The sequence below is a fragment of the Phyllobates terribilis genome, unplaced genomic scaffold, assembly GCF_046119375.1.
Source record: "Phyllobates terribilis strain yellow unplaced genomic scaffold, ASM4611937v1 Scaffold_139__1_contigs__length_4784569, whole genome shotgun sequence".
Classification (NCBI taxonomy): Eukaryota; Metazoa; Chordata; class Amphibia; order Anura; family Dendrobatidae; genus Phyllobates; species Phyllobates terribilis.
Window position 1 is genome coordinate 290,447 of NW_027362899.1, and position 72,089 is coordinate 362,535.

The window sequence follows — 72,089 nt, forward strand, 5'->3', positions numbered from 1 at the left end:
AAACCTCACACTGCTTGTGAGTTGTGGACAGCTGTGAAAGAGCAGGCAGATCTGTGGCTGAGACTGCTGAACCTACATCCCGGCATGGTCGTGTGTGACAATGGCCGTAACCTGGTGGCGGCTCTGAGGTGAGATCACACACGTACCATGCCTGGCTCATGTGCTTAACCTCGTGGTTCAGCGGTTTCTTAAATCATACCCCGAGTTGCCAGATCTGCTCGTGAAAGTTCGCCGCCTGTCAGCTCATTTTTGCAAGTCTGCTACAGCTTCCGCCGCCCTTGCTGTGTTGCAGCAGCGTTTGCAGCTTCCAGCACACCGACTGGTGTGTGATGTCCCCACACGTTGGAACTCTACCCTCCACATGTTGCAAAGGATTTGTGAGCAGAAGAGAGCAGTTGTGGTGTACCAGATACAACAAGGCCGTCGATGTTCAGGTCAGACTCCACACATAAGACCTCAGGAGTGGACCTGGATGTCTGACATATGTACCATCCTGACAAACTTTGAGGAGGCCACCAAGATGGTGAGTGGCGATGACGCCATCATTAGTGTCAGCATCCCACTTGTCTGTCTTTTGCAACGCTCTCTGCAGAGAATTAAAGAGGAGGCATTGCAGCCAGAGTATGATGAGATGGATCAAGAAGCCGTAGTGGGCGATTACACACAGCCCAGCCTCATCTCATCCCAACGTGCATTGGGGGACAGAGGGAGAGGAGGAACAGGAGCTGCTATCAAGTGCTGTAGATGGTAGTACCTGTACAAGTGTTATACCGTCGGTTCAGCGTGGGTGGCCTGAGGACAGGGGGGAGGAGGAGAGCATGGTCAGTCGTCATCTTGGTGAGGACAAGGAAATCTTGCCCATTACCAGTCTAGCACGCATGGCTGACTTTATGTTGCGCTGCCTTAACTGTGACCCTCGCGTTGTCAAAATGTTGGGTGACAGTCATTACTGGTTGGTGACACTTGTAGACCCCCGCTACAAGGAGAACTTTCACTGTCTTATTTCTGAGGTGGAGAGGTCTACAAAAATGGGCCTGTACCAGAAGGCCCTTGCTGCAGAACTGTTAAAAAAAAAAAATTCCCATCTGAACACGCTAGCGGCAGAGGTCACAGTTCGTTGACCAACCAAAGCGTACAAGCGAGAGAGAGGCAACTCCAATCTAGTAGAGGCAGGGGAACACTGTCAACGTTCTGGGACAGTTTTCTCAGACCCTGAGGCATGGGGTACTCTCACAAGGAGTGGAAAGTTTCAAAAGATGGTGAGGGAGTACCTTGCCGACCATACCAGCGTCCTTCGTGCCTTTTAATTATTGGGTATCCAAGCTGGACACTTGGAATGAACTCGCTCTGTACGCCTTGGAGGTCCTGGCCTGCCCTGCCGCTAGCATGTTATTGGAGCTTGTTTTTAGTGCCGCTGGGGGAATTATAACTGATGAGCACACTCTCCTGTCAACTGACAAGCTGACCCTTATCAAAATGAACAAGGGCTAGATTGGGCCAGACTTCTCATCACCACCAAATGACAGCAGAGTAACATAAAGTCAAATCCACGGTGTTATTTCGGGAGGTGTATTCCCATGCACCACTTCACACCCACACATGGGTATACGCTTCCTCATTTCGGCTGTTTTATGTTCTTCTCCTTATCCTCAGCCTCCACCACCACTATACCACCAGGGTGACCGTGGTCCGTGTTGCCATTATTGAAAGTTTCTCCGTCCTTATTTTTGTCAGCTTTTGCTTGGAAGGCATAAGCAAAGACTGTGGGAGACCCACTCCCCAATAATGGGAATACTATTTTTAAGATGCTGTACTGTCTGGCTCTTGTAAGGGGCATTAAAAGCATCTTGTTATACCACTCTAACCTCCACGTCTCTTGTAAGGGGCATTAAAACCGTCTTGTTAAGCTACTGGGACCTCCACGAGTCTTTGAACGGGCTCTGCATTTCCTCCTAATTTTTTGAAGCTTTTGCTTGGAAGGCATAAGCAAATACTATGGGAGACCCACTCCCCAATAATGGGACTTATGTTTGTAATATGCTGTACTTCATGGCTCTTGTAAGGGGCATTGCAAGTTCCTCATAATTTTTGGAAAGCCTTCCATTCACTGCTTAGGCTAACAGTGTACAGGAGACCCAGTTGGTATAAATGGAAAAAACTGTTTAGTTAAGGCCCTCTGACCTCCATGTCATTTCCAAGGGGCATTGGAGTGCCTCAAAATTTTTGGTAGGCATTGCACTCACTGTATGCCCTATAACTGTGTAGCCGAACTGCTCCTTTTTGTTACAGAAACATATCCTACAAGACATATGTGGTTGACTGGCCTGATATTGATGTGAATGGTCCCTGTTCCTCCTTCTCCTTTGCCACTACCTCATCCATCATTTTTCACCTGAAGCTTTGTTTTAATGGGAGTCATAGAACTGTGATAGTAGCAGGAAAACATCCAGAAATCCTCGGAGGAGGTAGGATATGCGCCAAAACGCTGACCACCTCAGGCCTAGCCGCTACTACATACATGCGCTTGCATTCCAAGAAAACAAAGCAGATGCTAACTTGTATCATCATCATCATGGTCCTCACCTTGGCACTCTCAACTCCCCTGATGGAGAAGCCAGGGCCCACCAGAGGAGTCTGGTTCTCTGGTGGTCTCGTCCAATGCTGCCCTAAAGCAGGCCGGGCTAAGAAAAGTGTGTGGGGGGAAGTTGACAGGAGAAATGGGGGCGGCTGGGGACCGTTTATGCAAGCAAGCAGTATGGTATTGCAGCCTGGGGGTGGGTAGGTGGCAGGCTGCATACTTGCGCTTGCATTGCAAGGAATGGGAGAGGTACAATTGAACACTGCCCTGGGACAAGGACTTGAACGGGTATAGTTGCAAGTCTGCAACGACAGGTGCAGGGTGGGAGGCATCTTCGCATGTACCATGAACAGGGGTTTGGCATGCACACACTACAGCGGAATAGGCTGTCCTTCCCACTAAATGCACTGGGGAGGGCACAGGTAATGTTTTGGTATACGCGCTTAATCTTATGTATAAGGCACAGAGGGACAAATAGGGGCGGCTGGGGACTGAGTTTGAATACCTCGCTGCCGAAGCAGCCATGAGGTAGTGGCCAGCTTCGGCCTCCTCCAAACTAAAAGGCCCCATTTCAAGTGCAAGCTAGCAGTATGGCATTGCAGCCTGGGGGTGGGTGGGTGGCAGGCTGCACACTTATGCTTGCATTCCAAGAAAACAAAGCAGATGCTAACTTTCATCATCATCATGCTCCTCACCTTGGCACTCTCAACTCCCCTGATGGAGAAGCCAGGGCCTACCAGAGGAGTCTGGTTCTCTGGTGGTGTCGTCCAATGCTGCCCTAAAGCAGGCTGGGTTAAGAAAAGTGTGTGGGGGGAAGTTGACAGGAGAAATAGGGGCGGCTGGGGAACGTTTATGGACACCCGGCTGCCCCCAGGCGGCTGGGGACCGTGTGTGGACACCCGGCCACGGGGCGGCTGGGGACCCAGTGTGGATGCCCGGCTACCTGGCGGCTGGGGACTGAGTATGGATTCCAGGCCGCCAACGCAGCCATGACGTGGTGGCCAGATTTCGCCTCCATATGCCTAAAAGGCTCAATTTCAAGTGAAAGCAAGCAAGCAGTATGGTATTGCAGCCTGGGGGTGGGTGGGTGGCAGGCTGCATACTTGCGCTTGCATTGCAAGGAATGGGGGAGGTACAATTGAACAATACCCTGGGACAAGAACTTGCACGGGGATAGTTGCAAGTCTGCATCTTCTGACGCGGCAAGGATCATTTCTGATGGGCACACTTTTAGGCAGTGACCTGGGTGTCAGAGATGCTTCCAGGGGTATTCCCCATGCTGTTCCCATGTATTTTCAGCACTGTATGCATGTGTCACACAGCACATGGTCAGATAAGGTTGTAAAATGTTAAAATGACATTTCCCGGTGAATGCATTTGTCACGGTTGAAAGCAATACAAAAGTGCAAAAACTTCTAAAAAAATGCCACTTGTTAACATAGCCCAAGGTGTGGAGGAGTATTTTTTTGGGGGGGTTATTTATTTTACCTTATACACAAGTCTTTACCCTGGAAAGGAAGTTCCTTAACATATTTCACAGGAAAGCAGTTTCAGTTTCATTTTTGAATGTTTTATTGTGAGCCCTTAAAAGTGGCTTAATACCTCTGACCACGTTGTTGACAGCAGTGACCTGGGCATCAGAAATGCTTCCTGGGGCGATCCCCATGCTGTCCCCATGTCATTTGAGCACTGTCACTATCGTTTTGGGCACTTGTTAGTCTTTTAAAAGACGGCCGGGAGTGCCATGCCAAAAATGCTCAGGTCTCCCATAGACTAACATTGGGCTCGTTGCTCGGGTCGAGCACCCGAGTATCACGGCGAGCTCGGCCCGAGATTTGAGCACCCGAGCATTTTAGTGCTCGATCAACACTAGCGTGCACGGCTGCTGGTCCTCAAACCGGGTGGACCAATCGAAGCCCGGCGCGCCGTACACCCACTCAGGTGCCGGAGGTGGAGGCTCCGCGAGGGAACCCAGCAGAAGGTTCCTGACTTCAGTGCCTGGGAGTGGAGGTTCCGGGAGGGCAACAAGTGGAAGGTCCTCAGTCAGTGCCCTGGGGTGGAGGCTCCGGGCTGAGCAGCTGCTCCAGGGAGGGCATGGCGGGGTACGGAGAGTGTTGGTGTAGGAAGCCCAGGAGCAGGTCGGCGCTTGCAGCGTCTGGGACAGGGGATTTCTTCCCACCTGCTCCTGTGCTGCACACGGCCTCCTGGTATTCAGCGGGTTCCGCTGGGTTGCCGCTGCTGGCATCCTGTGCTGCTCTACACCGTGCTGCAAACTTCTCCAACAGCTCGCTCCTCCACTTGGTAACTGCTGCTTGCTGGGCCCGGTCCACTTGTTGGCTCAGCTCCAGAATCTCACTCTGGAGGAACTCCGCGTCCTCCGGGGATAACTTACTGGCTTCTCCCTCCAGGGTGAGGGGGGTCGCTTGCCACGGCAGCAGGCCAGAGGCGGAGGCTTGATCCTGACTTCCGTCCATGTTGTCTGCCGGGTGCGGTCTGTCTAGACCAGGGTTCCCCAACTCCAGTCCTCAAGGCCCACCAACAGGTCATGTTTTCAGGATTTCCTTAGTATTACACAGGTGATAATTGCATCACCTGCACAGGCAATAATTCCATCACCTGTGCAATACTAAGGAAATCCTGAAAACATGACCTGTTGGTGGGCCTTGAGGACTGGAGTTGGGGAACCCTGGTCTAGACTGGTTAAGACCACACCCTGTCTCCATTCCTTCTTTCCTCCTCCTCCTCCTCTTTCGGGGGCGGTCCCATGGCAATCTGCTGTCGGTCACTCCTTGTGACGGCCTCCCTGCCTTGACGGACACATCTATGCGGACAGTCACAGTTGCAAGGGGCAGGGTATGCTTTTGGCGCCATTCTGGGACCCGGCCCACGATGGGAGGTTCCATACTGTTGTCTTTGATCACGCACATAATGGCGCCCGTTCTTCTGGGGCGGGCACCACATCAGTATCATTACACAGTTCTTTAGGCACACTTCACCCACCGATAACGGGTTGGTCACTTATCTTGTTCATGACTCCAGAGCTGACGCGCCCCCTGGCAGCTGGGCCTATGGATGCCGGTATAGGGGATATCACCGTGGCTGGCCCGGTCCGTGACCCAGGGCGGTCAGTAAAAAGGGGAAGATATTGGAGGATCTGGGGAAAGTGTTTGACGCCACCTGTGGAAGGCAGCCAAAGGGAGCTGCCGCTGCGGAGCAGTCCTCTGGAGCTGATGTTACGGCAGCAGGGATGGTGTGGCTCTCCACAGGTAGAGCTTGCTCCTGGGCAGTGTAAGGCAGTGAAAGTTGCACTGGGCGTTGTAGTGCAGGGAGGGAAAGATGGCGCAGATAAAGAATGGACTGAGGCAGTGCGATGCAGTCATCCGAGTCTTTTCTCACAGTTCTTATGACAGTTCCATTGGTGCACTGTACAGTTGTCAGCCTCCCCACGTCGCGCTGCGTTCACCAGGCAGGGGTTCAGCACTTCCTCAGGTAGATTAGGAGCACCTGACAGAACTCCACTTTCTGTGTTCCTAGCTAGACAGTCTTCACACTGGGTCTGTCTCCCTCCTGCCCTGTGCTTCCCACTCTCAATCCCATTTGGGTGCTCTGAAGCCCCTCCTGTACGTTGGAGTTCCCGGACCTGCTTGTCCCTCACGGGGATTAGAATGAGGCTTCAGCAACTGACTATATAAGCCAGAAGCCTCCCAGCCAAGACCTGGAGTTACACGGCTGGACCAGGGGTCCGTCCCCTTCCTGCGGCTTACGATCCCTGTCTTCTGACAGATGCGGGGCATACGGGTGCCGTCCTGCACTCGCCGTACCCCCTAGGATCCCTTCCTTAGATCGGAGCCTACTCCTCTGCTCCCCTCCTGGGCCTCTAGCACTGGGCCCTGCTTGTGGAGCAGAGCTCCTAAAGAGACTCTGATCCCTGACTGTTCTCCACTGACTCCTCTACCGAACTCTCCTGCCACCCTAAAATGGCTCCCCTTTATATACCTACTACTATAGTGCTCCCTTAAACTACTTCCTCCACCCACACCCACTACTGGTTCCCCCTACCTCTGGGTTCCCCCTACTCCAGCCTGGGACAGGGCTCAGCAGTTGCGCTCATGCATGTTGCCCCTCCAGCCGGCCTGGAGCAGTGTAGTGTTGAATGCGGGTGTTGGGGTTCTGGGCAGCACTCCCTCCTCACCTGAGAGAAGGAGACTCCACACCTCTGGGTGAGGTGCACTATCTCTGTGGTGACTGAACCATCAGGGGCACCACAATTACAAGTCCCATTGTTTTCTGTTTGATTAAAGTGGGCTAATATCTGGCTAATCTAGCTGCCCTAACAAATGTTCAGTTCAAATACCCGCTCCTTGTTCTCTAGGCACAAATTGCTTAGAGGCAGGCGATTACCCTCCTCCCCACAGAACACATGAGAACTCATCTGTATGTTGGGAGAGATGGCTGCTAGCCAAATAGTGTATGGCCAGGCCACAGCTATGCCACAAGGACTTGGCTGACTCAGTTTCAGTAGAGAGGAGCGGTGTTCGACTCGAACTGTTCGCCAATCTCAACTTCGAGCTGTTTTGGGCGGTGTTCGAGCCGTTCGGCGAACACGAACAATTTGAGAAAAATTCGGCTGTTCGAGGTTATGTTCGATAACTGTTTGTGCACCAAAATCATAACTGGATTTTTTCTCAGTAATGCTGAAAATTAATGTAAATACGCAGTTTGAGTGTACAGCGGGGTGGGGGGAGGGGCAGGGGATGGATCTCTGCATAAATAATGAAGATCTCCATTTTTTTTTCTCTTTCCCGCATTTACAGTAGGGAGGTGCAATCTGTCAGCCTATCAGCAGCGCACACACGGAGCGAACTGCTTTTTTTCACACAAGCAAGGGCATGTCATTGGCAGTGTATGTCACATGTCCTTGCCCTATAAGACCCAGCCATTTTCCCCGTCACCACCATTTTCTCACTGCTGCAGCTGCGTGTTAGACTGCACTGCTGTTGCTGTGTGCGCTATACTTTGTGTTAATTTCAAGCCAATTTTCGCACAAATCTACAGATAGCTTGGGAGTAGGGAATAGTTGTGATTGCAGTCCTTTTGAGGACTAGGTTACATCAGTTCCTATCACTTTTTGCCAGACAGGTCTGTACTAGTGCTGTGCAAGTTTTTTTCACAGCATTTGGCTAAATCTAGCAAAGCAAATCCTTTTTGGCCTCTTGCAGTGTGTGTTAGTCAGTGGAGTAGCCTATCTGTGTTGCAAGCTACACCACCTGTGTATAGAATGCAAATTTTTTTACTGCACCTAGTGAAGGAAAACCTTTTGGGCATAGCATCATTCTATTAGTCCATCTATACTTACCTACACCAGGTTGGAAATTCAAAATAATTTTTATCTGCATCTTGCTCTGAAAAAAAAATATTTTGGCTTGTAGCAGTGTGTGGGACTTGTTCTATTAGTCCATCTATACTAACCTCCACCAGGTTGCAAATTCAAAATAATTTTTTTCTGCATCTAACCCAGCCAATACTTTTGGGCTAATACCACAGTTTGGCCACTCAGCTCTGCTCGGTTCCCATTCATTGTTTTTGTGCAAACAACTCCAGAGTTGTCAATTAGTTAACCACCAAAATGAGTGGAAAAAGGCCTGCTGCTTGTGGAAAGGGGAATAGGCATGTTGGGAAGGGAAAGAAAGGTTGTATCCATGGGGTAGGTGTTAAAGCAACAGTAACATCTGCTGAAGAAAGACAATCTTCCAGCCAAACTAAGATGTCTACTTCTTTTAGCGGACAATGTGAGAAGATCCCTTTCTTACGGCCACGCCAATCGCTACAAATTCCAGATGAGGCACAAAAACAGCATGTGCTTCAACAGATATCAAGTGCTCCTTTAAGTGGGCTCTCCTCCACCTCAACTTCAACATCACAAATACTCCTGTCCTCAGAGGTGTCACCCCAATCGCACTTGCTTCCTCACAGCTCCCAAGTCTCCAGCTGCCTGTCTTAGTATGGGGTAACACAGATGGTGGAGTCTGCAGAGCTGTTTACTCATACTATAGCCTGGGAATTAGAGGTCGGCTGCAGAGCTTCTGTGAATCCAGACGAGGAAATGATCTGCACTGATGCCCAGAATCTTTGAGTCGGATCCAGGACCAGAGGCAGAAGGTTCTGACCATAATGTAGACCCTCGTTCCCAAACTGTAACTCCTGTTGGTGGAGACAATGAGGAAGATGATGAGACTCATATACCTGATTGGAGCGACAACTTTAGTTTTTTGTCAGGGCAGGAAGAGGTTGGCTCTGAGGACGACGGGTGTGATAACACACAGGGTGATGATGATGAGGTTGGAGATCCCACTTACTGTCAACCCACAGTTAGCCAGTCGATGAGGTCAGCAGAGGAGGTGGAGGAGGATGCTAGTGACGACGAGGTCAGGTTGCGCCTTCCTGGACAGACGTAGTACTGGAAGCACGTCAACAACTGCATCCTCAAACACAACTCTGCCTCTGACCACAAGTCGTGGTGGCTCTTCAGGTCGCATGGGTGCTAAGCCTTGCATAGCCTGGGCATTTTTTCAGATCGATAAGGATGACCCAACTTGTGTTATCTGTAACATTTGTCAGCAAAAGCTAAGTAGAGGCCAAAAAATACATAGTTTGAGCACTTCATGCATGAACCGGCACATGGATATGAAGCATAAATTGCAGTGGGAAGCTCACTGTGCTACAATGAGGCCTAGCCGGCCGGGCCAACCGCCGTCTGCCACATCTTGTGCATCCGCGGCCTCTTCATCCTCTGTGACTGGGGGGACAGCAGTCACACCTGTTTTGGGACGCAGACCTGCCACCTCTTTACCTGCAACAGCCAGCGTGATTGGCAGGTCATCATTTTCTTTGGAGGTGGAAACACCAGCTGGTGTTCAGCGCTGTCCGACATCGATAGCACCACCTTTGGATCAAGGCAACCTAACATGTCTGCCTGCATCTTCCTCACGGACCGGCAGTTTGCCGGGGACACCCTTCTCAACCTCGTCTAAGCACAACAGCCAGCCCTCGGTCCCTCAGATGTGGACAAGTAAAAGACCATTTCCTCCTAGCCATGAGAAAGCTAAGAGGTTGAATTTCACCATCTGCAAGCCTTTGGCTACAGAAATGCTGCCTTTCCGCCTGGTGGACACAGAGGATTTTCGAGACCTTATGTCTGTCGCAGTGACCCAGTACCAGATGCCCAGTCGGCACTACTTCTCAAAGAAAGGTGTGCCTGCGCTCCTCCACCAGCATGTCGCACACAACATCACCGCTTCTTTGAGAAACTGTGTGTGACAGGGTGCATTTCACCATAGACACTTGGACGAGTAGGCATGGACAGGGGCGTTACATGTCGCTGACTGGGCTCTGGGTAACTATGGTGACAGCAGGACAAGGGGCTGCTGTCCAAGTCTTGCCGTCCCCATGAGTTGTGCGTCAATCCTCTTTATCTCGAATTTCCTCCACTGCTTCTGCCTCCTCAACCTCCTCTCGGTCCTCCACCTGCACCCAAAGCCTGTCTGGTCATTCCACAAGCTTTCTAACTGCGCAGAAGGGATCCTGCACACCTCCTTACTATGCTGGCAGCAGGGCTCAACGTCATCAGGCGGTTTTTACTTTGAAATGTCTGGGAAATGTGAGTCACACAGCTGAGGAGTTGTGGTCAGCTCTGGAGAACCAATTTCATGAATGGTTGTCTCCACTGGACCTGAAACCAGGGAAAGTCGTGTGCGACAATGCTGCAAACCTGGGTGCGGCCCTTTGCCGAGGCAATGTCACACGCGTGCCTTGTATGGCTCACATGTTGAACCTGGTTGTCGAGCAACTTTTAGCCCACTATCCCGGACTAGATGGCCTTCTGCAGAGGGCACGGTCGCTGTGTGCTCGCTTCCGCCATTCGCATCCCGCAGCTCAGTGACTTACATCTCTACAGAAGTCGTTGGGCCTGCCACTTCACCGGCTAAAATGCGATGTGCCTACCCGGTGGAATTCAACTCTGCACATGTTGCAGCGACTGTGGCAGCACCGACAAGCCCTGGTGCAATACGTTCTGACGTATAGCCTGGGCCAATGAGATCCAGAGGTGGGGCAAATCACGCTGGAGGAGTGGTCTCAGATCAGGGACCTATGCACCCTTCTGCACAGTTTTGAAATGGCGAAGAAGATGTTTAGTGCTGACTATGCCATTATCAGCATGACTATTCCGGTGATTTACATGCTGGAGCACATGTTAAACAGAATTCGGAGTCAGGTGGTGGCAGAAGAGGAGGTGGAGGAAGTAGAGGAGTTGCATGAGGAAGGGCTAACATCTGCAAGGTCCAGATGGTCGGCAGCACCAAGGCGGCAGGCATGTGAGGGTGGGGGAGATGGTTTTACCAGGGCGCATGGTAGCAGCCAAACTAGTGAGGAAGGTGCAGGAGTGGAGGACGAACTGATGGAAGACTCATCAGATGAGGGAGACCTTGATCACATTTCTGTTGTGCGAGGTTGGGGGGAGAGGGCAGAGGAAGGAAGCATGATTGTTACCTCGCCACCAACACAACAGGGACTTGGTGCTCCTGGATGCGCAAGACACATGAGTGCCTTCTTGCTGCACTACCTGCAACATGACCCTTGAATTGTGAGAATTAGAAATAATCCTGACTACTGGGTTGCCACACTCTTAGATCCCCGGTACAAAAGTAAATTTGCAGAAATTATTCCTGCCATAGAAAGAGATGCACGTGACGCGCCCCCTGGGACATATTCCATTTTGAGGGGAATACCCGGCACCGGATCAGATGGGGGGGTTGTAGTCTCCGAGCGGCTGTGACCCGGTCCCGTGCCCAGGGCGTCAAGCTCAGTGTGATGTGGCAGTCCTTACTGATGTTACTAAAGTTCTTTTGTGTCGACTACGCCACCCGTTGTGATGCGGTCACTGTGGCCGCCGCTGCAGCAGGGTCCGCTGAGGCTGATGGTGGGTGCGCAGCTTGGTAGGATAACCCCCAACGGGAGGGGTATAGCCTCAGAGGGGACAGGCGCAGAGGATGGGGGTTGTAGTGGTGCGGTGCAGCCGGCAATGAAGACAGACTCGGGTTGTGCAGTTAAGGGTATTTACTTACTGCAGATGTTGTCCTGGTCACTCCAGCTGCTAGTGACCACCCGAGCCGTGCTGCGCCCACCAGGTCCTGGATCCAGCCAACCCCCAAACAAGTCCGGAGCGTGGCCCTGAGCTCTCCCTCTGTCCTTTCTTCAGCCGTCCCCACCAGTGATTCACCTAGGTCCAGCTCCCTCGGGCCTTCTGTTGGGACACCCTTGGCCCTGGGTTCCCTGACCCTTCCTGTGGTGTGCCTTCAGGGTGAATGTGGTGGGTGACCGTGACAGACACTGCCCACGGTCTCCGGTCTCTGGCTGGGGAATGTCTTTGCCCCCACCAGCTTGGGTTCCGGTACCCTTTTGCTGACTCCTCACCCGGTGTTCTAATTTGGGTTCTTGGGTCCCTTCAGTCTTCCCCCTCTGGGTCTTTCTTTGCTCCACTCTCTCTCTCTCCAGGGCTGCTGTTTCCTTCTCTCTCCTCTCCAACTGACTTGTTCTCAGCGTCTGACCTGTCCTCTGCAGCTGACCCTGATCTTAGTTGGTGCCCTCCTTATATATCCCTCTATGTGTGAGCTCAGGTGACCAGCACCCAATGAGCTCCTATCACTACCCAGACTGCTCCCCCTATCTGCCCCTACACTACATGGGATGTTCCACCCCCCTCCCACTCCAGCCAGGAACAGGCTCGGTTGTACCTGCACATTTCTAAGTGGGAGTACCGTCGGCCTGCTCCTCTGAAATGGGATGTGTGTAGTGCATGCAGTCTATCTGAGCTCAGTTCCACACTCCTTCCTTACCCGGGAGTGGAATATCACACCTCTGGGTTGAGGTGCAATACCCCTGTAGCAGCCGAATCCTCAGGGTGCTACACACGCATGCTGGAGTATCAGCAGAGACTGTTTCAGAATCTTACATGTGCTTTTCCACAAAACACTAGTGGTGCATGTAGTGAGTCTCACAGTTCCAACTTGCCAACCGTGGGACCGTCGAGTGTTCAGCACTCAAAACTTAACATAAACACAGTATCTGCTGGTAACATCAATTTTGCGGAATCATTTCACCACTTTTTTAGCCCATCCTTTGCAAGGCCACAGGAGACAAGAAGTCTGACATAGTCAACGCCTAGAGACGATGGTACAGGAGTATATCCAAGTAAACATTGAAGCCATGACTGTGTCACTGGACCCTTGCTCTTTTTGGGCTTCCAATCTGGATAAATAGCCGGAGCTTGCCACTTACGCCTTGGAGATCTTGTCATGCCCCGCAGCCAGCGTTCTGTCTGAACGTGTGTTCAGCGCTGCTGGTGGTGTGCTGACAGATAAGCGCACGGGGCTCTCCACTGATAATGTAGACAGACTCACGTTCATAAAGATGAACAAATCATGGATCCGAAACGACTTTTCTACCCCTGTGTCATGCTGGGGAGAGTAAAAGCTTGATGATTTGTTAAAATCACCTCCCCAACCGTTATAAGCTTTCAAATTACTAATCATGTTTATCTGTATCTTGGCTGGAAAATAATTTGGGCCTTGTAGCAGTTTGCAGTACTAATTCTATTAGGCCATCTATACTAAGCTCCACCAGCTTTCAAATTACTAATAATTTTTTGCTGCATCTAGCCCGGAAAATAATCTTGGGGCTCCGAGATGCGCAAGACACATGAGTGCCTTCTTGCTGCACTACCTGCAACATGACCCTCAGATTGTCAGAATTCGAAATAATCCTGACTACTGGGTTGCCACACTCTTAGATCCCCCACACTCTACGATCAACCTTTTCATTTTAATAAAGAGCAAAAAAATGGTCATTTTTGAAATTATAAGCATTAGCCGGTTATTACAAACTGTAATCAAACAGTTTTCAGCTCAAAAAACTTTATTCTAGGTGATGTTACATTTGCACATAGGACCCCTTGTTCGAAAGGAGCTTCTGAACTCTCTCGTCCATTGAATTTGTCAGGTTTTGGATGGTTTCTGCTTCAATTGTTTTGCATGAGGACAGAATACCCTCCCAGAGCTGTTGCTTAGATGTGAACTGCCTCCCGCCATCATAGACACTCCTTTTGATGATGCTCCAGAGGTTCTCAATGGGGTTGAGGTCAGGGGAGCATGGGGGTCACACCATAACTTTGTCCCCTTTTATGCCCATATCAGCCAGAGATGCAGATGTTATGTGCAGCATGAGACGGTGCATTATCATGCATGAAAATGATCTTGCTGCGGAATACACGGTTCTTCTTCTTGAACCATAGCAGGAAGTGCTGTTTGAGAAACTCCACATACATTATGGAGTTCATATTTACCCCTTCAGGGATCCTAAAGGGGCCGACAATCTCTCTCCCCATGATTCCAGCCCAAAACATTACTCCACTTCCTCCTTGTTGGTGCCGTAGCAGTGTTTGCATGGGGTGTCCATCAACCAGCCATCCTCCACTCCATCCATCTGGACCATCGAGCGTTGCACGGCACTCATCGGTGAACAAAACAGTTTTGAAGTCAGTCTTCATGTATTGTTTGGCCCACTGTAGCCCTTTCTGCTTGTGTACATTAGATAGAGGAGGTCGACAGGATAACTTACGCACAGCTGCAAACCTCTGAGGACCCTGCATCTTGTTGTTCGGGGGACGTTGGAGGCACCAGCAGCTTCAAAAACTTGTCTGCTGCTATGACAAGGCTTTTTTGCCGCTGCTCTTTTAACCTGACGTAATTGCCTGTAGGAAAGAGTCCTCAATTTTCCCTTATCAGCACGCACACATGTGTACTGTGAATCAGCTTCATACTTCTTGATTATGCGATGATCAGGATGAAGTGTCTTGGCAATGTTGATTGTAGTCATGCCTTGACCTAAACAATCCACAATTTGTTGCTTCTCAGCAGCCGACACATCCTTTTTCTTTCCCATTTTGGCAGAAAATGTAGGCTGCTTAATAATGTGGGACAGCCTTCTTAAGAAGTCTTGCCTTTCATTGGACACCCCTGCCAAACTAATTAGCACAGGTGTCTGCAATTGCTTACAGTGATATAAAGAGCCCTGACACACATCACCATCAATGAGTTTAACTGACAAACAAACAAATTCTTCCCTTATCACTCCTAAACACTTTTTGCATAATAATTTGGAACACAGTGTACATGTGCTTTTCCACAAAACACCAGTGGTTCACGTAGTGAATCTTACAGTTCTAACTTGCCAACCGTGGTCTGTATGGAGTTGTTCAATAAAGGGCCCAAAATTAAGATAACCTAGACGGGAGAGGTCTCTATGAATACGAATTCCTAAGTATTTGATACCCTGTGAGGGACAGGCAAAGGGAAAGTTGGACTGGATGGAATCCTGTATGGATTTGAGGAGGGAGACATCGAGGGCCTCAGACTTCGCTGCATTGATTTTAAAATTTGACCATGTAACAAAGTGATCTATTTCAGCCATAACAGCAGGGATGGATATATGTGATTGAGTGCTATATACTAGGACATCATGAGCAAATGCAGAGCACTTGTACTCTGTGCCTGCCACCTCAATCCACCTAATATTGGGGTTATGGCGAATTGATGAGAGCAGGTGCTCCATCACTAGGATGTATAAGAGAGGGGACAGAGGACATCCCTGCCTTGTCCCATTGGTGATTATGAAAGGTGATGAAAATGTTCCATTCATCTTCAGCCTAGGTGACGTATTGCGATACCGGGCTGTGATTTTGCCTATGAAAGGGTCCCCTAGATCCCTACCCCAAGCTTTTTAAGAAAATAATATATGGCGTGCCAGGAGACTCTATGGAATGCTTTCTCAGCATCCAACGAGAGTATCTAATTACAAATTTTTAACTGTATCTAGCCCAGGAAATACTTTGGACCTAGTAGCAGTGTCTGCTAGTCAGCGGATTATCCCAACTGTTAAGCAAGCTGCACCACCTGTAGTTTGGACACTTAATTTTTTCAAAGGAAATGCCTCGGGCCCCCGGGACACTCAGTGAAGAGCATCGGGGAGGCACCCCAAGGCACAGGGCCTGGGACTGGCGGTAGGACGCCTTGCGGTGGACCGCCGAGCTCGATCTTATAAAAGCTTTTTAACTGCAGCAGCTTTAGTGGACGCTACTAGAGCTGGAATTCCCGCGGCTGCTGGCATCAGACTTGCCCTCCAATAGATCCTTGTAAAAGGATTTAAAGTGTACTCATTCAAATTAGACAGACAATTTAAATTAAAAAGCTTAGACCTGTCTCCACCGCAGGGGGGCTCGCTCGACCCACCAGCGGACAGGCACCAGTATTGGGAGAGGGTGCTAGCCGTCAGGGTCCACCGCAGCTCTGGCACAAACCCGGCGTCACGGAGGTCGCACGGGCAGGAACGGACTGGCCGTGTTAGCTTCGCATTTTTTTGGCTTTAGAAGGGCATGACATGCCTATATCTGTGTCTCCCCCTCCTTTTACTCCTCCACCTTTTCTTTTCGCATGACTATTTGTACTTGTCACTTTTCCATGTGTTAGTTGTGTCTACTGAGCAGTTTGTCAGCTTTTGGACACCTTTTGAAGGTGTTTTCTATGTGTTTTTGTTTGCCTGCCATTGGTTTTAACAGTGTTCGAAGGTGTTCGGCGAACATACGGGTGTTCGACGAACCGAACTCGAACACTACGGGGGTGGCTCAACACTACTTTTCAGATCCTATATGGAGAACCTAATGGTAAACCCTGGATAAATGAAGCTTGTGACCTGGTTCCTGTTCCCCACTAGGTTTCTGGCACTTCTGATAAGACAGACGAGCAGCAGTACCCCGACACTGAGAAGTTTGTTCCCTACAATCCTGCAGGTAACTTTTCCACACTTTGCTGTACCTATTGCCTGCCATTAGCCACTGGCCATTACATTTAATTTTGAGCATCAGAATCAATTCTAATACTTGCATCTGAAGCTGGATGGGGTTAGTGAATTTGTCACCAGGATTTTGCTGCACCATCTGAGAGCAGGGTGATTTAGGGGCAGAGATCCTGATTACAGTGATGGATCGCTTGGTGCAGTTCAGAGTAAGGCTATGTTCCCATGCTGTGGAAATGAAGCAGAAATTTTCTGCTTCATTTTTGCATGTCCTCTCCCGGATAAACGCATGCGGAATTGCCTTGAGTTTTTAATTGCACTGCAAAGGCAATTCCGCTTGCGGAAACGCAAAATTAATGAGCGTGCAGCGGATTTTTCCCCGCCGGAAAAACGCTGCGGAAAAAAACGCAGCATGGGTATTGAACTTGCGTAATCACATTGGGGACCATGGGGGGCGGATAACATAGCGCTAAAAAAGCCTTTACGCTGCGGAAATTCTGCAGCATATCCTCTTGAAAAACGCTTCGTGGGCACATACTGTGTCTGCTGCAGATCTAATTCTCTGAATGCTGGGCTCTGTATAACCCCACCCACACCACTGATAGGCAGAAAGCTACCAATGCACAGTGTACAGAGCTATTCATCAGTTGTGGGGACAGGGTTGGACTACATGGCAGCAGCTTTACTAGTCCTCTGGTGGCAGTCTCCTGCTGGTGGAGGATCACTTATCAAAACTACATCAGTCAGCCCAGAGAGCAACACGTCGCTGGAATTGGGGATCTTTGTCCACACGTTGTGCTGTGCTCAGATCAGGTGGCAATAAACCTAGTGACATTCCCTTTGTCAGGCAAAATGTATTTTTGTCCTAGTTTTAAAAATGTTGAAAGGACAGCCAGAGATGTCTTAAATCTCCGTCCCCTGTTCACTTGGAAGGGACCTCCATAGAACTCTACTCTTGCTTCCCCCAAACAAGGAATTTTTATAACCGCCATAAACCTCAGCCCAGGGCAAGCATACTGGTTTACACTGGATTTCCCCTCCAAAGCCCTATTGTGTAACTGTACAAACTTTTAATGTCAAGTTTAATAATGCACATGACTGTCACAAACACATGGACCACATTTTTGGGATGCTCGCCTTTTTCCAGTTATGATGGTGTATCTTTCATAACTGGGAAACCACCAGAAACCTAGGAAATGGTTTCTGAGCTTCTGAACGTCATAGAAATATTATATTTGATATCAATCTCCGTCAATATTGGTGACGGCAAACTTGCCTTTGGAAGTGCATTGAGGTGAAGGGTGTATTGCTGGAAAAGGGGAAAAAACAAAACAAAACCTCTTTAAATCTCTTAATTTGCGAGTGTGAACGAGCGGAGTGTGACCAGAGCGTAAGTGCGAACGAAAGTAAGTGTGTGACTTATTTTTCAGTGACTTGGATTCAGGAAGTTTGGAAGGCAGGACTTTGGACTGAATTGCTGTCTGTATTTCATTAATTCTTTGCTTTTCTTTTTACTTAACATTCTGTCTATTGCAATCCCCATTAGGAAATGAGCTCCATTATTGACAATGCTATCCAGTGTACATCTTGCCACATGTAGGCAATCCTGAACAGCCGGTCGTGGTTGCTTACTGCTGCGCGAGATGTGAGCACGTTGTGCGTTTGGAAGCCCAGATACTGGATCTAAATGAGCAGCTGGCAACACTGAGATCCATTGACAACATGGAAAGGAGTCTGCTGCTCACTGAGCAGCCGCTCACTGGGGTAGATGTGGGGGAGGGTGGTAGTCTGGAGCTGCAGGACAGTGAGGCCGTTAGTTGGGTGACAGTTAAAAGGGGGGGTAGAGGGAAGAGTGCAAGGGAGGCTAGTCCTGATCTGGCACACCCCAATAAGTTTGCAAAGTTGGCAGATGAGGGGAGTGATGGTACAGGGGTAGCACTGCTGCAGCAAGGCATGTATCCTGAAAGCCGGAGGAGTGTCAGCTCCAGTAAAGAGGGAAATAGGAGAGTAGGGCAGGCCAGGCAGGTGCTGGTAGTGGGCGACTCAATTATTAGGGGAACAGATAGGGCAATCTGTCACAAAGACAGGGATCATCAAACAGTGTGCTGCCTAGCTGGCGCTCAAGTCCGGCACATCGCTGATCGGGTTGACAGATTACTGGGAGGGGCTGGTGAGGACCCAGCGGTCATGGTGCACATTGGCACAAATGACAAAGTTAGAGGTAGGTGGAAGGTCCTTAAAGATGACTTCAGGGAATTAGGCTGCAAGCTGAAAGCAAGGACCTCCAAGGTGGTATTCTCTGAAATACTACTGGTACCACGTGCCACGCCAGAGAGGCAACGGGAGAATAGGGAGATAAATAAGTGGCTCAAGAACTGGTGTAGGAAGGAGGGATTTGAGTTCCTGGAGAACTGGGCCGACTTCTCAGTTGGCTACAGACTCTACGCTAGGGACCGGCTGCACCTTAATGGGGAGGGTGCAGCTGTGCTGGGGGAGAAAATGGCTAGAAGGTTGGAGGAGTGTTTAAACTAGGGATTGGGGGGGGGTATTCATTTTATAGGTGGGGAAGATAGTGCAGATAGTGACCTGGGCACAAATAAATTGGGGGTGGGGTTAGAACAGCCAATAAAGTAAGAAGGAATAGAGGTACAGAGAGATACATAAAATGCATGTACACTAATGCCAGAAGCCTCACCAACAAAATGGAGGAATTAGAATTAATTTTGTTGGAAAATAATTATGACATGGTAGGAATATCTGAGACGTGGCTGGACGAGAGCCATGACTGGGCAGCTAATTTACAGGGCTATAGTCTGTTTAGAAATGACCGTACAAACAAGCGAGGGGGGGGGGTGTTTATATGTAAAATCATCCTTAAAACCTGTCTTGCGGGAGGATATATGTGAATCTAATGAAAATGTAGAGTCCCTGTGGGTGGAGATAAGGGGAGGGGGAAAAAATAATAAATTACTGATAGGGGTTTGTTATAAGTCTCCAAAAATAATGGAAGTAGCGGAGAATATCCTCGTAAAGCAAATAGATGAAGCAGCGACTCAAGGAGAAGTCATTATTATGGGAGACTTCAACTACCCTGAAATACGTTGGGGGACAGAAACATGTACTTCAAGCAAAGGTAATAGGTTTTGACAACTATGAGAGACAATTACCTTTCACAACTGATTCAGGACCCAACAAGAAGGGGGGCACTGCTAGACCTAATATTAACCAATAGGCCAGACCGCATATCAAATATACGAGTTGGGGGTCACTTGGGTAATAGTGATCACAAAATAATACATTTTCATGTAACCTTTAATAAGATGTGTAGTAGAAGGGTTACAAGGACACTAAACTTCAGGAAGGCTAATTTCCAACGGTTGAGAGATGATCTTAGTGCAATAAACTGGGACGATATCCTGAGACATAAAGCTGCACAAAGCAAATGGGAGACATTTATTAACCTCCTGAATAGGACCTGTGCACAATATATACCCTTTGGGAATAAACATGCTAGAAATGGGAGGAAACCACTATGGCTAAATAGAGCTGTAAGGGGCACAATAAGTGACAAAAAGAAAGCATTTAGAGAACTAAAGCATGTAGGTAGTGATGAGGCATTAAATAAATATAGAAAATTAAATAAATTATGTAAAAAGCAAATCAAGGCGGCAAAGATTGAGGCAGAGAGAATCATTGCCAGAGAAAGTAAAAATAACCCCAAAATATTCTTTAACTACATAAATAGTAAACAACTAAAAAATAATAGTGTTGGCCCCCTTAAAAATATTCTGGGTGAAATGGTGGATGAGGATGAGGAAAAAGCCAATATGCTAAATGATTTTTTTTTCAACCGTATTTACACAAGAAAACCGCATGACCGAAAACATGATTAGTGATAACAAAAATTCTCCATTAAATGTCACTTGCTTAACCCAGCAGGAAGTACGGCGGAGTCTAAAAATCGCTAAAGTTGACAAATCCCCAGGCCCAGGTGGGATACACCCGCGAGTACTGCAGGAATTAAGTAACGTCATAGATAGACCATTATTTTTAATCTTTAAAGATTCAATAATAACAGGGTCCACACGACTGGCGTATAGCAAATGTGGTGCCAATATTCAAAAAGGGGACAAACTGAACTTGGAAATTTATAGGCCAGTAAGCTTAACCTCTACTGTGTGTAAAATCCTGGAGGGTTTCCTAAGAGGTGCTATAATAGAGTATCTGAAGAAGAATAACCTCATGACCCAATATCAACATGGATTTACGAGGAACCGTTCCGGTCAAACTAATCTGATCAGTTTTTATGAGGAGGCAAGTTCGGGACTGGACCAAGGAAATGCAGTGGATGTTGTGTATATGGACTTTTCAAAAGCTTTTGATACGGTTCCACACAAAAGGTTGATACATAAAATGAGAACAATGGGGATGGGGGAAAATATATGTATGTGGGTTAAGAATTGGCTCAGTGATAGGAAACAAAGGGTGGTTATTAATGGAAAACACTCAGACTGGGTCTCAGTTAACAGTGGGGTACCACAGGGGTCAGAATTGGGCCCCCTTTTTAACATATTTATTAATGACCTTGTAGGGGGCATACAGAGTAATATTTCAATATTTGCAGATGACACTAAACTCTGCAGGGTAATCAATACAGAGGAGGACAATTTTATATTACAGGAGGATCTATGTAAACTAGAAGCTTGGGCTGATAAATGACAAATGAGCTTTAATGGGGATAAATGTAAGGTAATGCACTTGGGCAGAGGAAATAAAATGTATAATTATATGCTTAATTGTAAAACACTGGGCAAAACTGTAACTGAAAAAGACCTGGGTGTATTGGTGGACGACAAGCTCACGTTTAGTGGCCAGTGTCGGGCAGCTGCTGCAAAGGCAAATAAAATAATGGGATGCATTAAAAGAGGCATAGATGCTCATGAGGAGAACATAATTTTACCTCTATACAAGTCACTAGTGCGACCACACTTAGAATACTGTGTACAGTTCTGGTCTCCGGTGTATAAGAAAGACATGGCTGAACTAGAGCGGGTGCAGAGAAGAGCGACCAAGGTTATTAGAGGACTGGGGGGTCTGCAATACCAAGACAGGTTATTACACTTGGGGTTATTTACTGTGGAAAAAAGAAGGCTTAGAGGTGATCTTATTACTATGTACAAGTATATGAGGGGACAGTACAAAGACCTTTCTACTGATCTTTTTACTCTGAGGCCTGAGACGGGGACAAGGGGGCATCTTCTACGTCTGGAGGAAAGAAGGTTTAATCATAATCACAGACGGGGATTCTTTACTGTAAGAGCAGTGAGACTATGGAACTCTCTGCCGCATGATGTTGTAACGAGTGATTCACTTTTTAAATTTAAGAAGGGCATGGATGCCTTTCTTGAAAAGTATAATATTATAGGTTATAAATACTAGATTCCTTGATAGGGCGTTGATCCAGGGAACTAGTCTGATTGTCGTATGGAGTCGAAGGAATTTTTTTCCCCAATGTGGAGCTTAGTGTTTTCCACATGGTTTTTTTTTCCCTTCCTCTGGATCAACATGTTAGGCTATGGGTTGAACTAGATGGACTTAGTCTTCCTTCAACCTTAAAAAAAAAAAAAAAAAAAAAAAAAAAAATGATGTATTCATCTTGGATGTGGGGCTCCCCCATACCAAGATATGGAAGATGAAGGATTTTTATGTCTTGTGCAGCTGGGTGGGTTCACAAAACAGAGCCCCCGCGTGAGGTAAACAACATGGGTGTGTCCTAGTGTTTTGCCTCCTTACTAAAAACCAGAATGTCCATGTTGGCTCATTCCAACCTAGGGACGTCAGATGCAAGCACTCCTCGCTGCATGGAGGAATCACACCTAATTTCCGGGGAGCCGTCCCCGCCACAGAATCTGAGACCATCACCTCGTGGCGCAGGTTTTGCTATTATTTACCCCTTTTATTTTAATAACTGTTTTATGCATATATGTAAATTGTCTTTTATAAAATCTTGTATATCTTTTGTAAACACTGCCAACTTTCGGGAGTAAATTATTATTTACCAGCTTCGTTCTTCTTGTCCTATGTCGAGCAAACACGTTCCTCACCCGCTAATTCACGTTACCTAACTGGTACCCGATCCACCTGTTAAGAGATCGGTGGTGGCAGCATACGGTGTATTTATGTGATATTGTGGTTGAGGGTGGTGGGATTGAGGTATATATACGTTCCTGGACGGAACTGGTGGTATATATACGTCCTGTCACATCACGTGCCACAATAGTCGACATAAATGAGAGCAGCTGCGCCCTGTTGCTTATCCTCAGTCAATACCGTGTTTGACCAGCAGGATAAGGGGGCGCCAGAGGGCTGCAAAGTCTGACTAAGTTTTCCTGACACCCTTTAAATGCAGTTTAGGGCCATCTCTGTTGCACTCTTACTCTCTATTAGCTGCAGTGTCCCATCTGCCTAATGCTGCCACAGATCTCATGGCTACAGTATCCAGATCTTCAGCAACTTGCTGACATCGTGTCAGTTAATCCAATGAGTGTTTGCAGTGACAGCAATGTCTGTTAGCTGGGTTTCTGATGCTGCTCAGTTGTGGAGGAGAGTAGACAGATGTCAGTGTGGTGTTCGGAGGCTCCTGAGGCCCCTGCACATGACTTCATGAGTGCCAGAGATCCAGCATGTGATCTTGTGATCTTGTGGTCTTGGGCTCCAGTATACAGGTGGGACTTTGCAGCTATTTGGGGGGGGCGGGGGAGAAGGGCACAACACTGACGTGTGCAGTGAAGGTGGTTAAAGTTCATTGACGCTAGATGACTCATTTTGGTGCATTGACCCCATAGGCAAACTAGGAATGTCAAAGAACCAATCAAGAACAACCGAACAAAATTGTCAAATTATGCATAAATAGGAAATTAAAAAACCTATAATAAATACACGGTTAAGTAAGACACCCTAGAGACAGGCACTCACACCAATGTACATACAATAGTTAAAATCGAAAAATATAGAATAGATGTATACTACCAGGAGTAGTTCTAGAACCACCCACCAGGGGTAGTTCTAGAAGCGCCCACCAGGAGCAGTATTAGAACCGCACACTAGAAGAAAGTTCTAGAACCGATCATGGCACCAGGGGTAGTTCTAGAACCGCCCTCCAAGGGTAGTTATAGAAGATCACATCGGCATCAGGGGTAGTTCTAGAACTGGACACTAGGAGTACTTCTAGAAGTGCCCACGAGGGGGGTAGTTGTAGAAGTGCCCACGAGGGGGGTAGTTGTAGAAGTGCCCACGAGGGGGGTAGTTGTAGAAGTGCCCACGAGGGGGGTAGTTGTAGAAGTGCCCACGAGGGGGGTAGTTGTAGAAGTGCCCACGAGGGGGGTAGTTGTAGAAGTGCCCACGAGGGGGGTAGTTGTAGAAGTGCCCACGAGGGGGGTAGTTGTAGAAGTGCCCACGAGGGGGGTAGTTGTAGAAGTGCCCACAGCACTGCGGGTAGTTCTAGAGCTGCACACTAGGAGTAGTTTTAGAAGAGCTCACAAGATGTAGTTCTAGTAGCGCCCACAAGATGTAGTTCTAGTAGCGCCCACCAGGGGTAGTTCTAGAAGCGTCCGCCGGGGTTAGGTCTAGAAGCGCCCACGAGGAGCAGTATTAGAACCGCCCACCACGGGTAGTTCTAAAAGCGCCCACCAGGAGCAGTATTAGAACCGCCCTCCAGGGGTAGTTCTAGAAGCGCCCACCTAGAGTCGTTCTAGAAGTGCACTCTGGCACCAGGGATAGTTCTAGAGGCGCCCACCGGCACCAGGGGTAGTTCTAGAACTGCATACTAGGAGTACTTCTAGAACCGCCCACCAGGGTTAGTGCTAAAAGCGCCCACCAGAAGCAGTATTAGAACCGCTCACGGCGCCAGGGGTGGTTCTAGAACTGCCCGCCAGGGGTGGTTCTAGAACTGCCCACCAGCACAATGGGTAGTATTAGAACCGCAATCTAGAAGAATTTCTAGAACCGATCATGGCACCAGGGGTAGTTCTAGAAACGCACACCGGCACCAGGGGTACTTCTAGTACTGCACACTAGGAGCACTTCTAGAACCGCCCACCAAGGGTAGGTCTAAAAGCGCCCACTAGGAGCAGTATTAGAACCGCACACTAGAAGTTCTAGAACCGCTCACGGCACTGGGGGTAGTTCTAGAACGGAACACTAAGAGTACTTCTAGAAGCGCCCACCTGGAACAGTATTAGAACCGTACACTACACTGCGGGTAGTTCTATGACTGGCCACCAGGGGTAGTTCTATGACTGGCCACCAGGGGTAGTTCTATGACTGGCCACCAGGGGTAGTTCTATGACTGGCCACCAGGGGTAGTTCTATGACTGGCCACCAGGGGTAGTTCTATGACTGGCCACCAGGGGTAGTTCTAGAAGCACCCATCGGCACCAGTAGTTTCAGAACCACCCACCAGGGGTAGTACTAGAACTGCCCACCAGTACAATGGGTAGTACTAGAACTGCCCACCAGCACAATGGGTAGTACTAGAACTGCCCACCAGTGATAGTATTAGAAGCGCCCACCAGGAGCAGTATTAGAACCGCAATCTAGAAGAAGTTCTACAACCGATCATGGCACCAGGGGTAGTTCTAGTACTGCACACTAGGAGTACTTCTAGAACCGCCCACCAAGGGTAGGTCTAAAAGCGCCCACCAGGGGTAGTTCTAGAAGCGCCCATCGGCACCGGGGGTAGTTCTAAAAGTGCCCACCAGGAGCAGTATTAGAACTGCACACTAGAAGTTCTAGAACTGCTCACGGCACTGCGGGTAGTTCTAGAACTGCACACTAGGAGTACTTCTAGAAGCGCCCGTGAGGGGTAGTTCTAGAAGCGCCCACCGGGGGTAGTTCTAGAGCTGCACACTAGGAGTGGTTCTAGAAGAGCCCACCGGGCACCAGGGGTATTTCTAGAACTGCTCACTAGAGTACTTCTAGAACCACCTACCAGGAGCATTATTAGAACTGCACACTAGTAGAAGTTCTAGAACCACTCACAGCACCAGGGGTAGTTCTAGAACCGTTCACCGACACCAGGTGTAGATCTAGAACCGCCCACCGGCACCAGGGGTAGTTCTAGAACTACATACTAGGAGTACTTCTAGAACCGCCCACCAGGGGAAGTTCTAAAAGCGCCCACCAGGAGCAGTATTAGAACCGCACACTAAAAGAAGTTCTAGAACTGCTCACGGCACCAGGGGTAGTTCTATAACCGCCCACCAGATGTAGCTCTAGAACCGCCCACAGACACCAGGTATAGTTCTAGAACTGCACACTAAGAGTACTTCTAAAAGCGCCCACCAGGGGTAGTTCTAGAAGCGCCCAGCGTAGGTAGCTTCAGAACCGCTCACCGGCACTAGGTGTAGTTCTAGAAGCACCCCCTAGGGGGAAGCTCTAGAACTGCACACTAGGAGTAATTCTAGAAGAGCCCACCGGCACCAGGGATATTTCTAGAACTGCTCACTAGAGTACTTCTAGAACCACCTACCAGGAGCATTATTAGAACTGCACACTAGTAGAAGTTCTAGAACCACTCACAGCACCAGGGGTAGTTCCAGAAGCACCCTCCGGCACCAGGGGTAGTTCTAGAACTGCATACTAGGAGTACTTCTAGAACCGCCCACCAGGAGCAGTATTAGAACTGCACACTAGAAGAAGTTCTAGAACTGCCCACCAGGACTAGTTCTAGTACCACTCACGGCACCGGGGTAGTTCTAGAACTGCATACTAGGAGTACTTCTAGAAGCACCCACCAGGTGTAGTTCTAGTAGCGCCCACCAGGGGTAGCTCTAGAACCCCCCACGGGCACCAGGGGTAGTTCTAGAACTGCATGTTAGCAGTAGTTCGAGAACTGCACACTAGAGGTAGTACTAGAACCGCCCACCTGCACCAGGGGTAGTTCTAGAACCGCACACTGAGTACTTATAGAAGCACCCACAAGATGTAGTTCTAGAAGCGCCCACCTGGAACAGTATTAGAACCACACACTACGGGTAGTTCTAGAAGCGCCCACCAGGGGTTTTTCTAGAAGCGCCCATCGGCACCAGTAGTTTCAGAACCACCCACCAGGGGTAGTTCTAGAAGTGCCCACCAGCACAATGAGTAGTACTAGAACTGCCCACCAGTGATGGTATTAGAAGCGCAATCTAGAAGAAGTTCTACAACCAATCATGGCACCAGGGGTAGTTCTAGAAGCGCACACCGGCACCAGGGGTAGTTCTAGTACTGCACACTAGGAGTACTTCTAGAACCGCCCACCAAGGGTAGGTCTAAAAGCGCTCACCAGGAGCAGTATTAGAACCGCACACTAGAAGTGCTAGAACCGCTCACGGCACCGGGGGTAGTTCTAGAAGCGCCCATCGGCACCGGGGGTAGTTCTAGAACCGTCCATCGGCACCGGGAGTAGTTCTAGAACTGCACACTAAGAGTACTTCTAGAAGCGCCCAGCGGGGGTAGTTTCAGAACAGCTCACCAGCACTAGGTGTAGTTCTAGAAGCGCCCACCGGGGGTAGTTCTAGAAGCGCCCACCGGGGGTAGTTCTAGAAGCGCCCACCGGGGGTAGTTCTAGAAGCGCCCACCGGGGGTAGTTCTAGAAGCGCCCACCGGGGGTAGTTCTAGAAGCGCCCACCGGGGGTAGTTCTAGAACTGCACACTAGAAGTTCTAGAACTGCTCACGGCACTGCGGGTAGTTCTAGAACTGCACACTAGGAGTACTTCTAGAAGCGCCCATCGGGGGGGTAGTTCTAGAAGCGCCCATCGGGGGGGGGGTAGTTCTAGAAGCTTCCATCGGCACCGGGAGTAGTTCTAGAACTGCACACTAAGAGTACTTCTAGAAGCGCCCACCGGGGGTAGTTTCAGAACCGCTCACCGGCACTAGATGTAGTTCTAGAAGCACCCACGAGGGGTAGTTCTAGAAGCACCCCCAGGGGTAGTTCTAGAGCTGCACACTAGGAGTGGTTCTAGAACCGTCCACCGGCAGCAGGTGTAGATCTAGAACTGCATACTAGGAGTACTTCTAGAACCGCCCACCAGGGGAAGTTCTAAAAGCACCCACCAGGAGCAGTATTAGAACCGCACACTAAAAGAAGTTCTAGAACTGCTCACGGCACCAGGGGTAGTTCTATAACCGCCCACCAGATGTAGCTCTAGAACTGCCCAGACACCAGGTGTAGTTCTAGAACTGCCCACCAGGAGTAGTTCTAGTACCGCTCACGGCACCGGGAGTAGGTCTAGAACTGCCCACCAGGGGTAGTTCTAAAAGCGCCCACCAGGGGTAGTTCTAGAAGCGCCCACCAGAGGTAGCTTCAGAACCGCTCACCGGCACTAGGTGTAGTTCTCGAAGCGCCCACGAGGGAGTAGTTCTCGAAGCGCCCACGAGGGAGTAGTTCTCGAAGAGCCCACCGGCACCAGGGGTATTTCTAGAACTGCTCACTAGAGTACTTCTAGAACCACCTACCAGGAGCATTATTAGAACTGCACACTAGTAGAAGTTCTAGAACCACTCACGGCACCAGGGGTAGTTTCAGAACCACCCAACGGCACCAGGGGTAGTTCTAGAACTGCCATACTAGGAGTACTTCTAGAACCGCCCACCAGGGGAAGTTCTAAAAGCGCCCACCAGGGGTAGCTCTAGAACCCCCCACGGGCACCAGGGGTAGTTCTAGAACTGCATGTTAGCAGTAGTTCGAGAACTGCACACTAGAGGTAGTACTAGAACCGCCCACCTGCACCAGGGGTAGTTCTAGAACCGCACACTGAGTACTTATAGAAGCACCCACAAGATGTAGTTCTAGAAGCGCCCACCTGGAACAGTATTAGAACCGCACACTACACTGCGGGTAGTTCTAGAAGCGCCCACCAGGGGTAGTTCTAGAACTGCATATTAGCAGTAGTTCTAGAACCGCCCACCTGTATCAGGGGTAGTTCTAGAACCGCACACTAAGAGTACTTCTAGAAGCGCCCAAGAGATGTAGTTCTAGAAGCGCCCACCTGGAACAGTATTAGAACCACACACTACACTGCGGGTAGTTCTAGAAGCGCACGCCAGGGGTAGCTTTAGAAGCGCCCACCTGGAACAGTATTAGAACCGCACACTACACTGCGGTTAGTTCTAGAAGCGCCCACCAGGGGTAGTTCTAGAAGCGCCCACCAGCACCAGAGGTAGTTCTATGACTGCCCACCAGGGGTATTTCTAGAAGAGTCCATCGGCACCAGTAGTTTCAGAACCACCCACCAGGGGTAGTTCTAGAAGTGCCCACCAGCACAATGAGTAGTACTAGAACTGCCCACCAGTGATAGTATTAGAAGCGCCCACCAGGAGCAGTATTAGAACCGCAATCTAGAAGAAGTTCTACAACCGATCATGGCACCAGGGGTAGTTCTAGAAGCGCACACCGGCACCAGGGGTAGTTCTAGTACTGCACACTAGGAGTACTTCTAGAACCGCCCACCAAGGGTAGGTCTAAAACCGCTCACCAGGAGCAGTATTAGAACCGCTCACGGCACCAGGGGTAGTTCTAGAACGGGACACTAGGAGTACTTCTAGAAGCGTCCACCAGAGGTAGCTCTAGAAGCGCTCATCGGCACCGGGAGTAGTTCTAGAACTGCACACTAAGAGTACTTCTAGAAGCGCCCAGCGGGGGTAGTTTCAGAACCGCTCACCGGCACTAGGTGTAGTTCTAGAAGCGCCCACGAGGGGTAGTTCTAGAAGCGCCCGACGGCACCGGGGGTAGTTCTAAAAGCGCCCACCAGGAGCAGTATTAGAACTGCACACTAGAAGTTCTAGAACTGCTCACGGCACTGCGGGTAGTTCTAGAACTGCACACTAGGAGTACTTCTAGAAGCGCCCGTGAGGGGTAGTTCTAGAAGCGCTCCCAGGGGCAGTTCTAGAGCTGCACACTAGGAGTGGTTCTAGAACCGTCCACCGGCACCAGGGGTAGTTCTAGAACTGCATACTAGGAGTACTTCTAGAAGCGCCCACCAGGAGCAGTATTAGAACCGCACACTAAAAGAAGTTCTAGAACTGCTCACGGCACCAGGTGTAGTTCTATAACCGCCCACCAGGTGTAGTTCTATAACCGCCCACCAGGTGTAGTTCTATAACCGCCCACCAGGAGTAGGTCTAGAACTGCACACTACGAGTACTTCTAGAAGCGCCCACCAGAGGTAGCTTCAGAACCGCTCACCGGCACTATGTGTAGTTCTAGAAGCGCCCACGAGGGATAGTTCTAGAAGAGCCCACCGGCACCAGGGGTATTTCTAGAACTGCTCACTAGAGTACTTCTAGAACCACCTACCAGGAGCATTATTAGAACTGCACACTAGTTGAAGTTCTAGAACCACTCACGGCACCAGGGGTAGTTTCAGAACCACCCACCAGGGGTAGTTCTAGAACTGCATACTAGGAGTACTTCTAGAACCGCCCACCAGGAGCAGTATTAGAACCGCACACTAAAAGAAGTTCTAGAACTACTCACGGCACCAGGGGTAGTTCTATAACCGCCCACAGACACCAGGTGTAGTTCTAGAACTGCACACTAAGAGGACTTCTAGAAGCGCCCACCGGGGGTAGTTCTAGAAGCGCCCACCGGGGGTAGTTCTAGAAGCGCCCACCGGGGGTAGTTCTAGAAGCGCCCACCGGGGGTAGTTCTAGAAGCGCCCACCGGGGGTAGTTCTAGAAGCGCCCACCGGGGGTAGTTCTAGAAGCGCCCACGGGGGGGGGGGGGGGTAGTTCTAGAAGTGCCCACGGGGGGGGGGGGGGGTTTAGTTCTAGAAGCGCCCACGGGGGGTAGTTCTAGAAGCGCCCACCGGGGGGGGGGTAGTTCTAGAAGCGCCCACCGGGGGGGGGGGGAGTTCTGGAAGCGCCCACCAGGGGGGAAGTTCTAGAAGCGCCCACGGGGGGGGGGGGGTAGTTCTAGAAGCGCCCACCGGGGGGGGGGGGTAGTTCTAGAAGCACCCACGGGGGGGGGGGGGGGTAGTTCTAGAAGCGCCCACGGGGGGTGTAGTTCTAGAAGCGCCCACGGGGGGGGGGGTAGTTCTAGAAGCGCCCACCGGGAGCAGTATTAGAACTGCACACTAGAAGTTCTAGAACTGCTCACGGCACTACGGGTAGTTCTAGAACTGCACACTAGGAGTACTTCTAGAAGCGCCCACCATGTAGACGGGCCCCGATCACCTGTCCCTGGTGGGCAGACGGGCCCCGATCACCTGTCCCTGGTGGGCAGACGGGCCCCGATCACCTGTCCCTGGTGGGCAGACGGGCCCCGATCACCTGTCCCTGGTGGGCAGACGGGCCCCGATCACCTGTCCCTGGTGGGCAGGCGGGCCCCGATCACCTGTCCCTGGTGGGCAGGCGGGCCCCGATCACCTGTCCCTGGTGGGCAGACGGGCCCCGATCACCTGTCCCTGGTGGGCAGGCGGGCCCCGATCACCTGTCCCTGGTGGGCAGGCGGGCCCCGATCACCTGTCCCTGGTGGGCAGGCGGGCCCCGATCACCTGTCCCTGGTGGGCAGGCGGGCCCCGATCACCTGTCCCTGGTGGGCAGGCGGGCCCCGATCACCTGTCCCTGGTGGGCAGGCGGGCCCCGATCACCTGTCCCTGGTGGGCAGGCGGGCCCCGATCACCTGTCCCTGGTGGGCAGGCGGGCCCCGATCACCTGTCCCTGGTGGGCAGGCGGGCCCCGATCACCTGTCCCTGGTGGGCAGGCGGGCCCCGATCACCTGTCCCTGGTGGGCAGGCGGGCCCCGATCACCTGTCCCTGGTGGGCAGGCGGGCCCCGATCACCTGTCCCTGGTGGGCAGGCGGGCCCCGATCACCTGTCCCTGGTGGGCAGGCGGGCCCCGATCACCTGTCCCTGGTGGGCAGGCGGGCCCCGATCACCTGTCCCTGGTGGGCAGGCGGGCCCCGATCACCTGTCCCTGGTGGGCAGGCGGGCCCCGATCACCTGTCCCTGGTGGGCAGGCGGGCCCCGATCACCTGTCCCTGGTGGGCAGGCGGGCCCCGATCACCTGTCCCTGGTGGGCAGGCGGGCCCCGATCACCTGTCCCTGGTGGGCAGGCGGGCCCCGATCACCTGTCCCTGGTGGGCAGGCGGGCCCCGATCACCTGTCCCTGGTGGGCAGGCGGGCCCCGATCACCTGTCCCTGGTGGGCAGGCGGGCCCCGATCACCTGTCCCTGGTGGGCAGGCGGGCCCCGATCACCTGTCCCTGGTGGGCAGGCGGGCCCCGATCACCTGTCCCTGGTGGGCAGGCGGGCCCCGATCACCTGTCCCTGGTGGGCAGGCGGGCCCCGATCACCTGTCCCTGGTGGGCAGGCGGGCCCCGATCACCTGTCCCTGGTGGGCAGGCGGGCCCCGATCACCTGTCCCTGGTGGGCAGGCGGGCCCCGATCACCTGTCCCTGGTGGGCAGGCGGGCCCCGATCACCTGTCCCTGGTGGGCAGGCGGGCCCCGATCACCTGTCCCTGGTGGGCAGGCGGGCCCCGATCACCTGTCCCTGGTGGGCAGGCGGGCCCCGATCACCTGTCCCTGGTGGGCAGGCGGGCCCCGATCACCTGTCCCTGGTGGGCAGGCGGGCCCCGATCACCTGTCCCTGGTGGGCAGGCGGGCCCCGATCACCTGTCCCTGGTGGGCAGGCGGGCCCCGATCACCTGTCCCTGGTGGGCAGGCGGGCCCCGATCACCTGTCCCTGGTGGGCAGGCGGGCCCCGATCACCTGTCCCTGGTGGGCAGGCGGGCCCCGATCACCTGTCCCTGGTGGGCAGGCGGGCCCCGATCACCTGTCCCTGGTGGGCAGGCGGGCCCCGATCACCTGTCCCTGGTGGGCAGGCGGGCCCCGATCACCTGTCCCTGGTGGGCAGGCGGGCCCCGATCACCTGTCCCTGGTGGGCAGGCGGGCCCCGATCACCTGTCCCTGGTGGGCAGGCGGGCCCCGATCACCTGTCCCTGGTGGGCAGGCGGGCCCCGATCACCTGTCCCTGGTGGGCAGGCGGGCCCCGATCACCTGTCCCTGGTGGGCAGGCGGGCCCCGATCACCTGTCCCTGGTGGGCAGGCGGGCCCCGATCACCTGTCCCTGGTGGGCAGGCGGGCCCCGATCACCTGTCCCTGGTGGGCAGGCGGGCCCCGATCACCTGTCCCTGGTGGGCAGGCGGGCCCCGATCACCTGTCCCTGGTGGGCAGGCGGGCCCCGATCACCTGTCCCTGGTGGGCAGGCGGGCCCCGATCACCTGTCCCTGGTGGGCAGGCGGGCCCCGATCACCTGTCCCTGGTGGGCAGGCGGGCCCCGATCACCTGTCCCTGGTGGGCAGGCGGGCCCCGATCACCTGTCCCTGGTGGGCAGGCGGGCCCCGATCACCTGTCCCTGGTGGGCAGGCGGGCCCCGATCACCTGTCCCTGGTGGGCAGGCGGGCCCCGATCACCTGTCCCTGGTGGGCAGGCGGGCCCCGATCACCTGTCCCTGGTGGGCAGGCGGGCCCCGATCACCTGTCCCTGGTGGGCAGGCGGGCCCCGATCACCTGTCCCTGGTGGGCAGGCGGGCCCCGATCACCTGTCCCTGGTGGGCAGGCGGGCCCCGATCACCTGTCCCTGGTGGGCAGGCGGGCCCCGATCACCTGTCCCTGGTGGGCAGGCGGGCCCCGATCACCTGTCCCTGGTGGGCAGGCGGGCCCCGATCACCTGTCCCTGGTGGGCAGGCGGGCCCCGATCACCTGTCCCTGGTGGGCAGGCGGGCCCCGATCACCTGTCCCTGGTGGGCAGGCGGGCCCCGATCACCTGTCCCTGGTGGGCAGGCGGGCCCCGATCACCTGTCCCTGGTGGGCAGGCGGGCCCCGATCACCTGTCCCTGGTGGGCAGGCGGGCCCCGATCACCTGTCCCTGGTGGGCAGGCGGGCCCCGATCACCTGTCCCTGGTGGGCAGGCGGGCCCCGATCACCTGTCCCTGGTGGGCAGGCGGGCCCCGATCACCTGTCCCTGGTGGGCAGGCGGGCCCCGATCACCTGTCCCTGGTGGGCAGGCGGGCCCCGATCACCTGTCCCTGGTGGGCAGGCGGGCCCCGATCACCTGTCCCTGGTGGGCAGGCGGGCCCCGATCACCTGTCCCTGGTGGGCAGGCGGGCCCCGATCACCTGTCCCTGGTGGGCAGGCGGGCCCCGATCACCTGTCCCTGGTGGGCAGGCGGGCCCCGATCACCTGTCCCTGGTGGGCAGGCGGGCCCCGATCACCTGTCCCTGGTGGGCAGGCGGGCCCCGATCACCTGTCCCTGGTGGGCAGGCGGGCCCCGATCACCTGTCCCTGGTGGGCAGGCGGGCCCCGATCACCTGTCCCTGGTGGGCAGGCGGGCCCCGATCACCTGTCCCTGGTGGGCAGGCGGGCCCCGATCACCTGTCCCTGGTGGGCAGGCGGGCCCCGATCACCTGTCCCTGGTGGGCAGGCGGGCCCCGATCACCTGTCCCTGGTGGGCAGGCGGGCCCCGATCACCTGTCCCTGGTGGGCAGGCGGGCCCCGATCACCTGTCCCTGGTGGGCAGGCGGGCCCCGATCACCTGTCCCTGGTGGGCAGGCGGGCCCCGATCACCTGTCCCTGGTGGGCAGGCGGGCCCCGATCACCTGTCCCTGGTGGGCAGGCGGGCCCCGATCACCTGTCCCTGGTGGGCAGGCGGGCCCCGATCACCTCTCCTAGTTACCCATAGCAATCAGAGATTAAAAGGGTATTCCCATCTCCAAGATCCTATCCCAATATGTAGTAGGTGTAATAATAATATTAGAAAAAACCTCAATTAGAAATGTAGAATAGTTTTTCTGCTTCGCTGTGTCTCTTTCCTCATGTGCAGGCATTGCAGGACCTTAGGTATCCATGGTTACGACCACTAGCAACTAGATAACTGGTGGTTGTAAGCATGGATATCTAATATTATTATTATTACACCTACTACATATTGGGAGAGGATTTTGGAGATGGGAATACCCCTTTAATAAAAGCTGAGCTCTGACTGGTTGCTATGGGTAACGAGAATAGTTGTAATGCTGCTACATAATCTACATAATTTCTCACCTTTCTCATCAGTCAGGTGGATGTGACGGGGTCCTGGGTCTCCTCCTCCGCTTCCATCCGCTCAGTCTCGTCATGGCTCAGTGAAGGCTAAGAAGCGGGTTATTCTGTTCTTCTTGGCTTTCTCCTGTCCCTATTCTCCAATCGATTCTTCTTGCCTTCCTTGTGGTTTGTGAGCTCCCGTGTGTCTCCCGTGTGTATATAGGCGCCTGCCATTGTGATGTCATCGCTATGTCATAGATTCCACATTCCGGCACTTGCCATTGTGATGTCATCGTTGTCATAGATTCCACATTCCGGCACCTGCCATTGTGATGTCATCGCTGTCATAGAATCCACATTCCGACACCTGCCATTGTGATGTCATCGCTATGTCGCCATGCTTCCACATGCTGGTATGTGCCTCTGCGATATCACAGCTTTGGCCAATATGGCTGTAGTCCTGGGGCAGCATAAGTCACATGACTGGTACAAGTCGTATGGTTCAGGACATTGCAGTCCAATTGAAGAAATCATTGCTTGATTACAATCCGGTTTTCCACACCATTTACCTCACACACATTATTTACACCAGTGCATTATTAATGGCCGTACAGAACTAGGCCTCAAAAAGGCTGGGTTTATTGAGGTCCTGACAAGACCAGGTAATGAAGGGTTTATTACAGGGTTTGATATGGAGGTTGGATGTGGAACTAGGAATGTGATAGGCTGCTGGTGGAGTTATAGTGAGATTTATATAATAGGAGGGCAGCCATCTTTGGCGTGACATTCAGCGCTGGCTTCACTTTCCTCTCCTACAGACATCATTGACATCTGGAGGAAGTGGGAGAGCAGCTGCAGCGGTCAATTCCTCCAAAGTACGAGAGAGTGAAGACACCTCTGATTGGCCGCAGGGATCGCGGACCCCGGGAGAGCCAGTGCTGACACTGCTGGAATGGCACAGAGTAGAATAGTTATTATTTTACTCAGGGGAAACAGTGATTGAGAAGTTGTCTGAATAGTGGAAAAGCCTTTTAAGTTTGGGGGTGGCGCGTTCTCATGAAGCCTCAGCACCTCCTGATGGTGTTTAGGTTTTCTACAATAGGGGGCTAGTTAATGTTGTGACTTCGTTGCCACCTGCTGGTCATTCGGTGCAATGCAGCGTTTACTTTATTATTATTATTTTTCATTATTGCAGACTTCATCAGAGGTCGTTAATCCAGAAGATACTTTGCATCAGGTCCTCAGAGTGCCCAGAGTCAGTTAGGATGGACCATTAGTGGGTTGTGGTGATGACCTCCGGTGAGACATGCCAGTTACACGCTTTCACACCTCACGTACGGTGACCTGGGTACATCTTTTAGGCCACCGGGTGTTGCAGTTGGGACCACAGTGTGAGGGGCCTGTAGCAGCATGGTCTGTTAGGGTTGATGATGCAGAAGGATGTGTTGGGACTTGGCCAGTGGCAGCAGAGACTGTTACCAAAAATAGGCTTGTCCGTCTGCAACAAAGTCTGACTTGGGAGCTTGTGTGTATGCTTTCAAGGACCATTAGGGCCTCATTTAAAAAATGGAAGTTAAAAATATTTGGAAAAGGAAAACTGCAGCTTTCTCTACTTTACTGCCACTTGAGTGTTTCGTCACTGAAATGTGGGAGCAGGGAAAAAGCATAGGGAGGTGGAGGGTGAGCAATGTAGGAGGGACTTTTGGAAATTGGCTACAGGCATTTATTATTCTCGGCAGGGTGCTAGGTGAGGAGAATCCTGAGCACTGTTCAGATCTGTTCTGTAGTGATAAGCTAACGTGCTCCGATAAGGCGTTATCCGAGTATTCTCGGGTGCTAAGAGTATCTTCGGCGTGCTTGAAAAATATGTTTGCGTCACCGCGGCTGCATGTCTCACGGCTGTTAGACCGCCGCAATACATGCAGGGCTTGCCAGTTTGTGTGGAGCCGCGGCGGTTTGAACATATTATTAGAGCACGCAAAAGATAATCTGTTAGCACCCGAGCATGCTCAGATGACACCTTATCCAAGCACGTCTGCGCAACACTACTGTTCTGTTATCTTGATGCCAATTGGGAGGATTATAGTGTGTATAATAATGATACTAGCCACTGGATGCCATACCATAATGATACTGGCCACTGGATGCCATACCATAATGATACTGGCCACTGGATGCCATACCATAATGATACTGGCCACTGGATGCCATACCATAATGATACTGGCCACTGGATGCCATACCATAATGATACTGGCCACTGGATGCCATACCATAATGATACTGGCCGCTGGATGCCATACCATAACGATACTGGCCGCTGGATGCCATACCATAACGATACTGGCCGCTGGATGCCATACCATAACGATACTGGCCGCTGGATGCCATACCATAATGATACTGGCCGCTGGATGCCATACCATAATGATACTGGCCGCTGGATGCCATACCATAACGATACTGGCCGCTGGATGCCATACCATAACGATACTGGCCGCTGGATGCCATACCATAACGATACTGGCCGCTGGATGCCATACCATAATGATACCGGCCACTGGATGAGCTTGAGAGCAGAAGTCGGTGCAGACTTCTGGACAAACCAGGTCTTCATAGGTAATTGAATAAAATGGAGGTTAATTTAGAATAAACTTACAATTAAAAAAGGTATAGATAAGGCTAAGATATAAAAACACTTCTACAGAAACCTCTAGGAATGAGGAGTGGGTCGGCCTTCTTGCAAAAGGATGAAATATTTAAATGTAAATTTCTCTCCTGCATGGAGTTTCCACGCACGCCCAGACAATATCATGAAATGACATAGAAATCTGTATTCCAAGCAAAACATCCATATTCACAGGTGATTAGAATGAGAGAAAAATGTATTTTGAATAATAGTTACAGTTCAGAGATGGAGATGAGACATAAATTGTGTATACAGGACCCCTATGAATGAGAGAGGGAGCTACTCTGTTACAGAAGAGTGCAGTATCTAAACCAAAGTTCTGGCTCACAGTAACAAAGTTTCCATGCATGTTCAGATTAAACATTACAATTCTTAGTTCTCAAGGATAAGTCTGTTGCAGGAGACCTCCAGACGCCTGGTTTCTGTGAGTACATTTTATCTATAGAATAACATGGTACAGAACTTTCTAACAATATCTGCAGGCTCAGCCTCGATTTCCTTTACAGAAACAAAACATGATTTAATAAAGCTAGACTATATCAGACGTATCACAAGTAATATAACATATTGGAATATTATGGATTATAATTACTGTATTGATTATTTTCTTTATTAGAAATATTTAAAGTAAAATATAATTAGTTCTTAAGCATAAATCTGACAAGGAGGCTTCCAGGCGGTTTGTTTCTGGAAGAATATCTGATCTATAGTGCAATGTCTTACAGAACCTTCTGACCATATCTGCAAGCTTAGCACAGAGGCAGATCTGTTTTCCGGCACCCGGAGCAGGAATTCAGTTTGGCGCCCCCCACACACACCGCTCATGCAGTTTGAATAGTAGTCATGTGACCGCTCATATACGATTTGCTTTTTGACAGTCACGTGACTAGCTACTCTTCCTAATTCTCTCAATTTCAGTCAAAAACTACAGCCCCTATTTCATAAAGAGAAGCAGGATTAAAGGCTAGTTGTCACATAACCGTAAGTATGAAAATCACATACGAGTGGTCATGTGGTGTCTGCTGGACCCAGCTAGCAGAGCTGAATCCTGACATTGAGTATATTACACGCTGTTAGGATTGGGCATGCTACAGTACTTAATTGTATAATTAAAAGGGTTGTCCAGGTTTGTGATTAAAGTCGGAAGAACTCTAGGTGACTGCAGACTTCTGAATACTCGCAGCGCATGCACTGCACACTTTCACCTTTCCTCCAGTACAGGAGAATCCTGAAAGGTCATGTGCGTGCAAGTATGAGATTTTCATACTTCTGGCCACATTCCAACTAAACGTGACCAGCCTCACTCAAGTAATTTGTATAGAATGAGGCCATGCATGTCTAGTCGGCATGTGATCATGTGTATGCAATTCGCATAATTGTGGTTTCAAGACTTCCTGCTCTCACCACTAGCACCAGAGAATCCTGACCGCATGCAGTGCACATGCGCACGATGAGAATTCAGAGGTGTGCTGTCAGTGATTGCAGACTTTCATCACAAACTTGATCTAACCCTTTAATTTTCCTAAAACAAATAAAAACAGTAACTCTTCTCAGACAGCACAACACTTTATTAACATGGCCATGTATCATGTAATCTTACAAGTTATGGACTGTTCCATGTGTACAGGATCAGAACCAATAGCTGCACAAAAAGACATCAATAGAACTACCAGCAGTATGCAGAAATACAGCATCACAACCCTCATCAGTACAGTACAACATCACCAGAACCACCATCAGTACATGTACTGTCTCCTCTTTGGTATGCCCTCACACTGTCTCTTCATGTTACTCCTTTCCCCACATTACCCAGTCTCTATTATGTACCCGCACAAACTTTTCTCCCCCTACTCTGTCTCCTGACACATTACCCCCCTGTTCCTTATATTTCCACACACACATTCCCCCTTGCTCCTCACCCCCGCTCACTATGCTGGGGGTAAGGAAAGGGCAGCAGTGTTTACCTGGCCTGATCTTCAAAGCCAAATGCACTACCAGGATGCAGCAGACCCACATAAAGATAGCAGATGTGTGACGCTGGAAGCCCTACCCTGGGGGATGGGGGACTCGGAGCCGGGTCCTATGTTGTCGATGGGGTGCAGCCATGGCCCAGACCCGCTCCGTGCCCAGGGCCGGATACTGTGCACTACCCTAGTGTGAACAGCACCCTATACAAGCCTATCTTTGTGCAATTCTAATACTAGGCAGTCACCCCCTCCATGAAATTGTAGGTTGTGAGTGATTGTTTCATCAGTATTTTGCACCTGTGTATCCGCCATCTTAAAATGGGGGACCCAAAGAAAAATGACGTGGGTTCCCCCTATTTTAATAGCTAGCAAAGGCTAGGCAGACAGCTGGGGGCTGATATTAATAGCCCAGGAAGGGTGCCATGAATATTGGCCGCCTCACAGGCTAGAAACACCAGCCGTCAGCCGCCCGAGAAATGACACATCCATAGGATACGCCAATTCTGGCACTTAGCCTCGCTCTCCCACTGCCCTGTAGCGGTGGCACTGGAGTAATAGGGCTGGGGTTGATGTCAGCTTATAATGCCAGCTGACATCAAGCCCAGGTTAGTAATGAGGAGGTGTCTATAAGACGCGCCCATTACTAACCCCATAGTGAAAGTGAATAAAACACCAACACCCAGAATAAAATCTTTTAATTGAAATAAACACACAATACTTTAATATCCTAAATTAAACCATACTTACCATCACGCCCATTCCAGCTGAAGCCAATGTCTCCTGCAATAGAAGTAAAATAATTAACAAACCTCATCTTTACCTTTCCATGGTTCCTACGACGGCTCCAGCTCTGCTACATTGAGATGGCAGGCTGGATCGTAGCAGAACGCTGCCATCCAGCCTGCCATGCCGCAGACACTGAGAAGCCTATCCAGAGTAATATGGAAACTACTAAACCAATATTGACCCCTCACTGTTTTTATATAGTATAAATATGCTCCAATGGGAGTAAAATATAAAAAATAACCTTTATTCAATATTTTAAAAAGGATTTTTTTTTTTAAGTGTCCAAAATCCGTGACAAATTTCCTAAAATTATCCTAAACATAGGACTATTGTGTATGGTTTTAATTTATCTCACCGGCTAACCATTTATATATATTGTCTTGTTGGGAGGCCAGGGATTAGTCACAATTCCTAGGGGTATCTCTTTATTTATATGTATAACTCCCTTTTCAATTTGGCCTCTGGCTATTAGAAATCATGCCATCTCATTTCTCCTCATTGTGAGTCTGCAGTCTGATAATGGCATTAATAATCTTCATTTTACCATGTCCTGTGCTATTCTCTTCAGAACGGCTTTATAGTGCTGCCGTCATATACCGGTGCGGTGCTTGTTTCTCCTGATCTAGGAGCTTTATATTGAGGTAGCCTGGCTAATCATCTCTTGTAGGACTTTCTATAGAAATGCTCAGCCCTACGCGTTTCATCATTCTTATGAGACTCTCATGGTCATCAGGGGCTCAGTCTATGATCTTTTTTGGTTTGATAGTACGATAGTTTTGTAATAAACTTATCGGCAGGGTTGCCGGCAGCGTCTGGCGGCTAAACCAGCGTGACTTTATAGGAAAGTTGGTGCCACCTCTTGTGCGCCCCCCCTTCTGTCATCCAATCGAGTGACTCGGGTGCGTTGCAGGCGTATCATGTTGCGATCATATAATCATGCAGGGACTCGTCTCATTCTTCCAGTAGGATCTTTTTCTCACAGAGATGTCTTGGCTGCACTGCGATCTCACAGTATTAATATGTCTTTTATATCTAGGGAAGGAGACTGGTATATTGCATTGCATCTTATAATGTCGTCTCTACGAGTTTGTTGCGATATGAGTTGTTAATAGTGTTTGTTCGTAGTTTGTCATTTGTTTACAGACAGATCTGCCTGTTTCATGTGCTACCTCGTCCCACCTACACTTACATCGATGCAGAACTTCCTTTCATCGTGACAAATGCCATCTGGCTATGTCACTGCTTCCGCACCAGCAAACGCTTGCGGACGTCTCTTTCCTCAAAGTTCATTTCATTTGATCGTATCAATATGTCCATAATAATAGACATTGGGATGACTTTTATTCTGATTGTATCGATGTATCTGTATTATTAAGTCTTCAGATGAGTATTTTATAATATAAAAACAAAGGAAGAAATTCTGATGAAATTTGTCCAATTGTTATCAAAGTTCAATTTGTTCAAGAGGTCATTTTGTGATTTTAAAGTATAATAACTTTAATAGTTTTGGTCCTATATGGCGCTGATTTGATAGTTATGTGGACCAATATCCATTATGAAGAACATGGACTGGATTCTACATATTATATTTTAGAGAGTTTTTAGCGAGGTTCAAGAGGTTTCATAGGGGGTGAAAATGTTATTATGTGTCAATGAAACATGAGAAGGACAATGTTTCATTTATGTAGTGTGGGTTATAGGATTTCATTCTATGGATCCATCTACTTTCTTTCTGAAGCAGCAGTTGGTCCCAATTACCTCCTCTCGGGGGGCGTACTACTTCGATGGCTTGAAAGTATAAAGAAAACGGGTCCAAGGTGTGTTTCTCACGCATGTGTCTCGAGAGAGTTGTGTCCTCCCTACGTCTGACATAACCGATATGGTGCAATATCCGTCTCCAGAACTCTTTTGGTTTTGCCGATGTAGTTCATCGGACATTGGCGAGTTGCCATATAGATTACTCCTTGCGTCTTGCGGTTTGTGAATTCGTGATTTTGGTCTTCTAGTTTGGTTGTGGCACTGATACATTTCTTGCTTTTACAGATGTATTTGCAGGCTTTGCAGTCACCACATCTATAAGTCCCCGTGGTGTCACTGCTCAGCCACGTTGTTTTGCCCGTGTTGTCCTCCACAAAGTGGCTGCGCACAAGGTGATCTCTAAGGTTCCTGCCTCTCCTGTATGTGACCCTGGGGCTCTCAGGGACCACATCTTGCAGATCTTTATCTGATCTCAAAATTGCCCAAAGATCATAGAGTATGTTCATCACCCCCTGATTTCGGTCGTCGTAGGTTCCTATTAGATGGATCTCATTATCTTGTTGTTCTCGTGCTTTAGGGGTCAATAGAGAATTTCTGTCTCTTGTAAGGGCGTTGGCCTAGCACTTTTTTAGGATATCCCTTTTGTAGGAAGCGTTTTTGTAATTCCCTCGATTTTATCATGTACTCATTCACCGTTGAGCAATTTCTCCTTAGGCGTATATATTGGCTTTTCGGTATTCCTCTACGTAGGGGAGCCGGATGGTAGCTCTGCCAGGATAGTAACCCACTTGTGGCTGTCAGTTTTCAGTGTTGTGGTAACCGGCCTTGGTTGGTATTTATTATTGTAATGTCAAGGAAGTTTAAATTGTGTTTTTGAATCTCACTGGTAAAATACAAGCCGAACTGGTTCTCCTCTCACTGTTCTACTTCAATACATCTACATTGGGCTGTGGAGATCTATGAATGATTACTTGAGTCAGGTAACCTAATGACTAGTAGATTCACAGCCATCTGGATAAAAAATCCTGTTATGTGACGTTGTGCTGCCACCTAGTGGCTTCCCATTCTTTTACATAACCGTCTACACCACAGGTCTCAAACATGCGGCCCGCGGACCACATGTGCACAAAGGAAGCAGAGGGAACGGAGGACAGGTGAAAGGAATCTTTTTTTTTTTTTTTTTTTTTTTTACTTTTTTATGTGTGTGAAGAACAGCGCAGAGGACAATTCTACTGGATGGGGACCTGGATGGGGCATATTACTGCAAGATGGGGACCACAAGTATGGGGCATATTACTACAAGATGGGGACCACCAGGATGGGGCATATTACTGCAAGATGGGGACCACCAGGATGGGGCATATTACTGCAAGATGGGGACCACCAGGATGTGGCATATTACTACAAGATGGGGACCACCAGGATGGGGCATATTACTACAAGATGGGGACCACCAGGATGGGGCATATTACTGCAAGATGGGGACCACCAGGATGGGGCATATTACTGCAAGATGGGGACCACCAGGATGGGGCATATTACTGCAAGATGGAGACCACCAGGATGGGGCATATTACTACAAGATGGGGACCACCAGGATGGGGCATATTACTACAAGATGGGGACCACCAGGATGGGGCATATTACTACAAGATGGGGACCACCAGGATGGGGCATATTACTGCAAGATGGGGACCACCAGGATGGGGCATATTACTGCAAGATGGGGACCACCAGGATGGGGCATATTACTGCAAGATGGAGACCACCAGGATGGGGCATATTACTACAAGATGGGGACCACCAGGATGGGGCACATTACTACAAGATGGGGACAAGAATGGGGCACATTACTACAAGATGGGGACCACCAGGATGGGGCATATTACTACAAGATGGGGACTACCAGGATGGGCATATTACTGCAAGATGAGGACTACCAGGATGGGCCACATTACTGCAAGATGGGGACCACCAGGATGGGCCACATTACTGCAAGATGGGGGCCACATTACTGCAAGATGGGGACCACCAGGATGGGCCACATTACTGCAAGATGGGGACCACCAGGATGGGCCACATTACTGCAAGATGGGGACCACCAAGATGGGCCACATTACTGCAAGATGGGGACCACCAGGATGGGGCACGTTACTTCAAGATGGGGACCACCAGGATGGGCCACATTACTGCAAGATGGGGACCACCAGGATGGGGCACGTTACTTCAAGATGGGGACCACCAGGATGGGGCATATTACTACAAGGTGGGGACCAGGATGGGGCAAATTACTAGATGTTTGCCAGAATTACTATATATGGTGCTAATTCTGAAACAATATTACTCTATGTGGCCAAAAGAGGGAAACAAAATTGTAAAAATAAAGCATGAAAAAATATTATGCCACTAAAAATGCTGCTTTATATATAAACTAAAGTAAACACAAAAAGTGCACATTTATTATCGCCACATCCGTAACGACCCAAGCTATAAAAAAATAAAATAAACACAGCAAAAATGTTCAGACGGTGTATACAAAAAAAATGGCATCACTAAAAATGTCACTTTGACCTGCAAAGAATGCAGCCCCCCAAATTCCAATTTTTTCCATATGCGGCCCATATACCCAGCCGAGTGAGACCCCTGCTCTACACTGTCCGTGTGGAATGTCCATTGGACGCACACATTTTTGGATGTCGTTATATTTACAATGTGATTGGACATTTTTGCTAATATTTATAAGCTGTATGTAGAAACAGGAGGTCAGTTTTCCTTGTATGAGTCATAAGTCCCTGCAAAAGTCCCTGGCAGGGGGATGAGAGCGGCTGGGTCAGGAGAGGACCCAGCTAATTCTACATAGAGCAGAGAAAAGAGAATAATTAGCCCAGTAGAAAGGTATAATGAGCAGCTGTAAGTACAGTGCTGTATAATCTGATTACAATATAGTAAGAGGATAAGCTCTGATGGGAGAGGGTCTTTAAGCCGGTCATGTATTGGGTAATGAGTTGGGGTGTCAGTCTCCATCAGTGCTGGCTGAACACTGACTATCCTGCTCAGATTACTACACATGGCGCTGCTCCTCCTCCCTGTAGTATGGGCTCCGCAGGACGGTGCCGAGGCTCCAGATTCTACCTGCACAGCAACAAGGTCCCAACACTTCTACCTCTATAACTTGCCTAATGCAGACGCAAACCTGCAGCCTTTCCACTGAGATCTTGTCGGCCTTCTACACTGCCATGGCTTTGTCTGCACAATGTAGCTTAAAGGGATTGTCCACTTCTTAAGCATCCTAGAAGTCTACAATATAAGGTCGGTATTCCTCTAACCCTCTGCCTTATTTGGCTGCCATTGAAGGCAGTCAGCGAAATGGGTTCAATTTTCTATAGAAGTGGCAGAATTTAACCCCTTCCTGACCATGTTATTTCCCGGCTCTGCATTTTTCTTATTCTTCTAAGAGCAGTAGCTTTATTTTTCTGTCAATACAGCCATATGAGGGTTTTTGTTTTTATGCCATTCACTGATCAGGTTAATTATTTTTATATTTTGATTGGATAACGCCCATATGTTTTATTTTAAAATGGGTCATAGAGGGGCAGGAGTGATTTGAATATTCAGATTAAACTTTTTCCTTTTTGTCCCCTTAGGCTGTGTGCCCACGATTCCTTTTTAAGCGTTTCCGCAGCAGCAAAAACGCTGCAGAAACGCTTAAAAAACGCATGGTAGAAGGCCTGCCATGTTCCCCAATGATGATCCGCATGTGCTGTGCACATGCTGTGGAAATTTCCGCTGCGGATTATCATTGCGGAAAAAAAACAGCACTACCAATTATTTTGCGGAAGTGCTGCGTTTTCGCCACCATTATATAGTAACATAGTTTTTAAGGTTGAAGGAAGACTAAGTCCATCTAGTTCAACCCATAGCCTAACATCTTGATCCAGAGGAAGGCAAAAAAAAACCATGTGGCAAACACCAAGCTCCACATTGGGGAAAAAAATTCCTTCCCGACTCCATACGACAATCAGACTAGTTCCCTGGATCAACGCCCTATCAAGGAATCTAGTATTTATAACCTGCAATATTGTACTTTTCAAGAAAGGCATCCATGCCCTTCTTAAGTTTTAACAGTGAATCACTCGTTACAACATCATGCGGCAGAGAGTTCCATAGTCTCACTGCTCTTACAGTAAAGAATCCCCGTCTGTGATTATGATTAAACCTTCTTTCTTCCAGACGTAGAAGATGCCCCCTTGTCCCCGTCTCAGGCCTCAGAGTAAAAAGATCAGTAGAAAGGTCTTTGTACTGTCCCCTCATATACTTGTACATAGTAATAAGATCACCTCTAAGCCTTCTTTTTTCCACAGTAAATAACCCCAAGTGTAATAACCTGTCTTGGTATTGCAGACCCCCCAGTCCTCTAATAACCTTGGTCACTCTTCTCTGCACCCGCTCTAGTTCAGCCATGTCTTTCTTATATACCGGAGACCAGAACTGTACACAGTATTCTAAGTGTGGTCGCACTAATGACTTGTATAGAGGTAAAATTATGTTCTCCTCATGAGCATCTATGCCTCTTTTAATGCATCCCATTATTTTATTTGCCTTTGCAGCAGCTGCCTGACACTGGCCATTAAACGTGAGCTTGTCGTCCACCAATACACCCAGGTCTTTTTCAGTTCCAGTTTTGCACAGTGTTTTACAATTAAGCATATAATTATTCATTTTATTTCCTCTGCCCAAGTGCATTACCTTACATTTATCCCCATTAAAGCTCATTTGCCATTTATCAGCCCAAGCTTCTAGTTTACATAGATCCTCCTGTAATATAAAATTGTCCTCCTCTGTATTGATTACCCTGCAGAGTTTAGTGTCATCTGCAAATATTGAAATATTACTCTATATGCCCCCTACAAGGTCATTAATAAATGTTAAAAAGAAGGGGGCCCAATACTGACCCCTGTGGTACCCCACTGTTAACTGAGACCCAGTCTGAGTGTTTTCCATTAATAACCACCCTTTGTTTCCTATCACTGAGCCAATTCTTAACCCACATACATATATTTTCCCCTATCCCCAATGTTCTCATTTTATGTATCAACCTTTTGTGTGGAACCGTATCAAAAGCTTTTGAAAAGTCCATATACACAACATTCACTGCATTTCCTTGGTCCAGTCCAGAACTTGCCTCCTCATAAAAACTAATCAGATTAGTTTGACAGGAACGGTCCCTCATAAACCCATGTTGATATTGGGTCATGAGGTTATTCTTCTTCAGATACTGTATCATAGCATATCTACGGAAACCCTCCAGGATTTTACCCACAGTAGAGGTTAAGCTTACTGGCCTATAATTTCCAAGTTCAGTTTTTGTCCCCTTTTTGAATATTGGCACCACATTTGCTATACGCCATTGACTTGCATTAGAACGCATGGACTACGCATCACTGTATTTGTAGATGCGCAATCCACGTGTTCCAATGTGCGGATGGTACCCAGGTCTAGAGGAGAGGAGACTCTCCTCCAGACCCAGGTACCATAGAAACTGTGAAAAAAAAGAATAAAATAAAAAATAAATATGATACTTACCTTCTGGCGGCCCCCGTTGCGCTCCTCCTCTCATGCCGGCAAATCGCGATGGACTGAAGGACCTGCGCTGACGTCATATTCTTGTGACCTGCGCTGACGTCGGCAGGTCCTTCAGTGCACTGTACCGCGATCTGCCGGCAGTCAGCACCGAGTGAAGCAAGACTCCGGGGGCCATCGCAAGGTAAGTATAGATTTATTTTTTCATTTTTTGACATTCTCTCGGGTCACACTCCATTTGCATGGATTTATATAGTGTGACCAAGTTGACAAGCACTTTCCAAGTGATGCTAAAATTGCTTGAAAAGCGCTTGTCAACCCGCATGCAGAAATGCATGTGAAGAACGCTTCACATCCGCATATCCCTGGCAGGAAAAACGCATGTACAATCCGCATGCGTTTTGTCTGCCAGGAGAGATGCAGAAAGGCTCAGGAAAAATCCGGAGCATTTCTGCATCGTGGGCACATAGCCTTAGGGGACGTGAACATGCAATCATCTGGTTTCTTGTGTTATGTACAGCAATACTGCAGTATATAGCCAGCATTCACAGATCTGTCATGACAGGCATGGGTCTTTTCAGCAGACTCCTTCCTGGCAGTGATGGCATCCCACGATCGTGTTACAGGGGCACAGTTGGGCACATGGCATGACTCCCTTCTCAGTTCGCTGTTAATGCTGCTGTCCATCTCTAACAGGTGGAGCTCTGCTCTACATGTGGCTATTAAAGGCAGATGATGGCTAAATATCACAGCCATCATCTTCCAGGCAAGAAGTCAGAGCTGGCATATGATGTAACTGCAAATCATGTTGGTAAGGGGTTAAAGTGCCACTTCAGTGGGGTTTTGACACGTGAAATACTTTTAGTGCAGAAATGACGTAGTCCTTTTGGGCATGAGGGTTGGGTGCTGGGATTACTAGTACACCTGACATCCAGGTGGGCATAATTCTGTTCCTTGTGTATTGGAAGACTTTTGCCTCTGCAGCTTTGGTGTTGGCAATCTTTCACTTTCATGCCCATTGATGCTCCACATGTTTGGCTCAGGAACTGTCCTCACATGATCTATATTTCCCTAAAGTAAAGTCACTTGTCAAAAGCCACCAGGACAAAGTGCGCGGTTCTGTATCATGTGGGAAAACATGAAGAAAAGCTCTAGGAAATGGCAACAAGCAAGTAATGACCCAGAAGAACGGGCAGACTCTGAAAGGAGACCGGAAAGTGCCAAAGCCTGCGCCAATTGTTATACAGGTATAATGTATTACCGCAGCTCGGATCATACACCGCTCTTGTGTTCTCCCCTGTACTGATGTACAGACTTGTATCTACATAAAATTTGTTGTGCAATTTCCCCTGGGCACGCAGATACCCCATATGTGGGGAAAAAACACTGTTTGGGCTCACGGCAGGGCTCGAAAGGGAAGGAGCGCCATTTGACTTTTTGATTGTAAAATTTGCTTGAATAATTAGCGGACTCCATGTTGTGTTTGGAGAGCCCCTGATGTGCCCAAACATTGGAGCTCCCCCACAAAGTGACCCCATTTTGGAAACTAGACCCCCCAAGGCACCTATCTAGATGCATAGTGAGCACTTGGAACCCCCAGGTGCTTCACAAATTGATTTGTAAAAATGAAAAAGTGGAAAAAAAATACTTTTCCATTTTTACGAATCAATTTGTGAAGCACCTAAGGGTTCCAAGTGCTCACTATGCATCTAAATAGGTGCCTTGGGGGGTCTAGTTTCCAAAATGGGGTCACTTGTGGGGGAGCTCCAATGTTTGGGCACAAAGGGACTCTCCAAATGCAACATGGTGTCCGCTAACAATTTGAGCCGACAATTTGTTAGTGGACACCATGTTGCATTTGGAGGTACGACACAGAATTTGATAACATTAGGTCATCATATTGAATAAGTTGTCATTAGTCTTGAGCGCAAGTGCTCGCTACTTGAGTTTGCATCGGGTACTCAGGTATGCACCATGTACTGCATGTGCTCGAGTGAAATGCTCGAGTCCCCGCCCGGATGTTTCACGGTTATTAGACACCCAAAAAAAAACATGCAGGGATCGCTCGTGCATGGCAGGCAATCCCCGCAAAGTTTTTTGGGCCGTGAAGCATATGGGGCGGAGACTCGAGCATGTCACTCAAATACCCACGATACTCAATGCATACCAGAACACCCGATGCAAACTCAAGTAGCGAGCACTTGCGCTCAACACTAGTCGCCATATCGTCATCTTTTTGTCTTACTTTTGAAAAAAATCTCAACCCCATCACAACCCTAACCCTAACCGTAGCACAACCCTAACCGTAGCACAACCCTAACCCTAGCACAACTCGAGAGTTTTTTTTATGCCGTTCCTCATGCGGTATAAGTGATTAGATGACCTTATTCTTCAGGTCGGTGTGATTACAGAGATACCAGAATCATATGGGGTTTTTATGACTGACAGCTGTCACACACTAAGACGCATTTTTAGTAAAATCTAGTTTTTGCATCGCCATATTTTGAGAGCTATAATTTTTCCAGATTTTGGCAGACAGTCATTTGACGGCTTTTTTTTTGCGGGATGAGTTGACGTTGTTATTGGTGCCATTTTCAGGCACGTGACCTTTTTGATCGCTTTCTATTCCGATTTTTGGGAGGCAGAATAAACGAAAACCAACAATTCATGAATTGTTTTTTTTGTTTTTTTTTTATTCTGTTCCGCGTGTGGTAAAATTGATAAGGCAGCTTTATTCTTCGGGTCAGTACGTTTACAGCGGTACCACATTTATATCGTATTTCTATGTTTTGCACTTTTACATAATAAAAGCAATTTTATAGAAAAAATTATTTTTTAGCATAGCTTTATTCTGAGAGCTATAACTTTTTTATTCTTTGGCTGATGGAGCTGCATGGCAGCTTGTTTTTTGCGGGACGAGATGACTTTTTCAGCGGTACCATTTTTATTTATATTTGTCTTTTTGATCGCGTGTTATTCCATTTTTTGTTGGGCGGTATGGTGATAAAGCATTGTTTTTTGCTTCGTTTTTTATTTTTATTTTTTAACGTGTTCACTGAAGGGGTTAACTAGTGGGACAGTTTTATAGGTCAGGTTGTTCCGGACGTGGCGATACCAAATATGTGTACTTTTATTGTTGTGTTTTTTTTTTTTTATATAATGATATTCATTGATGGGTACATTATATTTTTATTTTTGGTGGATTATTTTTTTTTATTTTTTTTTTTATATATATTTTTACAATTTTTTTTTTTTTTTTTCACTTTCTGATAGTTTTTATACTTCATTACTTTGTCCCACTATGGGACTTTCACTTTTTTTTCTCTGATCGCCTGCATGGCACAGGAATGCAGCACCATCCCTGTGTCATGCAGGCTGTCAGCGCTGGACAGGGAGAAGATTTTTGGAGATGCACTGCGCATGTCCAAAAAATCTTCCTGCTGTCTGGTGACCCGGATGTTGTCATGGCAACATCCTGGAAGCCACGGCAGACAGCGCTGGAAGCCGGAAGAGGAGGTGAGTATCTGCGATCACCTCCCCTTGCCACCGCAATGCTGCGATCGACTTCGATCGCAGCATCGCGGGGGTTAATGTGCTGGGAGCGGTGCGTGACCGCTCCCTGCACATAGTACCGGGTGTCAGCTGTGACAATCAGTTGACACCCGGCGGCGATCGCGCCCGCACAGCCTGTGTGCGCGCGCGATCGCTATGACGTACTAATACGGGTCTGGCTCTTAAGTCCCAGGGCACAGACGCGTATTAGTACGTCAAATGTTAAGGGGTTAACAATGCACATGACTGTCACAAACACATGGACCACATTTTTGGGATGCTCACCTTTTTCCAGTTATGATGTTGTATCTTTCATAACTGGGAAACCACCAGAAACCTAGGAAATGGGTTCTGAGCTTCTGAACATCATAGAAATATCAAATTTGATATCAATCTCCATGAATATTGGTGACGGCAAACATTATGTATCCATCTTGGATGTGGGCCCCCCCCATACCAAGATATGGAAGATGAAGGATTTTTATGTCTTGTGCAGCTGGGTGGGTTCACAAAACCGAGCCCCCGTGTGAGGTAAACATGGGTGTGTCCTAGTGTTTTGCCTCCTTACTAAAAACCAGAACGTCCATGTTGGCTCATTCCAACCCAGGGACGTCAGATGCAAGCACTCCTAGCTGCGTGGATGTCACGCTGTCTCTGTATACTGGAGGTAGGGGGCCTAAGCTGACCCTAAGCTGGGGCCCTGACTAATCCCTCAACCTGGAGGTACTGTTAAAGGTACAGAGGTCCAGGCCGCCAGCGTAACCCCTACCTCCTGAAGATCCCTGCACCTCAGTAATCTAGTCCTGAGAAGGACCCCGATCACAACCAAAGGGAACAAGAAATAATATGCCCAAACACAGTATTTAGACGAACGAGACAGTACAAGGGAAAAACCAAAACCACCTTGCATACAAACAACTACTCAACTACAACAGAGGGAAAACCAACGGGAAAGGAGATAAATGATAAAGCGAGGAAAGGGAAAAAACACTTCCAAATACACTTATCTCAGCAACTCCAAACACCACGATCCGCTCTGTCAGTCTGAATGAAATGCTTTCACCGACACCTCCCAAACAGACCAGCAGGTATATGAAGGAGTCTCACTACAGAAGTATTGATTGCAGCTGGGCGAGGCTGGACCTCATCTAGCCCAGAGAGAGAGAGAGAATTAACTCCCTCACTGCCGAGAAACACAAAGCACCAACAAGTCAGCTGCGAGAAGTCAGGTTGTGTACTCGTGACGATCTTCGTGGCAACACACCCGTGACAGTACCCCCCCTTCTACGAGGGGCCTCCGGACCCTCAGGGCCAGGTTTATCCGGGTGAGTCGTGTGGAAGGCCCGAACTAATCGGTCTGCGTTGATATCCGACGCAGGAACCCACATCCTCTCCTCAGGACCATACCCCTTCCAATGAACCAGGTACTGAAGGGACCGGCGATTAAAGCGTGAATCAATGACCCTCGATACCTGGAACTCCAAGTTACCATTGACAACCACTGGAGTGGGAGGTAAAAGTGACGGTACCACCGGCGCCACATACCTCTTAAGCAATGATCTGTGAAACACGTTGTGAATTTTAAACGTAGGGGGGAGGTCAAGACGGAATGCCACCGGATTAATAATAGAACTGATTCTGTACGGCCCGATGAACCTGGGACCCAGTTTCCAGGAGGGAACCTTAAGTTTTATATTCCTGGTAGACAACCATACCCGATCGTTCACACTTAGGTCCGGACCAGACACTCTCCTCCTATCAGCCATACGTTTGTATCGGTTCCCCATAGTATTCAGATTCTTCAGCACCCCTCTCCATACTGAAGCGAGTGATGAGGAAAATCGTTCCTCCTCAGGAACCCCCGAAGAGCCCCCCCCACTGAAAGTACAAAACTGGGGGTGAAAACCATATGCCCCAAAAAACGGGGACTTACCAGTGGACTCGCTCCGCCTATTATTAAGAGCAAACTCTGCCAGAGGTAAGAAAGAAGCCCAGTCCTCCTGGTTCTCTGACACAAAACACCGGAGATATGTCTCCAAGCTCTGGTTCATACGTTCCGTCTGACCATTGGTCTGAGGATGAAAAGCCGATGAGAATGACAACTGCATCCCCCGCCGTGCACAAAACGCCTTCCAGAACTTAGACACAAACTGAGACCCCCGATCAGACACCACCTCGGAGGGTACCCCGTGAAGCCTCACAATCTCCCCAATGAACACCTGCGCAAGAGTTTTAGCATTAGGGAGAGCCGGAAGAGCGATAAAATGTGCCATCTTGCTGAACCTGTCCACTACAACGAGTATGACCGTTTTACCCGAAGACGGAGGGAGGTCCGTAATAAAGTCCATAGACAGATGAGTCCAAGGACGCTCCGGGATCTTCAAAGGTAAGAGGGCCCCAGACGGACGGGTATGTGAGGTCTTAGAGCGCGCACAAACCCCACAGGACGAGACAAAAGTTACCACCTCCTTATGTAAATTAGGCCACCAAAACCGACGCGAGAGGAGATCCACAGTAGCTTTACTCCCCGGGTGTCCTGCCAAAACTGAGTTATGGTGTGCCTCGATCACCTTTTGTCGCAACTGATCTGGAACAAACAATCTCCCTGGAGGTCCAACAGGGGCGTCCCCCTGAGCCTCCAATACCTCCTCCTCCAGCTCAGAGCATACTGCCGAAACCACCACCCCCTCCTGAAGGATAGGAATCGGGTCGTCCGTATTCCCGGCCCCCGGGAAACTACGAGATAAGGCATCCGCCTTTACATTTTTTGACCCAGGACGATATGTAACGACAAAATTAAACCTGGTAAAAAACAATGACCACCTAGCTTGTCTGGGATTCAGACGTTTCGCGGACTCCAGATATAGCAGGTTCTTGTGATCGGTGATGACGGTGACCGGATGAACAGCCCCCTCCAGAAAATGGCGCCACTCCTCAAAAGCTAACTTAATGGCCAAGAGTTCCCTATTGCCGACATCGTAATTCCTCTCAGCGGACGACAATTTTTTAGAGAAAAAGGCGCACGGATGCCACTTACCAGGGGACGAACCCTGTGACAATACTGCTCCCACCCCTACCTCGAAAGCGTCTACCTCTACAATGAATGGCTGAGACGCATCAGGTTGAATGAGTATGGGCGCCGAGGCAAAACATTTTTTCAAAGAGGAGAATGCTTGACAAGCCTTGTCAGACCACCTAGAAAAATCCGTCCCCTTTTTAGTCATGTCAGTGAGAGGCTTAACCATGGACGAGAAATTACGAATGAACTTCCGGTAATAATTAGCAAACCCCAGGAAACGTTGTAGTGCCTTAAGATTCTCTGGCCGATCCCACTCAAGAACTGCCCGCACTTTCCCAGGGTCCATACGAAAACCGGACGCTGAAACCAGGAAGCCTAAAAACTGGAGTTCCTGTACGGCGAACACACACTTTTCCCACTTGGCATACAGTTTATTATCCCGCAAGATCTGTAACACCTGCCTAACGTGCTCCTGATGAGACACCAGATCCGGCGAGTAAATTAGGATATCATCCAGATATATGACAACAAACTGTCCCACCAAGCGGCGAAAAATGTCATTAACAAAGTGTTGAAACACCGCCGGGGCATTAGTCAGACCGAATGGCATGACAAGGTTCTCATAATGCCCCTCCGGAGTGTTAAACGCCGTCTTCCACTCATCCCCCTCCTTCATCCTAATCAGATTGTACGCCCCCCTGAGATCCAACTTAGAAAACCATTTGGCGCCCACGATCTGATTAAAGAGATCGGGAATAAGTGGGAGCGGATATGGATCTCGGACCGTAATCCGATTAAGTTCACGGAAATCCAGGCAAGGGCGTAGGCCTCCATCTTTCTTCTTAACAAAGAAGAACCCCGCAGCCACCGGTGAAGATGAAGGTCTAATATGCCCCTTAGCCAGACTTTCTGAGATATAATCCTTCATGGCCTGCCTCTCAGGACCAGAAAGGTTATACAACCTAGCTTTAGGTAACTTGGCCTCAGGGAGCAGTTTTACAGAACTGTCATACACGCGATGAGGAGGTAGTTCCTGACACCCTTTCTCCGAGAATACATCCTCAAAGTCCGCCAGAAATGGAGGTAAGACCCAAGGAGTAACCGCACCAATGACCGTGTTCATGCAGTTTTTATTACAGAATTTACTCCATTGGCTTATCTCCCTGGTTTGCCAATTAATAACCGGGTTATGCTTAGCTAACCAAGGAAGGCCCAACACAATAGGAGTGGGAAGACCCTCCAACACGTAGCAAGACAACAGTTCTTTATGTATTGCCCCCACTTGAAGTTTTACGTCATGCACAACTTGCAAAAAACTTCCCTGCCCGAGAGGCCTGGCATCGATCGAGAATATGGGGATGGGTTTAGCCAACTCACTCAACCGCATACCTTGAACCCGGGCAAACCGAGCATCAACCAGATTAGCCCCGGCCCCACTATCCAGAAGAACAGATATCCTCTCAGTTCTCGTACCCACCACCACCTCCGCCGGTACGAGAAACTGAGACGAACCTAGGGACGAAATACCTACTCCCAGATTGCCGTCCACCACACAACCTGGGATCAACAGTTTTCCGACGACTCTTCACTCTGCAAGGGACGGGATGGACACCCCCCAATAAAATGTCCCTTTCTCCCGCAGAAGAAACACCTTCCTGCCTTATGGCGCACCACCGGTCCCCTCCCCCGAAATGATGTCCCTCCTAATTGCATAGGCTCCTCTGGACTGACCAGGGGAACCACCATATGAGGGGACCTTGTAGGAGGTGGAGTCATCACAGGGGGTAGAGTTATCCCGCACCTCTCCCGAAGCCGTCTGTCTACGCGAATAGCGAGGGCCATAGCGGCTTCCAGAGACACGGGAGAGTCATACTGTGCCAACACATCCTGTAATTTGTCGGATAAACCATGACAAAACTGGCTCCTAAGAGCCGGGTCATTCCACTGGGTGTCCGTGGCCCACCTACGGAACTCCGAACAGAATTCCTCTGCCGGACGATCTCCCTGCTGGATCCTACGTAACTTAGACTCAGCAAGGGAGATCCGATCTGGGTCATCATATACGAGTCCCAGGGCAGCGAAAAACCTATCCACTGACTGGAGAGCCGGGGAACCCGGGGGAAGAGAGAACGCCCAAGATTGTGGGTCCCCTTGTAGGAGCGAGATGACAATTCCCACCCTTTGTTCTTCACTCCCCGATGACCGAGGCCGCAGCCGAAAGTACAATTTACATGCCTCCCGGAAAACAAAAAACTTGTCCCGCCCCCCAGTGAACCTATCAGGGAGAGCTACTTTAGGTTCTGGTCCGGCTTGCTCCTGAGGATGCCAAACCTTGGACCTAACATCCGCCAGCTCCATGGACAAACTCTGCAATTGCCGAGCTAGACCGGCTACTGGATCCATAGTAGCTGGAGAAAAACTAAGTGGGTCGGTGAAAATGTCACGCTGTCTCTGTATACTGGAGGTAGGGGGCCTAAGCTGACCCTAAGCTGGGGCCCTGACTAATCCCTCAACCTGGAGGTACTGTTAAAGGTACAGAGGTCCAGGCCGCCAGCGTAACCCCTACCTTCTGAAGATCCCTGCACCTCAGTAATCTAGTCCTGAGAAGGACCCCGATCACAACCAAAGGGAACAAGAAATAATATGCCCAAACACAGTATTTAGACGAACGAGACAGTACAAGGGAAAAACCAAAACCACCTTGCATACAAACAACTACTCAACTACAACAGAGGGAAAACCAACGGGAAAGGAGATAAATGATAAAGCGAGGAAAGGGAAAAAACACTTCCAAATACACTTATCTCAGCAACTCCAAACACCACGATCCGCTCTGTCAGTCTGAATGAAATGCTTTCACCGACACCTCCCAAACAGACCAGCAGGTATATGAAGGAGTCTCACTACAGAAGTATTGATTGCAGCTGGGCGAGGCTGGACCTCATCTAGCCCAGAGAGAGAGAGAGAATTAACTCCCTCACTGCCGAGAAACACAAAGCACCAACAAGTCAGCTGCGAGAAGTCAGGTTGTGTACTCGTGACGATCTTCGTGGCAACACACCCGTGACAGTGGAGGAATCACACCTAATTTCCGGGGAGCCGTCCCCCCCCCCACAGAATCTGAGACCATCACCTCGTGGCGCAGGTTTTGCTATTGTTTACCCCTTTTATTTTAAAAACTGTTTTGTGCATATATGTAAATTGTCTTTTATAATATCTTGTATATCTTTTGCAAACACTGCCAACTTTCAGGAGTAAATTATTATTTACTAGCTTCGTTCTTCTTGTCCTATGTTGAGCAAACCCGTTCCTCACCCGCTAATTCACGTTACCGAACGGGTACCCGATCCACCTGTTAAGAGATCGGTGGTGGCAGCATACGGTGTATTTATGTGATATTGTGGTTGAGGGTGGTGGGATTGAGGTATATATACGTTCCTGGACGGAACTGGTGGTATATATACATCCTGTCACATCACGTGCCGCAATAGTCGACATAAATGAGAGCAGCTGCGCCCTGTTGCTTATCCTCGGTCAATACCGTGTTTCACCAGCAGGATAAGGGGGCGCCAGAGTGCTGCAAGGTCTGACCAAGTTTTCCTGACAATTGGTGGCAAGCGGTGGGATCATAGGACATTAGTGATCTGGTTTGAGCAATCATTCCTCTCACTAAAAACTTGCACGGTTCTTACCTGGACCCTGCACAAAAGTTTTGAAGATTGAACTCAGTGTTTATTAGATCTGAGACAATACTGTATGTGCAGCAGTCACCCCTACCCTTCTTCGTTTTTTCTTTCTATTTGATCACCAAAATACAAGGTCATTGTTGGGGAGTTCTGGTACAGCCAGCAGAAAATGGACACTCTTATTGGAATATGTATAACCAAAGGCATGGACCACCTCGGCAAAAACAAAGAACAAATGGCTGCTGCGCTGGCGCAACTGGAGGCAGAGCAAGCCCTTCTCCAGACCTCAGCAGGGCCAGGGGTCAGCCAAGATATGGACAGTACTGCTGCAGGGGTCCCACCTGTAGACGCATGCCGCGTCAGCGACCAGGGCAGCCTGGACCCTTATCTGCAGATGGCTCTACAGCAACTTCCTGCAGAGGATCATGAAGGACGGCTGAAAGTAATTCAGCAGCACCAGGAGGCTGACGAGCGGAGGCCCAAGCCCAGTGAGAGGCAGAGAGAGCCGAGCGGCAGGCCCAAGCTCAGAAGGCCCATGAACTGCAGATGGCCCAGCTCAGGATCTCACCATCCACCTCACGGCTGTTTAAACCCCGTCCAGAGCATTTTCCGGTGATGTTAAAGGACAGCGACCTCGACACCTTTCTGAGGGGTTTTGAAAAGACTTGCAGACAGTACCAGCTGCCTGTGGACCAGTGGGCCCGGTACTTAACTGCAGGGCTGCGAGGCAAAGCTCTGGATGTGTTTGTGGCTCTTCCTCAGGGCCTAGATGGGAACTATGATGCCATTAAGCAGGCCCTAATCCAGAGGTTCCAACTGACTCCTGAGGTGTACTGTAAAAAGTTCCGGAACCTCCAACGTGGACCGCACGACAGTTACAGCGATGTGGTGCATGGGCTCAGAACCAACTTCAAGCAGTGGATCCAAGGACTGTCAGCGACCACCTTTGAGCAGTTAAAGGACCTGATGGTGAAAGACCAGTTCCTGCATCTGTGTCCGACTGAGGTAATGGATCGGGAGCCACCAGATGCCAATAAAGCAGCGCAGATCGCAGACACCTACAAGGCCAACCGGAGGTGCGGAAGCCGGGCGTTGCCAGCTGGAAAGGGGGTAAGCCATCAACCGCCATCCCTGCCCCAGCATCCGACCTTCTGGAGGCCTTGTCCCCGTTACCAACGCCCGGCCTGCATCTGATGCCCGCAAGTGTTATTTCTGCAACCAGACTTGTCATCTCAGTGCCACTTGCCCAGAGAAGCAGAGGAAGAACCCCCCATCCAAGGTCCCAGGGCCTAATGCATCAATTCTTTTGGTGGGTGGGCCGGTTGGGAGGGCCTGTGAAAACTTGCAGTCTGTCACTGTGGTGGATACTGTCACTGTAGGCCTCAAGGACACTGGGGCCGAACGAACCCTCATCCGACCCGAAATGGAGTCCGCTGAAGAGCTTATTCCAGGAAAGACCCTGACTGTCACCGGGATTGGTGGTGTCCGATGCCCCTTGCCCAGGTTTTTATTGATTAGGGTGCGGGGAGTGGGGTGAAGGAAGTGGGAGTATCTGAAAACCTGCCTGCAAATGTTTTGTTGGGATCTGATTTGGGGAGGATATTTGCTTATTATATCCCTGACACCCCTGCCCGATCTGATACAGTTGTTAAGGTTAATGCTGATAATGTGAATGTCAAAGCTTTACCTGATGATGATGTATTTGAAGGTACAGGAGAACTCAGCCATGTCACGCTGCAGGGTGATATTGCTGAAGATCCCCTAGCAGGAGCAAGTGTCAGTGCTATGGGTAATGGAGAGACGCACGGGGACCATGAAGCAGGTGGTGCTGTGCCAGCGACCAGTGTCACAACAGACGGTGATCTGGCTGATGGTAGCTGCCCCATAAGTAGCACTGCGCCTGAGGTAATGGGGGAGGATGGGGAAGTGGCACGCATAGCTGCGCAGGCTGATGGGACGGTGTTATTCCCCGGGGAGACGGCCTATATAGCCGCTGTTACCCGCAGTCAGAGTGCCCAGAATGCAAGTAACGTCCTGCCTTCTGGACCCTCCTCGGACAGAGGAATAACGGAATCAGTTAGGGACCCAGAGCCGGTCCCAGTGAGGACGTGGCCTTAACCTCACTTCTGGCTTCCTCCAGCCAGGAGTTTCAAGCAGCTCTGCACTCAGATGCTAGCCTAGAGGCGTTAAGGAGCCTCGCTGAGAAACCCACCTCCGAGTCGGATAAGGAGAGGGTATTGTGGGACCATAGGAGGTTGTACTGGGAGACAGTTCCCTGTACACCCCAACAGGAGTGGCTGAGGGGAAGACAGCTGGTCGTCCCCTACCAATTCAGGGGTGAGTTGTTGCAGATCGCCCATGAGATTCCACTTGCTGGACACTTGGGGGTCAGCAAAACCAAGGCCCGGCTGTCTCACTACTTTTATTGGCCCAAAATGAGGACAGATGTGGTGAACTACTGTCACTCCTGTACCACGTGTCAAAGAGTGGGAAAGTCAGGGCCGGCTCCCAATGCCCCCCCTGATATCTTTGCCAGTGATAGAGGAGCCTTTCCAGAGGATTGTTGTGGATATTGTGGGACCACTGGCCATACCCAGCAGCTCTGGAAAACGTTTCATCCTTACTGTGATAGACTATGCTACCCAGTATCCGGAGGCAGTAGCCCTGTCCTCAATTAGGGCGGATAAGGTGTCGGACGCCCTCTTGGCCATCTTTTCGCGAGTAGGCTTCCCCAGTGAGATGCTTACCGACCAGGGGACCCAGTTCATGTGTTGCTTAATGGAGGCCCTATGTAAGAAAATGCAGGTGCAGCATCTGGTATCGAGCACGTATCAGCCCCAAACCAATGGTTTGTATGAGCGATTCAACGGTACCCTCAAACGGTTCTAGGAAGTTTCGCCCCCAGGTACATTTCGCCCCCGCACATTTCGCCCCCAGGATGTTTCGCCCCCAGATGTTTTGGCCCCAAATTAGGCAGGGAATTTCGGCCTTGTGTTTTAGCCCTATGACCTCTTTCACAGTAGGCACTTTCCCAAGTGCTAAGCACTGGAAAATTGCTAAGAAGATTGCCAATTTTGAATATATAAGTCAATGGCTGGAAAAGCGAGGTGTTGTTTCGGCCAGCTCTTTTTATTTTATTACAGGAGCTATTTTTGAGCACTTAGCGTTCATCAATAGCCTGTATCTTATGGGTCATTACCGAGAGCGCTCACAAAAGTGCTCTCAAAAATGCTAGTAAAGCACATGCTTTGGAGTTCTAAAACAGTGGCAGCATAAGGGTGCTTTCACACTTCCACTACATATGTACTACAGGCCTCCCGTTCGCTTCTGTAATGCCGCCGTTCCGCTAACCTGCAGCGGAATGAAAAGAAGAAAATGCTTTTCTTTTTGTTCTGACACTGATAGCGGAATGCGGTATTACGAAAGCGAACGGGCGGCTGCAGATCGCGGAACCCAGCCGTTCACATCTATGGGCAATGCAAGCAGAATGCCAGCATTCTGCCAGCATTGCCCCGGGGTCAGCTGGATGTCAGATCCAGAGCGGATCGACCTCTGGCGGCCCCAAACACAAGTGTGAAACCACTCTAAAATTACAGTGTGCAAGAGGCCTAAAATCAAAACCATTTTGAACTTTTACCTGACCCAGCACGGGCCTGCTTTGTTGCAAGTTTTGTTGCAGATGTAACAAGTAGCAGGTCAGGTGTCCTGCAAGTTACATTAGACTAGCTTTTATTCCATTTGTACATCAGAATATAGCAGTGTCTGAAATCTCCACAAAGAGAGAAGTGTACTGCCACAAAAAATCAGTCCGCTTCCACAGCAATTCACTTTCTACAACTATGAATTCAGTTCTGTCCAAATGTGGAAGGAGGAAGTTGGTCCATGAGAATCACATTTACTTATTTTCCAAACGAACCGCTGATGATGTCCATTCCATCTGGGTATGTGAAAAACGGTCGACTTGCATGGGACGTGTTTGGACCAATGAAGAATCTGGCAAAGTTGTGAAAGTAGTCAATCTTCACAGTCACGCAGCACCAGCTGCAAGACCTGAAGCAATCCGACTTGTTAATGTGGCAGGACCAGGACAAGGACAACACGGGAGACACCACAACAGATTCTCACAGACGTCGTTTCAGGAGCCCATTCTAATGTTGTAGCACTTCTCCCAAGGAAAGCATCACTGAAGAGAACAATACGATTAGCAAGGCAGCTTGGCAATATTCCAAGGTTCCCTCAAACCCTTGATCAACTTGTTATCCCCCAGGAGTTTCAGGAGATCAGTATTGATGGTGTCCAGCAGCAGTACCTTCTGCATGACTCTGGTAAGCTACTTAACTATTTAACATTGTATTAAAACAATTCCATTATGCATCATTTTTTTTTTTAAACAAAAATATATCATTTTCCACTGGGACAATATATGTTGTCAAAAAGTATTGGTTGGCCCCTTTACACTAGATTTTGCTTCAGTTATGAAATCAGAAAATCTGGAGCAAAATGTGAGTTTTTAATGTGAGATATGAACAGAGGCTTCTGATTAGGATATTTTTTTTTGTGAATTCATCCCAAAATTATCTGTCTGATGCTTGTTACACTTTTTCTGTTATTTCCTCTACTAATACTTTCATTTTAAATTAGGAAATGGACACAGCCGTATGTTGATATTTGGAACAAGAGACAATCTCCATCTACTGGCACAAACTAAAGAGTGGTTTGCTGATGGCATGTTTTTCACTACACCAGCCTTGTTTAAGCAGCTTTACACAATCCATGTAGTCCATAGCGGCCTTGTTGTTCCGCTAGTGTGCACCTTGCTGACAGACCAGAGCTGTTCTACATACCAGAGGTTGCTGCAAGAGCTGAAGAACTTGCAGCCTGGACGGCAGCCAGACAACCTGATGTTGGATTTTGAACTAGCTGCAATACAGGCATTTGAAAGTGAATTCCCCAACCTTGAGAAGACTGGTTGCTTTCTCCACCTATCACAGTCGGTTTGGCGTAAAGTTCAAAATGAAGGACTCAAGATGCAATACCAAGGTGACCATGAATTTGTCCGTTGGATACGCATGATACCTGCCCTGGCCTTTATACCACCACAGAATGTTGTGCAATCATTTGAAGAATTGGTGGAAGATCCTGACTTTCCACAAGAAGCAATACCTATCACCAACTATTTTGAAGACAGCTAATATCGGTCGAATGAATCGCAGAGGACGTCAAGCACATTTGTTTCCAGTTCAACTCTGGAATGTGTATGAACGAACACTGAATGATCAACAGCGAACAAATAATGATGTCGAAGGATGGCACCGTAGCTTTCGAGAAACATGTGGTACTCTTTTCCAAAATATATACCGGTTCATTAACTGTCTGAAACATCAGCAAGAGCTCCATAGTTTTGAAATTATTCAGATAATAGCAGGAAATCCCATCGCTGCAAGGAACAAAAAGTATGCTGCAATTTCAGCAAGGGTTAAACGTATCGAGCAAGATTTCAATAATAGAAGCGTGATGGATTATCTGAGAGGCATTGCCTACAGCTTTGGATTTTAGTTCATGGTCACATATTGTATGTTTTGAGAGCAGTGTTTTTAGCTGTAAAATCATTCAAGCATTATAACCTGTAATTTGTCTTTTCTCTTTTTCTCTAATCCTTCCCCTCTATACCTTTTTATGTTTCTTGTTACAACAGTTTTGATATATACAGTTAAAGCAGAACTCTCCAAAAAACATAAGTTCTGTTATAGTACCTGTGCCCATGATATTCATTTCCAAAGGAGACCTTCCAGCAGCTTCACTTCTGTGTGAAAAGTCTCCTCCAAGTTAAAGCTCCATGTGCTGCAGGATTTCAGTGGTGGCTAAGGAGGTTGTTTCTCCTTAGTAGCAGAACTTGTGGATGGATTCTAGAGGCTGTGGCTGCACAGGAGCATGCAACTACCGTAACAATAGATTCCCTATGATGTATAAAGGGCTGCTGGTTTACAGCCTTCTGCAGAGCCCCCCCCTATGTGTTCCGTCCTGTAACGGCTTTACACAGGCGGGGGGGAGCCCTCCTCTTGTCCAGGACAGAGCACATGAGCGGACGGTGAAGGGGAGCTTTGCAGAGGGCTGTGAACAAGCAGCCCTGAATGTATCACAGGGAACCAGGATCCGTTCTGCTACCAAGGGGGCTCGACCTCCTTAGTAACCAATGAAATCCTACTATTTTCCTGTCTGTTTGTAAAATGACTTATCTAGAAAACAATGTTTTAGAATAAAAAAAAATCATTTGATCAAAATTCTATATCTTAGACTCATATGGTGTATTATTAGTGATAAGCGAACCTGCCAAAGTTCAGTTCAGGCAGGTCTTTCCCGTATGCGAAAGATCCAGGAGCAAATTGCTAGAGACAAAACATCCAGGGATGAAATGCTGGGGGCGAAACATCCTGGGGGCGAAACATCCTGGGGGCGAAACATCCTGGGGGCGAAACATCCTGGGGGCGAAATGTTCGGGGGCGAAATGTACCCGGGGGCGAATTGCTGGGGGCGAACTGCTGGGGGCGAAACATCCAATTCCCGGCCCCCACATAGTCCTCCATACAGAATTATGGGCACCACAAAGTCCTCTATAAAATGTAATGGGCCCTACATAGTCCTCTATACAGAATAATGGCCCCACATAGTCCTCCATACAGAATAATGGGCCCCACATAAACCTCCATACAGTATAATGGGCCCCATAGATTGTTCCATACTGAAATGGCCCCTAGATTGCTCCATACTGTAATGGCCCCATAGATTGCTCCATATTGTATAATAGCCCCTAGATTGCTCCATACTGTAATGGCCCCATAGATTGCTCCATACATTAATTGCCTCATAGATTGTTCCATGCTGCATAATGGCCTCATAGATTGCTCCATGCTGCATAATGGCCCCATACATTGCTCCCTACTGTATAATGGCCCCCTAGATTGCTCCATACTATAATGGCCCCACATGATGCTGCATACTGTATAATGGCCCCATAGAATCATAGAATCATAGAATGGTAGAGTTGGAAGGGACCTCCTGGGTCATCTGGTCCAACCCCCTGCTCAAAGCAGGATTCACTAGATCATCTCAGACAGATGTCTGTCCAGCCTCTGTTTGAAGACGTCCATTGAAGGGGAACTCACCACCTCTCGTGGCAGCCTGTTCCACTCATTAATCACCCTAACTGTCAAAAAGTTTTTTCTAATATCTAATCTGTGTCTCCTCCCATTTAGTTTCATCCCATTGCTTCTAGTCTTTCCTTGTGCAAATGAGAATAAAGATGATCCTTCTACAATGTGACAGCCCTTGACATATTTGTAGACAGCTATTAAGTCTCCTCTCAGTCTTCTTTTTTGCAAGCTAAACATTCCCAAATCCTGCAACCGTTCCTCATAGGACATGGTTTGCAGACCAGTCACCATTCTGGTCGCTCTTCTCTGAACTTGCTCCAGTTTGTCTATGTCTTTTTTAAAATGTGGTGCCCAAAACTGTACACAGTATTTCAGATGAGGTCTTACCAAAGAGGAGTAAAGACCGATAATGACTTCATGTGATCTAGACCAGGGTTCCCCAACTCCAGTCCTCAAGGCCCACCAACAGGTCATGTTTTCAGGATTTCCTTAGTATTGCACAGGTGATGGAATTATTGCCTGTGCAGGTGATGGAATTATCACCTGTGTAATACTAAGGAAATCCTGAAAACATGACCTGTTGGTGGGCCTTGAGGACTGGAGTTGGGGAACCCTGATCTAGACTGTATGCTTCTGTTAATACATCCCAGAATTGTATTTGCCTTTTTTGCTGCTGCATCACACTGTTGACTCATGTTCAGTCTATGATCTATTAGTATACCTAAGTCTTTTTCACATGTATAACTCCATACTGTATAATGGCCCAATATAGTGCTGCATACTGTATAATGGCCCCATATAGTGCTGCATACTGTATAATGGCCCCATAGATTGCTCCATACTGTATAATGGCCCCATAGATTGCTCCATGCTGCATAATGACCCCATAGATTGCTCCATGCTGCATAATGACCCCATAGATTGCTCCATGCTGCATAATGACCCCATAGATTGCTCCATGCTGCATAATGACCCCATAGATTGCTCCATGCTGCATAATGACCCCATAGATTGCTCCATGCTGCATAATGGCCCCATAGATTGCTCCATACTGCATAATGGCCCCATAGATTGCCCCATACTGTATAATGGCTCCATAAATTGCTCCATGCTGTAAAATGGCCCCATATATTGCTCCATGCTGTAAAATGGCCCCATATATTGCTCCATGCTGCATAATGGCCCCATATATTGCTCCATGCTGCATAATGGCCCCATAGATTGCTCCATACTGTATAATGGCTCCATAGATTGCTCCATACTGTATAATGGCCCCATATGTTGCTCCATGCTGCATAATGGCCCCATAGATTGCTCCATACTGTATAATGGCTCCATACTGTATAATGGCCCCAAAGATTGTTCCATGCTGTAATGGCCCCATAGATTGCTCCATGCTGTAATGGCCCCACAGATTGCTCCATACTGTATAATGGCCCCATAGATTGCTCCATACTGTATAATGACCCCATAGATTGTTCCATGCTGCATAATGGCCCCATAGATTGCTCCATACTGTATAATGGCCCCATAGATTGCTCCATGCTGTAATGGCCCTATAACTTGCTCCATGCTGTAATGGCCCCATAGATTGCTCCATAAGTATAATGGCCCCCTAGATTGCTCCATAAGTATAATGGCCCCCTAGATTGCTCCATGCTGCATAATGGCCCAATAGATTGCTCCATATTGTATAATAGCCCCATAGATTGCTCCATGCTGTATAATGGCCCCATAGATTGCTCCATATTGTATAATAGCCCCTAGATTGCTCCATACTGTAATGGCCTCATAGATTGCTCCATGCTGCATAATGGCCCCATAGATTGCTCCATGCTGCATAATGGCCCCACATGATGCTGCATAATGTATAATGGCCCCATATAGTGCTCCATACTGAATAATGGCCTCATATATTGCTCCATACTGTATAATGGCCCCATATATTGCTCCATACTGTATAGTGGCTCCATACATTGCTCCATGCTGTAATGGCCCCATAGATTGCTCCATGCCATAATGGCCCTATAGATTGCGCCATACTGTAATGGCCCTATAGATTGCTCCATAAGTATAATGGCCGCATAGATTGCTCCATGCTGTAATGGCCCCATAGATTGCTCCATCCTGTAATGGCCCCATAGATGGTTCCATACTGTAATGGCCCCATAGATTACCCCATACTGTATAATGGCCCTATAGATTGCTCCATGCTGTAATGGCCCTATACATTGCTCCATGCTGTGATGGCCCCATAGATTGCTCCATGCTGTGATGGCCCCATAGATTGCTCCATGCTGTGATGGCCCCATAGATTGCTCCATGCTGTAATGGCCCCATAGATTGCTCCATGCTGTAATGGCCCCATAGATTGCTCCATGCTGTAATGGCCCCATAGATTGCTCCATGCTGTAATGGCCCCATAGATTGCTCCATACTGTAATGGCCCTATAGATTGCTCCATACTGTAATGGCCCTATAGATTGCTCCATGCTGTGATGACCCCATAGATTGCTCCATGCTGTGATGGCCCCATAGATTGCTCCATGCTGTGATGGCCCCATAGATTGCTCCATGCTGTGATGGCCCCATAGATTGCTCCATGCTGTAATGGCACCATAGATTGCTCCCTACTGTACAATGCCCCCCTAGATTGCTCCATAATATAATGGCCCCATATATTACTCCATGCTGCATAATGACCCCATAGATTGCTCCATACTGTAATGGCCCCATAGTTTGCTCCATGCTGCATAATGGCCCCAAATGATACTGCTGCAAACTGTATAATGGCCCCATATATAACTCCATACTGTATAATGCCCCCACATGCTGCTGCATAATGTATAATGGCCCCATATAGTGCTCCATACTGTATAATGGCCTCATATATTGCTCCATACTGTATAATGGCTCCATACATTGCTCCATGCTGTAATGACCATATAGATTGCTCAATGCTGTAATGGCCCTATAGATTGCTCCATGCTGTAATGGCCCTATAGATTGCTCCATAAGTATAATGGCCCCATAGATTGCTCCATCCTGTAATGGCCCCATAGATTGCTCCATCCTGTAATGGCCCCATAGATTGTTCCATACTGTAATGACCCCATAGATTGCTCCCTCTTGTATAATGGCCCCATAGACTGCTCCATGCTGTAATGGCCCTATAGATTGCTCCACAAGTATAATGGCCCCATAGATTGCTCCATGCTGTAATGGCCCCATAGACTGCTCCATGCTGTATAATGGCCCCATAGATTGCCCCATGCTGTATAATGGTCCCATAGATTTCTCCCTACTGTATAATGGCCCCATAGATTGCTCCATGCTGTATAATGGCCCCATATATTGCTCCATGCTGTAATGGCCCCATAGATTGCTCCATAAGTATAATGGCCCCATAGATTGCTCCATGCTGTAATGGCCCTATAGATTGCTCCATAAGTATAATGGCCCTATAGATTGCTCCATAAGTATAATGGCCCTATAGATTGCTCCATAAGTATAGTGGCCCTATAGATTGCTCCATAAGTATAATGGCCCCATAGATTGCTCCATGCCGTAATGGCTCCATAGATTGCTCCATGCTGTAATGGCCCCATAGATTGCTCCATAAGTATAATGGCCCTATAGATTGCTCCATAAGTATAATGGCCCCATAGATTGCTCCATGCTGTGATGGCCCTATAGATTGCTCCATAAGTATAATGGCACCATAGATTGCCCCATGCTGTATAATGGCCCCATAGATTGCCCCATGCTGTATAATGGCCCCATAGATTGCTCCCTGCTGTATAATGGCCCCCCATAGACTGCTCCATACTGTGTAATGGCCCCATATATTGCTCCATGCTGTAATGGCCCCATAGATTGCTTCATGCTGCATAATGGCCCCAAAGATTGCTCCATACTGTATAATGGCCCCATAGATTGCTCCATGCTGTAATGGCCCTATAGATTGCTCCATAAGTATAATGGCCCCATAGATTGCTCCATGCTATAATTGCCCCATAGATTGCTCCATAAGTATAATGGCCCCATAGATTGCTCCATGCTGTAATGGCCCCATAGATTGCTCCATGCTGTAATGGCCCCATAGATTGCTCCATAAGTATAATGGCCCTATAGATTGCTCCATAAGTATAATGGCCCTATAGATTGCTCCATAAGTATAATGGCCCCATAGATTGCTCCATGCTGTATAATGGCCCCATAGATTGCTCCATGCTGTATAATGGCCCCATAGATTGCTCCATGCTGTAGTGGCCCTATAGATGGCACCATAAGTATAATGGCCCTATAGATTGCTCCATGCTGTAATGGCCCTATAGATTGCTCCATAAGGATAATGGCCCCATAGATTGCCCCATGCTGTATAATGGCCCCATAGATTGATCCCTACTGTATAATGGCCCCATAGATTGCTCCATGCTGTATAATGGCCCCATAGATTTCTCCATGCTGTAATGGCCCCATAGATTGCTCCATAAGTATTATGGCCCCATAGATTGCTCCCTGCTGTAATGGCCCTATAGATTGCTCCATAAGTATAATGGCCCCATAGATTGCTCCATGCTGTATAATGGCCCCATAGATTGCTCCATGCTGTAATGGCCCCATAGATTGCTCCATAAGTATAATGGCCCCATAGATTGCTCCATGCTGTATAATGGCCCCATAGATTGCTCCATGCTGTATAATGGCCCCATAGATTGCACCATGCTGTATAATGGCCCCATAGATTGCACCATGCTGTATAATGGCCCCATAGATTGCACCATGCTGTAATGGCCCCTTAGATTGCTCCATGCTGTATAATGGCCCCATAGATTACCCCATGCTGTATAATGGCCCCATAGATTGCTCCATACTGTATAATGGCTCCATAGATTGTTCCATGCTGTATAATGGCCCCATAGATTGCTGCATGCTGTAATGGCCCTATAGATTGCTCCATAAGTATAATGGCCCCATAGATTGCTCCCTACTGTATAATGGCCCCATAGATTGCTCCATGCTGTATAATGGCCCCATAGATTGCTCCCTACTGTATAATGGCCCTATAGATTGCTCCATGCTGTATAATGGCCCCATAGATTGCGCCATGCTGTAATGGCCCCATAGATTGCTCCATAAGTCTAATGGCCCTATAGATTGCTCCATGAGTCTAATGGCCCCATAGATTTCTCCATGCGGTAATGGCCCCATAGATTGCTCCATAAGTATAATGGCCCTGTTATGCATACGCCCGGGCTAAGCGGCGTGTGCGTGTGATTGGTAGTGATTCCACTGGACCGTGCCGGAGAGTGTATGCCTGGAGGGGCGTGACTAAGTATTCACCCGATCCGACCAGGGTCGCACGACGGCATACGACGCCAGTGCACCAAGGAGGAACCGAGCAGAGGGACCAGGTGCTACTCCAGGACAGACCCCGGACACGGCTGTTGACCCACACAGGGGAATACAGGAACAGGCTCGTAGGCTGGCACACAGACTGGAGGGTATAGGCAGGCACGACTGGTATGCAGGCAGGCAGGTATGCAGGCAGGGAGGCACTAGCAGGTAGGAACACAGGCGGGATAGAACCCAGTACACACCGGGACTCAGGAACAATACAGGCAGGATAGGGCCCAGTACACACTGGGACTCAGGAACAATACAGGCAGGATAGGGCCCAGTACACACTGGGACTCAGGAACATTACAGGCAGAGGGGTACAGGCAGGGGAGGACAGGACTGCCGGAGCAGCGGGCAGAAGCAGGGCAGGACAGGACTGCCGGAGCAGCGGGCAGAAGCAGGGCAGGACAGGACTGCCGGAGCAGCGGGCAGAAGCAGGGCAGGACAGGACTGCCGGAGCAGCGGGCAGAAGCAGGGCAGGACAGGACTGCCGGAGCAGCGGGCAGAAGCAGGGCAGGACAGGACTGCCGGAGCAGCGGCAGAAGCAGGACAGGACTCTGTTCACACGGAACAGACGGGAAGGGAAAGACAGAGCCAGACACCCACAGGGTACTTGCAGTGAAGTAGCGAGTGGACCACAAACTCACAAACGGGAGTACAGAGACAACAGGCAGGAGTTAGGTACGAGTTCAGACTCTGCAGAAAGAGGAAGGGAACGGACATAGAGGCAAAACAGGTAAAGGATAGGAGAGAGTTCAGACTGGAACTGAGTGTACAGAGGAGACCGACACTGCAGCGGGATACAGGAGCGGGTCTGGGAATACTGCCCCCAGAGAGGCGGGACGAACAGGCAAGGAGCGTGTTCAGACAGGACAGACAAGATACAGGAGCGGGTCTAGGTAATCGGCCCCTAGAAGGCGGGAGGAACAGGCTAGGAGCGTGTTCAGACAGGACAGACAAGATACAGGAGCGGGTCTAGGTAATCGGCCCCTAGAAGGCGGGAGGAACAGGCTAGGAGCGTGTTCAGACAGGACAGACAAGATACACAGAAAGGACTCAGTTCAGACACGGGAACTAATACCGCAAAGCAGGAGACAAACAGGACTAAGTTCAGACACGGGAGCTGATACCGCAAAGCAGGAGACATACAGGACACAGTTCAGACACGGGAACTAATACCGCAAAGCAGGAGACATACAGGAGTCAGTTCAGACACGGGAGCTGATACCGCAAAGCAGGAGACATACAGGACAAGTTCAGACAGGCCTGGAAATACAGCCTCCAGGAAAGGCAGACAAGGAAACAAAGACGGGACCTGGCACCTTCAGAGTGCAAGCACACACTGAAGGAAAACACTATGCTCAGGCAGGGATAGAAGGGAGCTGCTGAGCTATATACCAAGTGTCAGACAGCAATAGGCTGAGGACGCACAAGGGGTGTGACCCACAGCAGGTACAAAAAGCAGGAAGTGATCGGGCGCCGCCCTTAAGCAGCAGAGACAGACACAAACAGACAGCATGGAGGGAAGCCAGAGAGACATTCTGGACAGGGGATCAAGTGCGCGCTCCTGCACAGTGGGAGATGGACCACTATGCAAGGACGCCGCCAGGTATGTTACAGTACCTCCCCCCTTACGCCCCCTCTTCTTCAGGCCTGCCAGAATCTTCCGCAGGGAATTCGAGGACCAGTCGTTCACTGGGTTGGAGGGGGACAGAGACTTGAGGGTAATCTCTGCTTCGAGGTACATCTTGTCAAGCTCACAGGAAAAAATAGACGGGTTATCAGGTACATAATGAGGAAAAGTCACTGTCTCTTTGTGATCTGGTGGTATCCCGGAGGATTCAGGAAACAACTGGAGGTCCTCCGCCGGGTCAGAAGAGTGCAGAGGCTCAGAGAAAACAACTGCTTCAGAGTACACTAGGTCGGACTCACTGGAGGAAGCAGGCGAGGTA